At 50.6% G+C, this 72089-nt stretch overlaps 2 protein-coding genes across 3 annotated transcripts in view; both read right to left on the bottom strand.

Annotated features, from left to right (window-relative positions):
* Positions 1-14207: 14207 nt before the first annotated feature.
* slc25a10a (solute carrier family 25 member 10a) lies at positions 14208-49905 on the bottom strand. The gene is given in 13 exon segments (XM_085963863.1): positions 14208-17687; positions 18848-18904; positions 19625-19677; positions 19680-19701; positions 20065-20103; positions 20106-20162; positions 21724-21794; positions 25520-25563; positions 26250-26291; positions 26812-26860; positions 27110-27224; positions 31569-31688; positions 49384-49905. Coding segments are annotated over 13 exon segments (861 nt in total). The 5' UTR covers positions 49474-49905; the 3' UTR covers positions 14208-17585.
* A 12095-nt stretch (positions 49906-62000) lies between these two features.
* Positions 62001-72089, bottom strand: part of mrpl12 (mitochondrial ribosomal protein L12) — an 11391-nt gene continuing 1302 nt past the window's right edge. Inside the window, exons 2-5 of one of the 2 annotated variants that reach the window (XM_085963862.1) lie at positions 69346-69532; positions 67952-68026; positions 66811-66948; positions 62001-62493 (exon numbers count right to left, since the gene is read on the bottom strand). In XM_085963862.1, the coding sequence (XP_085819988.1) occupies positions 62377-62493; positions 66811-66948; positions 67952-68026; positions 69346-69532 (517 nt within the window). In that variant the 3' untranslated portion in view covers positions 62001-62376. The remainder of the gene's footprint in view (positions 62494-66810; positions 66949-67951; positions 68027-69345; positions 69533-72089) is intronic. The other variant, XM_085963860.1, reaches the window with a different exon arrangement.

Below are 72089 nucleotides of genomic sequence, written 5' to 3'. Positions count from 1 at the left end.
GAATAGGGTGAGTGTGAATAGGGCGTGTGTGAATAGGGCGTGTGTGAATAGGGCGGGTGTTAACAGGGTTGGTGTGAACAGGGCGAGTTGTGAACAGGGCGGGTGTGAATAGGATGAGTGTGAATAGGGCGAGTGTGAACAGGATGGGTGTGAATAGGGTGGGGTGTGAATAGGGCGGGTGTGAACAGGGTGGGCATGAATAGGGCGGGTGTGAACAGGGTGGGTGTGAATAGGGCGGGTGTGAATAGGGCGGGGTGTGAACAGGGTGGGGTGTGAATAGGGCGGGTGTGAACAGGGCGGGTGTGAATAGGGCGGGTGTGAACAGGGTGGGGTGAACAGGGTGGGCGTGAGTAGGGCGGGTGTGAGTAGGGCGGGGTGTGAATAGGGCGGGGTGAACAGGGTGGGGTGAACAGGGTGGGTGTGAATAGGGCGGGGTGTGAATAGGGTGGGGTGTGAATAGGGCGGGTGTGAACAGGGTGGGGTGAACAGGGCGGAGTGTGAATAGGGCGGAGTGTGAATAGGGCGGGGTGTGAATAGGGCGGGGTGTGAATAGGGCGGGTGTGAACAGGGTGGGGTGAACAGGGTGGGTGTGAACAGGGCGGAGTGTGAATAGGGTGGGTGTGAATAGGGTGGGTGTGAACAGGGTGGGGTGAACAGAGTGGGTGTGAATAGGGCAGGGTGTGAATAGGGCATGTGTGAACAGGGCGGGTGTGAACAGGGTGGGGTGTGAACAGTGCGGGTGTGAACAGGGTGGGCGTGAATAGGGCGGGTGTGAACAGCGCGGGTGTGAACAGGGTGGGTGTGAATAGAGCGAGTTTGAATAGGGTGGGTTGTGAAGAGGGTGGTGTGAACAGGGTGGGTGTGAACAGAGCGGGTGTGAATAGGGCGGGAGTGAACAGGGCAGGTGTGAACAGGGCGGGTGTGAATACAGCGAGTGTGAATAGGACAGAGTGTGAAGAGGGTGGGTGTGAATTGGGTGGGTGTGAACAGAGCGGGTGTGAACAGGGTTGGTGTGAGCAGGGTGGTGTGAATTGGGTGGGTGTGAATAGGGTGGTGTGAACAGGGTGGGTGTGAACAGGGCGGGTGTGAATACGGTGAGTGTGAATAGGGTGGAGTGTGAAGAGGACGGGTGTGAACAGGGTGGGTGTGAACAGAGTGGGTGTGAATAGGGTGAGTGTGAATACAGCGAGTGTGAATAGGGCGGGGTGTGAATAGGCTGGGTGTGTATTGGGTGAGTGTGAATAGGGCGGGTGTGAACAGAGCAGGTGTGAATTGGGTGGGTGTGAACAGGGCGGGTGTGAACAGGGTGGTGTGAACAGGGTAGGTGTGAATTGGGTGGGTGTGAACAGGGCGGGTGTGAACAGGGCAGTGTGAACAGGGTAGGTGTAAATTGGGTGGGTGTGAACAGGGTAGGTGTGAACTGGGTGGGTGTGAACAGGGCGAGTGTGAACAGGGCGGGTGTGAACAGGGTGGGTGTGAACAGGGCGGTGTGAACAGGGTAGGTGTGAATTGGGTGGGTGTGAACAGGGCGGTGTGAACAGGGCAGTGTGAACAGGGTGGGTGTGAACAGGGCGGTGTGAACAGGGTAGGTGTGAATTGGGTGGGTGTGAACAGGGTAGGTGTGAATTGGGTGGGTGTGAACAGGGCGAGTGTGAACAGGGCGAGTGTGAACAGGGCGGGTGTGAACAGGGCAGGTGTGAATTGGGTGGGTGTGAACAGGGCAGGTGTGAATTGGGTGGGTGTGAACAGGGCGGTGTGAACAGGGCGGGTGTGAACAGGGCGGTGTGAACAGGGTAGGTGTGAATTGGGTGGGTGTGAACAGGGCAGGTGTGAATTGGGTGGGTGTGAACAGGGCGGTGTGAACAGGGCAGGTGTGAATTGGGTGGGTGTGAACAGGGCGGTGTGAACAGGGCGGGTGTGAACAGGGCGGTGTGAATTGGGTGGGTGTGAACAGGGCGAATGTGAACAGGGCGGGTGTGAACAGGGTGGTGTGAACAGGGTAGGTGTGAATTGGGTGGGTGTGAACAGGGCGAGTGTGAACAGGGCGGGTGTGAATATGGCGGAGTGTGAATAGGGCGAGTGTGAACAGGGTGGGTGTGAATAGGGCAGAGTGTGAATAGGGCGGTTAAAATTGCTTCAAACTTTTATCTATTTAAAATTGTTATTTTAGTGTACAGATACATTTAACTCTATAAGGCTAATATAAATTAATTAAGCTCTTCCTGATACAAATGAATGCTGTAATATTATTTCTGTATTCGTGTCGATGAGCTGATAATTTACAGCATCGGGTGACCTGGGGAGACTGACGTTTCGCTGGACCTACTTGGAAAGCAATAAGCTTACTGAAAGGGTGCCAATGAGGCGAGTGTGAGGGAATGCATTGGCATGTCTCCACTCAGCTGCTCTGCCTGTATGGAAGCAAACCTCAGTCAGTAATGCCTGCAGGCACTTTGCTATAACTCTTCCCTCCCTCAACTCGTCTACAAAAAGCCCCCAGCACTTATTAAGTGTCATTATTCATAGTAATATTCACAAAGAGAAAGATGCTGTCATTCATTGCACAGTGGAGGATGGTTGTTCTAATCTATCAGCACATGTCACGGCTGTTGGGTCAAGCATCTGTGGAAATGTCAGGGGGATCTAAGAGCGCTCAGTGATGCGGACTGTCCCAGAGATGCTGAGAGGGCAATCTGCAGCACAAACCATTTGAAATGCCATTTTTCGCCAACCAATTCTCCATATTGATAGGAAGAGTGAAGCAAAAAGCCAATCTCAGTACAGAGCTGAAGAGATGAGATGGGAAATGGTCCCGATATCTCCTTTCGTCACAAAGCCAAAGGCCCCCCCATCAATACACGGGCGCACTAAGATTTCAGGCTGGAGATGGGGAAGTAATGTGCAAAGGTTTTATTGGATGGGATTTCTATTGGGTAGAATGATGTAAGTTCACTGAATTCTATGACCATTACCCAAACTGTATGAAAGACAGGACGTGCACAGGATGGGGCTAAAGGGGTTAAACTATGTGGACAGGTTTCATAGACTAGGCTTATATTCCCTGGAGTAGAGGATATTAAGGGGTGATCTAATTGAGGCGTTTAAGATGGGGTAGATCGAGAGAGACTATTTCCTCTGGTGAGAGTCCAGAACAAGGGGACATAACCTGAAAATTAGAGCCAGGTCATTCAGCGATGTCAGCAAGCACTTCTTCACACAAAGGGTTAGTGGAAATCTGGCAGCCTACGCTCTCTGGTGAGGGCAGTGGGGGTTAATAACCGAGAGATTCCTGGAAACACTGGCGGCCGGTGTGAGGGTCCAGGATTGGGCCGCGGCGGTGATGGTTTTGTCAGATACCAGGACTTTAGTATTAAACCTCATGCTTCCTTGGGTCGGTCATTCCTGTACTGGGGAATGGAACCTTTTTCCATTTTTCGAACCCATGATCTCCCAAAATCAGAGGCGGAGCAGAACAACTGGTTTAAGCAGGCCTCTGTTCACTGTTGCTCTGATCCATTGATCAGTAGGTCACTGTTTGCAGTTCTCAATGAAGAATTAATGAGGGGGGGACATTGTCACAGCAGCAAGAATCACGATAAGGAACTTCCTGAGATTGTCAGCCATGGCACCTTCAAACCTGGAGGTGAGAGTGATACCAAGTGAGCCAAGCTGACAAATTATAAGAGAGTTTGCAAGTCATTGATGTGAATGCTGATGTGAATTCCACCATGGAGCTGAGACTGATATTGGGTCACAATGTTGGGGAGGGGTAGAGGGAGCTTTACTCTCTGTTCAAACCATGCTGTGCCGGATCTGGGAGTGTTCAATAGGGCAATGTTGAGGGAACTTTACTATCTAACCCACACTGCACCTGATGTTGGTGTGTTTGGTGAGGCAGTATTGAAGAAGCTTTACTCTAACCCATGATGTATCTGACCAGAGAGCGCTCCATGGGGGGGGGGTGTAGAGGGAGTTCATTTTAGGATAGATACTAAAAGTGGAAAAGTGTTTCACATCCCAGCACAACCATTCCTCTACCTGATGAGCACAAAGTTCCTCGTAACTATAACTTTACAGCTTTCTCGAGGAATGATTGTGTGACAAGGAGCTGTGTACCCTCAAAATCTTCCACCATCATTGAAACCTGATGTGGACTCACCCATTGTGGCAGCTCACAAGCCAATCTCCATTGTACTGTATAGACAGCAGCACAAACACTAATCACAATAGCACGTTAAAAGGAATCGGTTACCATGATACTTCATTGTGCTTCTTCCTTCACATTTACTTTAAAAAGATTAAAAAAGGTATGGCCTTTAAGCTGACTCATCAGTCTGTTCTTAAGGCTGTCAATATATCTGAGAAGCATGGCAGATGGAGTTCAATGTGGAGGAGTGTGTCAGCCATGGCTCAGTGGGTACCACCTCACCACTGAGTCAGAAGGTTGTGGGTTCGAGTCCCACTCCAGAGACTTGAGCACAAAAATCTAGGCTGACACTCCAATGGGAGTGCTGCACTGTTGGAGGTACTGTCTTTTGGGTGGGACGTTAAACCGAGGCCCCGTCTGCTCTCTCAGGTGGATGTAAAAGATCCCATGGCACTATTTCGAAGAGGAGCAGGGGAGTTATCCCCGGTGTCCTGGGCCAATATTTATCCCTCAATCAACATCACTGAAACAGATTATCTGGTCATTATTGCGATGCTGTTTGTGGGACCTTGCTGTGTGCAAATTGGCTGCCGTGTTTCCTACATTCCTGTACTTCACTGACTGTAAAGCCCTTTGGGACGTCCTGAGGTTGTGAAAGGCGCTATATGAATGCAAGTCTTTTTGAAGTGATGCACTTGGGGAGGACTAATATGGAAGGACAGTAAACTATAAATGGCACGATTTTGAAAAGCGTAGATGAGCAGAGGGACCTTGGTGTCCAGATACACAAATCCTGAAAGGTGGCGGGGCAAGTTGATAATGTGGTTAATAAGCTTGGGTTTATAAATAGAGGAATACAATCTAAAATCAAAGCGATTGTGCTGGAACTTTATAAATCACTGGTTAGGCCTCAGCTAGAGTATTGTGGACAATTCTGGGCCCCACACTTCAGGACAGATGTAAAGGCCTTAGAAGGGGTACAGAGGAGGTTTACCAGGATGCTACCAGGGATGAGGGACTTCCGTTATGAGGAGAGGTTGGAAAAGTTCGGACTGTTCTCCTGGGAACAGAGAAGGTTAAGAGGTGACCCAATAGAGGTTTTCAAGATGATGAGAGGTTTTGATCGAGAAAAACGATTCCCTCTGGTGACTGGGTCAATAACCAGAGGTCATAGATTTAACATCATTGGCCAACGATCTTGAGGGGCGATGAGGAGAAATTTTTCACTCAGAGAGTTGTCAGGATCTGGAACGCTCGAGCTGAAAAGATGGTGGAAGCTGATTCCATCAATAATTTTAAAAGGGAGTCGGACGGGTTCTGGAGGATGAGGAACTCACAGGGTCACGGACAAAACGCAGGGGTGTGGAACTGAGCACGACGGCTCTTTCAAAGAGCCGGCACAGGCCCGACGGGCCGAATGGCCTCCCTCCATGCTGTAAAGTTTGCTCTGACTCTATGATTCAGCAGTCGGTCTTTGTCTGCCTGCTGCCCACCCTGTGCAGACTCCCCCGCATGCTGTGAGTCATCCTTTAGCTATCAGACTGGGCAACCTACAAAAGCAAAACGCTGCAGATGCCTGAAATCTAAAATAAAAACAGAGAATGCTGGAAACACTCAGCAGGTCAGGCAGCACTGAGGAGAGAGAAACAGAGTTAATGGTTCAGGTCGATGACCTTTCGTCAGAACTGGATAAAGTTAGAGATGTGACAGGTTTTAAGCAAGTACGGAGGCGGGGAAAGGGGGGAGGGAGGAGACTGTTCTGTGCCTCTGTGACAAGGTGTTCCATTCCCCAGCGCTAACATCCACTGCCTCAATAAGCACAACATTTCACTGGAAACCTACCATTTTTGGTCTTTGGCCTTCTCGTCCTTCTACAATAAACAGATATTTAAAACCCAGGTTTGGCGTCAATTTACCATCACCTCTTGATTAATCGGGTCTGCTCTCCTCCTTTGTACAACCCAGATGGCCGCCTGCATATTGGGCCCTGACTCTTCATTATAGTTCTTTTCTTTCAATTAATAATGAAAAGGCTAACGTGAAGTTTTAATCAGAATGGTTCCCAGCTCAGCGTGCGAGGTCACTCAACACTCCCCAGGTTACTTTGTCTCAGCCTCTCTGCCCAGGTGATTGGCTGGCTGGCTGCACAAACCAGAAATTTGCTTTTTAAAGATGATTTTATTCCCGCAGCTGCCAGACCTCACTGATGTTATTAAAGAGCACTTTTAAACTCCCAGCATTAAAGGCTTCAAGAAATTATTCCTGTTAATAGTGTGGAACTGCGCGATTGAGTGGGTGATGCAGTTCGAATGTCCGCTGGGCTCTTCACTCTTCTGATTTAGTTATAAATGCAAAATAATTTCCTCGTTATAAACTCCAGGGAATTGTGAGACAAGATTTCCACAATAACCTCAGTTTACCTTCTGGGGCAAGTGTAACATACAGACTCAACTCATAATCTTAAAGATTATGATTGAGCTATCTGTACACTGACTGGTGTCTCTCAGTCCCTCTCTCTCAGGGAGATATCTGTACACTGACTGGTGTCTCTCAGTCCCTCTCTCTCAGGGAGATATCTGTACACTGACTGGTGTCTCTCAGTCCCTCTCTCTCAGAGAGATATCTGTACACTGACTGGTGTCTCTCAGTCCCTCTCTCTCAGGGAGATATCTGTACACTGACTGGTGTCTCTCAGTCCCTCTCTCTCAGGGAGATATCAGTACACTGACTGGTGTCTCTCAGTCCCTCTCCCTCAGGGAGATATCTGTACACTGACTGGTGTCTCTCAGTCCCTCTCTCTCAGGGAGATATCTGTACACTGACTGGTGTCTCTCAGTCCCTCTCCCTCAGGGAGATATCTGTCCACTGACTGGTGTCTCTCAGTCCCTCTCCCTCAGGGAGATATCTGTACACTGACTGGTGTCTCTCAGTTCCTCTCCCTCAAGGAGATATCTGTACACTGACACAGTGTCTCTCAGTCACTCTCCCTCAAGGAGATATCTGTACACTGACACAGTGTCTCTCAGTCACTCTCCCTCAGGGAGATATCTGTACACTGACTGGTGTCTCTCAGTCCCTCTCCCTCAGGGAGATATCAGTACACTGACTGATGTCTCTCAGTCCCTCTCCCTCAGGGAGATATCTGTACACTGACACAGTGTCTCTCAGTCACTCTCCCTCAAGGAGGTATCTGTACACTGACACAGTGTCTCTCAGTCACTCTCCCTCAGGGAGATATCTGTACACTGACACAGTGTCTCTCAGTCACTCTCCCTCAGGGAGTTATCTGTACACTGACTGGTGTCTCTCAGTTCCCATTCAGTTACAGTCAGTCCAGCACAAGTGAAAGATCCCAGCTGAAATGAGTATCACAGTTCTGACCCATTGCCCATCAGATATGAACTCACAGCAACAAAGGGCAAGAACTGTATAACGGAACCGCAGTAACAGTGCACCAGCAAAGCCGCGCAACAGTGCAACCACAGCCAGGTGTAGGAAGACGTCTCAAAGTACTTTACAGTAAGGAGGGAAAAGCACAAGTACAAGACTTTGAACACCTCCAATAAAGGGAATGTGTCGCAAATGTTACCTGGACAAACTGAGCGATGAACTGTGGGCCACTGACGGTGAGGCATCTCCACCCTGTGACATGCAACCTGGAGACAGGCGGCTTGCTCCCCTGGGACGAGGTCAACTAAAGCCGTGTGAGAAGATCAATAGAACAGACTTACCCTTTAAGGTGGCCGTGACATGATGCTGTCAAACTGAACAAAACGTGTTGGAGAATTACTACTCTTTTTAAATCGAAAGGCCACACACCTTCCATCGCAGCAGTGAAAGGAGCCATTCTCCACTCTTTCCTCCTGTTCCCTTTTTAGCTCAAGTCTGGTTTCAGTGACACCTTCGGCACAAATGAGAAATAAATACAGTTCCCTGTTCACAGGGAGCTTTCTGCAACCCATCGTAGTGACAGCGCTATTTCCCCATTGCAAAGGGCCCGTACCCAGGGCGGGAAGGACTCAACCTGGTTGTCAAGTGGGGTCGCCAACCCTGGAGGTTTCGTCACCTGACCTCCCGCCCCTGCCCAGTATTTTCCCCGAGCTCCAATATTTGTACAACTAATAAACGAAAGCGTTGAAAGAAATTGAAATAAAACATCATTTTTTTTAAAAGCCTCTGCCGCAGCAGCGTGTCCCGGAGATTAATCTTCAATCCCCGGAGACTCCAGGGCGATCCCGGAGGGTTGGCGGGGCCCCGACTGTCAAGCGGTCGCCAAGTTAATTCCAGGCCCCTGTAGTTTATTGGGAAGGGCATGGAGGACATATTGGGATGGGCTGGAGTGTGAGGAGAATCAACACTGGAGGCATGTAGGCAGTTTGTTGAATCTGCCACGATTTATGGCTCTGGGTCGTGCAATGTTATGTATTCCCTGGCTGGCTCCATGGCCCGTCTCCATGGTAACCTGGCTCTGCGAAGGCTGCTCTTACTTTCAGATGATGGCTGGGGGGTGCGGGGGGGGGGGGGAGGTAGGGATGAGCAATACCAGCGCTGCTGTGAAGTACCTCTCAGCAGAAGCAGATATTCCCTGTGAAAGTAAAAGTTCCGAGGACAGATGAATAATTTGCGCTAGCACTAAGAGATAAATCGGGCCTACAAAACTCGGGGGAGGATTGAGGACGATCACCTCAGAGTGAGTTCGATTCTGAGTGCAGACCAGCCCGCACTGTGCGGTGGAAATGCCTTCTGCGCACAGCTGAGCAATCTTGTTCAAAGGGACAGCTAATGGCGGTGCGCTGAAAATCAAAATAAAGTAACATTTTTAAGCGAGAGAATTTTTTATCAAAGATTTGTACTGAGGGCATTTATCCAAACAGAGCTTATTTAACAAATCTGGGGCTAACAAGGCCAGCATTTATTGCCCATCCCTAGTTGCCCTTGAGAAGGTGGTGGTGAGCCACCTTCTTGAACCGCTGCAGTCCGTGTGGTGAAGGTGCTCCCACAGTGCTGTTAGGGAGGGAGTCCCAGGATCTTGACCCAGCGACGGTGGAGGGACGGGCGATATACTTCTAACCTAGACCGTCTCAAGTACTACCCTCAGTCTGTGGCGAGATAGATGATCTCAGTCAAGGCCCTGTAATCGGTCACTGTGCCCCTGGGTTATAGAGTCATAACGGCACAGAAGGAGGCCATTCGGCCCATCGAGTCCTTGCCGGCTCTCTGTAGAGCAATCCAGTCAGTCCCATTCCCCCGCTCTATCCCCATAGCCCTGCAAGTTTATTTCCCTCAATTGCCTATCCAGTCTCCCCTTGAAAACATTGCGTGTCTCCGCTTCCACCACTTCCGTCAGCACTCACTGCGTAAAAAAGTTTTTCCTCACATCCCCCCTGTATCTCTTGCCCAAAACCTTAAATCTGTGTACCATCAACTAGTGGAAACAGCCTTTCCCCATCTAGCCTATCCAAACCCGTCATAATCTTGTACACCTCTATCAAATCACCCCTCAACCTCCTTTGCTCTAATGAAAACAAATCCAGCTTCTCCAACCTCTCCTTGTAGCTAAGATCCCCCATCCCTGGAACCATTCTGGTAAATCTCCTCTGCACCCTCTCAAGGACCTTCACATCCTTCCTAAAGTGTGGTGACCAGAACTGGACACAATACTCCGGTTGTGGCCGAACCAGCGCTTTATAAAGATTCAGCATAACTTCTCTACTTTTGTACTCAATACCTCTATTTATGAAGCCCAGGATCCCATATGCTTTGCTAACCACTCTTTCAATATGTCCTGCCACCTTCAGGGACCTATGTACATTAACTCCCAGGTTCCCCTGTCCCTGCACACTCTTTAAAAGGTATGGGGAACATATTAGTGTTCCCACTATAGTCTGTTGTCCAGAGACCCCATTGGAAAGTGCCTGATTGTGGATGCACTCTAGCATGCTGCCAGCACTCACCGTCGAGGCTCACACTTGAATCATTCGCCTGTGGAGATCGTGTCTGCGGAGCTTAATGGAGGGAGAGCCGGGGACACACGGAGCCAGTGGAGGGTTGGGGGGCGCGGGGTCATGACCCTCCCCCGCATCACTTTGAGGTCAGCCAATCTTGGACGTCAGGACGCGGCCGAAACCGACCGCAAATAACTTACTTCCTTAACCGCTAAACTCCCGATCGCGCTCACGTTGCCGTTCTGAATCTGGCACGAACAGTAACGCAGCGCTGGAGAAACCATGTCAAGATTTAAGAATAGGTTAGCTAGTTGTTCGAAGGAAAGGGGGCTGAGGGGATATGGGAGCAGAGCAGTCCCATGGGATCAGGACTGCTGCCCATCTGAAGACTAAACACCAACACGAGCTGGTTGGGCTGAACGGCCGGTTTCTGTGTTGGAATTTCTATGTAATTTTATGAAAGACCAGGAGCTGGAAGGCGGCAAGTACTAACAAGCAGTTATAAAAAACCAAACCTGGTTGGGCCCCCAATGACTCACTAGGTGAATGCACCAATTCTCATCCTTCTTTTCAAATCCCTCCATGGCCTCACCCCTCCCTATCTCTGTAACCTTCTCCAGCCCCACACCCCCCACCCCGAGATATCTGCGCTCCTCCAATTCTGCCTTCTTGAGCATCCCTGATTTTAATTGCCCAAATATTGGTGGCTGTGCCTTCAGTTGCCTGGGCCCCAAGCTCTGGAATTCCCTCCCTAAACCTTTCCGTCTCTCGCTCTCCTCCTTTAAGACGCTCCTTAAAACCTACCTCCTTGACCAAGCTTTTGGTCACCTGTCCTAATATTGCCCGATGTGGCTCGGTGACAAATTTTCCCTTCTGTGAAGCGCCTTGGGACATTTTAACTACGTCAAAGGCGGCTGTAGAAATGAAAGTTGTTGTTGTGGTACCGAGTCACAGGAACCAGGAAAGTCCCAGGTATGATCTTTGGGCCTAGCTGATCTCAGTTAGGGCACTGCGGCTGGCTTTAACGCTCCCGGACTAAGGATTGAGGAAAATCAACCGTGTCTCCAGAGTGAGTCTTGTTGGAAACGTGGACATTGGGCGAGGTCAAGATCCAGGTCCCCACGGTCAAATACTCAGCTGAAACTCCCTGGCCTGGCTCACACGTTAAGAATGACCACATGCTTGGGGGGGGGGGGGACCTGAAGGGCAGTCCACGCTTGTTGCCCGAGGGGCAAGCTTTGCTCCAGGCTTGGCTGAGCCTGAGGTACAGGCAGCACCCCTGCCTGCTGGTTTGCTGGAAGCATTCTGCAGCTGGCGGGTGCCGCACGGGACATCCTTTCAGGTCAAGGCCGGGGCTGAAGGACTGCAGGGTGAAGGCCATGAGTCATTAGTACCTAGCATGAGCCAGCATCTTCAGGAGGGGAGGCCAGTCAACCGCACGGGTAAAGAGCTAAAATTTGACTGCAAAAAAAAGCAATGGGAGCAATTTCAAACCTAAGGCAACAGCAGTCTTGTAAAACAAAAACAACAAACAAAAAAAATGCCATTAAACTCACTCTGGAGCCCAGAGTAATTGCAGGATGCGGGCTGGCAGAGGGGGGCAGGTCCTGGCAGAGGGAGGCAGGTGCTGGCAGAGGGAGGCAGGTGCTGGCAGAGGGGGGCAGGTGCTGGCAGAGGGAGGCAGGTGCTGGCAGAGGGGGGCTGGTGCTGGCAGAGGGGGGCTGGTGCTGGCAGAGGGGGGCAGGTGCTGGCAGAGGGGGGCAGGTGCTGGCAGAGGGGGGCAGGTGCTGGCAGAGGGAGGCAGGTGCTGGCAGAGGGGGCAGGTGCTGGCAGAGGGGGGCAGGTGCTGGCAGAGGGGGGCAGGTACTGGCAGAGGGGGGGCAGGTCCTGGCAGAGGGAGGCAGGTGCTGGCAGAGGGGGGCAGGTCCTGGCAGAGGGAGGCAGGTGCTGGCAGAGGGGGGCAGGTCCTGGCAGAGGGAGGCAGGTGCTGGCAGAGGGGGGCAGGTCCTGGCAGAGGGGGGCAGGTGCTGGCAGAGGGGGGCTGGTGCTGGCAGAGGGGGGCAGGTGCTGGCAGAGGGGGGCAGGTGCTGGCAGAGGGGGGCAGGTGCTGGCAGAGGGGGGCAGGTGCTGGCAGAGGGGGGCAGGTGCTGGCAGAGGGAGGCAGGTGCTGGCAGAGGGGGGCAGGTGCTGGCAGAGGGGGGCAGGTGCTGGCAGAGGGAGGCAGGTGCTGGCAGAGGGAGGCAGGTGCTGGCAGAGGGAGGCAGGTGCTGGCAGAGGGGGGCAGGTGCTGGCAGAGGGGGGCAGGGCAGGTGCTGGCAGAGGGAGGCAGGTGCTGGCAGAGGGGGGCAGGTGCTGGCAGAGGGGGGCAGGTGCTGGCAGAGGGAGGCAGGTGCTGGCAGAGGGGGGCAGGTGCTGGCAGAGGGGGGCAGGTGCTGGCAGAGGGGGGCAGGTGCTGGCAGAGGGAGGCAGGTGCTGGCAGAGGGGGGCAGGTGCTGGCAGAGGGGGGCAGGTGCTGGCAGAGGGGGGGCAGGTCCTGGCAGAGGGGGGCAGGTGCTGGCAGAGGGAGGCAGGTGCTGGCAGGGGGGGCAGGTCCTGGCAGAGGGGGGGCAGGTCCTGGCAGAGGGGGGCAGGTGCTGGCAGGGGGGCAGGTGCTGGCAGGGGGGGGCAGGTGCTGGCAGAGGGGGGCAGGTGCTGGCAGAGGGGGGCTGGCAGTCAGCAACAAAAATGGTCGCCCAACACCTCCCCTTTAAATATCGCCCCCTTGACCCTGTCGGACATAGCGTCCGGCGGTAGGTCAGGGGGCACGACCCAAGTGTGCGGTCGGGGCGCTGCACACGGCGACGACTACTGCCCACCGTCGCCGCTAAAGACCCGCTGAATTTTGCGGGAGGCGTTAGCGGCGCCGCGCCTGGGCACTAGGTGCTTTGTGCCCCTTGGGGCGTGAACAGGAGGTGCAAAGCAACCAAATTTTGCCCCCAATATCTGGTCATTATCACATTGCCGTTTGTGGGAGCTTGCTGTGCGCAAATCGGCTGCCGCGTTTCCCACAACAGTGACTGTACTTCATTGGCTGTAAAGTACTTTGGGACGTCCCGAGGTGGTGAAAGGCGCTATAGAAATGCAAGTCTTTTCTTTATTTAAGGACCGGTCTCTGAGCCACCTCGGTATCCAGACCCCGCGGGGAACGAGTCACTTCAACCGCTGATTGTACAGACGCACACGCAGAGAGATTTGAGGAGCGCGCCTTTAAATAAATGAAGTGGCTGAAAGGTGCTAAAGCGCCAGGGCAGCAGCTCTCTGGCAGGCACACTGAGGGCTGCGTTCAAACCAGAGGCAGTAACTGGTGCCCTGGGAGCTCAAGACGAGCAGAGTCTAATCTCCCAGCAAAGCAGAGAACGCTGCCAGCGATTCCCAAACCGAGCCCTCCCTGCCAGAACCAGGAGCTCGGCCTCTCTCTAACTGTGGCACGCAGACCGCATTCCTCCGCCAGACAGAGGGGCCTCCCTTTGATCTGAAAAACGGATTTGTCCTCATGTCTGTTCAATGCAATAAAGTTTTAAGGAGCGCAGGTTAGCGCCATACATCTTCAAAAATTGAGTGCGCAGTGAAATTCCGATCTCCGAGATAACCCAGGATTGAGACACTCCAGGCTCCCACTGTTACATCACGTACGGGTCACTGATGAAGAAGTCTTGAGAGAGAGAGGGGGGGCCCAGCCTGGTGCAGTAAGGGGTCACCGCTCTGCATTTACTTTAGCTATTATACAATTATCGATTTTCATATCGACAGGATCCACAGGGGGGGCGTTTTAATACCAGCGTTAACCCTTTGATTTTAACGCCCGTGTTAAAATACTGCTGGGAAATGTAAGGCCATTAAACATGCGTTTGCACCCATCAAGGTGAGAGGGTGCCCGTGCCGGGGAACGGGGCCGACAGAGGTACCCGGTGTCAGCATCTGTCTTGTCTGCCAACGCTCGTGTGAAGCGCCTTGGGACGTTTTACTACCTTAAAAAAGGAGTTATAAAAAAATGTAACCGCGCCGGTCCTTCCGGGACCTCGAAACAACCTTCGCTCTCGAGGGACAGACTCCAGAAGGCACAAAACGCGGAGACGTTTTGATTTTAACAGTGATTTTATTGCAAAAGTTAATCGCAATAGACTGACATTGTGCGTCCCAGTCCGAATAAAGTTCACAAAATATTCACAATGAACTAATTTAATTTTTAATCTTAAAATATAATTATAAATTAGGAATGCAACATTTCCGCAATGCTGTAGCTCACACGTTTGTTCCACCCAATCACGTGGGAATACCCCTGGGCTATAGACAGTGCATTAGACAATTCCTAAAAGGTGCACTCTTGACCTCCCTGATTAACGCCACCGCTCTCCCGCCCACAATTCTGCACCAATGAACCAGGTCTTCGAAATTGTGCAATGGGATTTCTTACACCTTTCGCACCTCAGAGTCAGAAGGTCGTGGGTTCAAGTCCCGCACCAGGGACTTGAGCACAAAAATCTAGGCCGACACTCTCCCAGTGCCAGTGCTGAGGGAGTGCTGCACTGTCAGAGGTGCCGTTTTTCAGATGAGATGTTAAACCGAGGCTCCATCTGCTCTCGCGGGTGGACGTAAAAGATCCCGCGGCACTATTTCGAAGAAGAGCAGGGGAGTTATCCCCGGTGTCCTGGCCAATATTTACCCCTCAACCATCATCACTAAAAACAGATCATCTGGATGCAGGACTTCAGTTACGTAGAGACTGGAGAAGCTGGGGTTGTTCCCCTTACAGCAGAGAAGGTAATAGAGGAGATTTGATTGAGGTGTTCAAAATCATGAAGGCTTTTGATTAGAGTAAATAAGGAGAAACTGTTTCCAGCAGCAGAAAGGTTGGTAACCAGCAGACACAGATTTAAGGTCATTGGCAAAAGAACCAGGAGAGATGAGGAGAATTATTTTTACGCAGCCAGTTTTTTGCCCCTGAACTGTACCCAGCTCTTCCGGGGAACAGGAACAATGCAGGCTGGCTGCTGGACTATTACTGGACAAGATGGGGAAAAATGGGAGGTGAAATCGCAAATAAGAGCGAGCGAGCTTGCATTTCTATAGCACCTTTCACCACCTCAGGACGTCCCAAAGGGCTCGACAGCCAATGAAGTACTTTGTGAAGTGTAGTCACTCAACGCACCAGCAAATCCCCTATTTTTAAACAGGCTTTTGAGCCAGCTAAAAGCACAGGGAATTGCCTCTTAAGGTATTGTCATGGCAACTGCTCACACACCTGGGTGTACAGAGCGTCGTACAGCGAGGGAACCGGGACAGCCTGCTCCACGTCACACAGTACGCCAGAGAGACCCCCTGCCCCCCCCCCAATCAGAAGCAGGCTGGTGGTAGGCAGGCACGGCCTACTCCACAGGTAGAGGAGAGGGGGAAATCTCTTTGGAAAGGCACGGGAAGGAACGGAAGAGCGAGCAGGCAACACCTGGTGAGGATACCTTTCCCGGTTTTTGCATTGAAGGAAAGTGACGGAGGGGAGAGAGAATTCCAGTTGTCTTTGAGGAAAAGTGGGGGGGGGGGGGAAAAGAGAGGAAGGTTGATTACACTAAAGGACTATCGGGATCTATAAAAGAACGATTGGAGATTCAAAAGGTGCAACCATTGCTTTGGGAGCTCAATCACTTCAAGTATTCAGATTAAAAGTTGCTGCTTGATTTTAGTCATACAAAGAATTATACTGCAGCCAGTTTTTTTAAAGATATGCACACTGCACCTTTAAGACACTTTGCCTTCTGAAAATGTTCTGAAGAACAGGGAGTAAAACCCTGCTCAGCAATTAGTGAGATGCTGGCTCCAAGGCTCAAATACCTGCAAGGCACAGACTTCATTACGGTTTCTCGTATTAAAAGGGAAACTCCAGTCATTTTGGCAAAATATTTTCTCTGATTATCGATGCCTCACTAAGCAGTGGTACAGCTCCCTTTAATGAGGTACGGTAGCAGTGGTTATGTTACCGGACTAGTGACCCAGAGGCCTGGACTAATGATCCGGAGACACAAGTTCAAATCCCACCACGGAACTTAGGAAAGGGAATCTGCTGCCCTTACCCGGTCTGGCCTATATGTGACTCCAGACCCACACCAATGTGGTTGGCTCTTAACTGCCCTGTGCCACTCGGCTGCATTCACCACCACCTGCTCGAGGGCAATTAGGGATGGGCAATAAATGCTGGCCTTGCCAGCGACACCCACATCCCGTGAGTGATTTAAAAAAAAAGAGATCCTGAAGCAAACTAAAAAGGTCTAAAAATTAATTAAACAGTAGTTCAATAAAAATATAGGCACAGATTTGTTTTGAGTCTCCCAACATGGGATCCTGAAACGGCACAGCATGTGGATGGGTGGGAAGGTTAACAAAGTAACACACACTTACTCAAATAATAAATCCTTGTTCCACAAGGCTGTGTGTTGGGATTCAATTCCTTTCTTCACCCCCTTGACCTGATACCTGTACAACCGAGAGGTCAGGCACGCCGTACGGACACCAATGTCCACAGTAGTTAGGCTGTGTGAGGTATCAGGGGAGAGCTAGGCCCGACTCCTCTTTGCTCAACCTCCTCTCCCCCCGTCTCGCTGGTGGGGGGCAAGGGGACACTTCAGCCTGCGCCTGCCGCGCTTCCAGCTCTACGGGGCTGGGATGACGATCTGAGCGGAGGATTCTAGAACCGTTACTGACCCCACCCGGCAGCAACACACCCCTGCTTGGCCGAGCTAATGGCGTCACTGACGAGCGGGCAGAAAAATGGCCAATTCCAGCTCGGAACAGGAGGGGTCTGCTTGTGAGGGTGGAAAAGGGATCCACTTTGTACTGAAAGCACAAACTGGAGACTAACAGAGAGGAATTTTAAACTCTAAACCAACCCTTGGATTCTTCCCTTTAAGAAAATAAATTGCCTGAACGCATACAAGAAGAAATATTGGGGTTCAGTCCATCCTGTACAAGGGGTAGTGCAGTTAACAGTCTGTCCTACAGAAGAGATAGTGAGGTTCACAGTGGACCCACAGAAGAGATTGTGGGGTTCATAGTCTGCCCTACAGAAGAGATTGTGGGGTTCATAGTCTGCCCTACAGAAGAGATAGTGGGGTTCACAGTCTGCCCTACAGAAGAGATAGTGGGGTTCACAGTCTGTCCTACAGAAGAGATAGTGGGGTCACAGTCTGTCCTACAGAAGGGACAGTGGGGGCTCTGCAGTTGGCTCAATAGGAAGGGGCAGTGAAGCCCCCAGCTCACAGTGCAGCAAGGTTTGATGGTTGGTGAAGGCCATGACAATGATACCATTGAATGTGACCCCTGTGTCTTTGGCAGTGGTTGTGGGCTCAGAGAGGGAACAACTTCATCAAATTAAATTTATTACAGAAAAATTTTGTCCCTTCAAGAGGAACATTAGTCACTGATGAACTGTCAAGGTGAGCGGGCGAGGCAGCGATCTCCCAACTTCACGTCAGCACTGCGATCCCAAAGTGATTGCGCAGCTGCTCCAGGAACAAGAAGGTCAGGACCGTGTGAGGCACCAAGCGGATCCCAGCCGGAACACAGCCCTGGAAAAGGAGAGAGGCGTGTTAGGGTCGGAGAAGTCAACGCTCTTCAACAAAGAGATCGAGTGGCTCAGTACACTGGCCGGAGTGAGACTGAGACACACAGCAGAAGGCCCCAGCTCCCCCACTCCCTCCCGCTCCCCCTCACCCCAAACATCCCCCCGCTCACCCACCCCCCCCCGCTCCCCCACTCCCTCCTGCTCCCCCTCACCCCAAACATCCCCCCGCTCACCCACCCCCCCCCGCTCCCCCACTCCTCCTGCTCCCCCTCACCCCAAACATCCCCCCGCTCACCCACCCCCCCCGCTCCCCCACTCCCTCCCGCTCCCCCTCACCCCAAACATCCCCCCGCTCACACCACCCCCCCCGCTCCCTCCTCGCTCCCCCAAACATCCCCCCGCTCACCCACCCCCCCGCTCCCCCCTCTCCTCCCCCGCTCCCCCTCTCACCCCAAACATCCCCCCGCTCACACCACCCCCCCGCTCCCCCCTCTCGCCCCCCCGCTCCCCCCTCTCGCCCCCCCGCTCCCCCCTCTCGCCCCCCCCGCTCCCCCCCTCCCCCCCCCCCGCTCCCCCCTCTCCCCCCCCCGCTCCCCCTCACCCCCACCCCAAACCTCCCCCCCTCCCCCCTCGCCTCCCCGCTCCCCCCTCACCCCCCTCCTGCTCTCAACCCCCCCGCTTCCCCAACATCCCCACACCTCCCCCTGCTCACCCCTCTAGCTCCCCCACCCCCCCTCTCAAATCCCCCCGTTCCCCCAACATCCCCCTCGCCCCCCTCCCCTCAACATACCCTCTTGCTCCCCCTCCACCCTCAAATCCCCCCCACCCCCGTCCCCAACTTTCCCCTTTCATCCCCCCACCTCGCTCACCCCCGAACTGGAGACAAACTGCTCCTCCGCCAGGGACACAAGCTGCGGCCTACTCCAATGGGCCAACGCATCTTCTTCATTCAAATCTATTGTGTGCTCTACCCAATCGAGCTCACGAACCCTGTGAGACCCACCCAGACCGACCCTCCCTCGGCTCCTGTGAGGAAATGTCCGGTCTCCAATTCGCCACTTTTTCGTCAAGACGGTCCAATCGAGATCAGGAGCCCACCCTGAGGGGAACTATGGGTACAATCCCATCTCTAAACTGAACCACAGATCAAAATCTTCACCTCACCTTGTAGAAGGCAAGAGGACCCAGTCGAGAAGTCTCCGTTACACAGTGCCACACACCCTGGAAAAAACAAAAAGAGTACAGTCACCGACAGTTTGGGTGGGGGGGGGGGGTTGTGTCATGCGTCTCTGTCTCTGTGCGTGGATTGTACACGCACGTGTGCGCTTCCTCACCCAGATGAATGCTAAGACTCATCGCACCACCTCCTATTGAACACTCTCTTTCTCAGGACATTAAAGCTCCCTGTCCTCCCCCTACCTGCAGACTTTGCAAAAACACACTCGGTGTCACTTACCCGCTGCTACTTGCTTCAATTCATTTTCCCGCTTACTGTTTTCCCAAACTTGGGCACAACTGGCCTTGACCCTTACTTTAATAAGGTAAAATATATTTGAACGCATTGATCACAGCCTCGAGCGTTCCTGTGCACACGATTTCTGCGCCTCCTCAGTGTTGATGGCCAATATGCAAGAGGTACAAGTTCAGAGAAACTTTAACCAACCAATGTTGGCAAATCATTTGACAAAACGGAATTGGAAAACCAAAACATCACCTGCCGCGTAAACAACTCTCTAAACGTTTAAAGTTACGGACTCGCAAGCTAAAGTTAATCCGTTCAAATATTGGAAGCCAAAGTCTCCTCTCCCTAGCTGGCTGGCGAATCTGGGCACTCGCCATGGAAACCAGACCTTTCCACTGGGGGACACGGTCCAATCGCAGCGACGGGTACGTTCTCCGGCAGAACGCCCAGCGAGTTCGTCACGGGGTTTGATCCCTTACCCGATATTCTCCTTTAGAATTCATTAGTCTGGTCTTTAAAACATCCAGCGGTTGCAAAGGAACGTGGCACAGCCACCCTGCAGCCCAAAGAAAGAACACAAGAGTTAGACACGGGCATTTCAATCCAGCTCACCCTGCCACCACCGAGAGAGAGAGAGAGAGAGAGAGTGGGAGGGAGTGGAGGGAGACGGAGACCGGGGGGGTGGCCACACAGACGGGAGGGAGACGTAGAGGGAGCGCACAGGGAAAAAGCGAGCGTGCGAGCGAGGAGAGCGAGTGTGAGAGACAAACAAAATATGGTGAGAGATACGCGACAGAACGAAAGAGCAACAAATGGCAAGGGAACGAGTCAGGGAGCACAAGAGAGAGGGAGAAAGTGTGCAACAGACAGCAAGAGCGACTCTCACACAGTGAAAAGATGGTGTAAAAACAGCACTTACAGCGATAAAACTGGAGAGGAAGTGGGTGAGAATGTTATGTTGTCGGGCAGGTAGCCAGTGCTGAGGACCAGCTGTTTCGCCTGATCGTAACAGGCGAGCTGCGGGAGAAAGACAAACAGGTTCACCCATGCAACCAACTCGCCACCTCAGGAAGGCCCCGTCACTGACAGCGTGGGCTCGCTGCCTGAAATTCGTACACCGACATGTATTATAATAAACCACAAGCACATTAAGGCATTTTGTCAGATTTATTTATTTATTTTTAAAAAGGCTCCAATCTTCTGCCAATTGCAATTTGCAACTAGAGCGAGCAGCGTGTTATAACCGTACTGCTCCGTGTGGGTTAGGGACTCGCTGCTCCCACAGGACAAGCCCATGGCACCAGAGGCGAGCTTTATAGAGTTATTTTTATGTCGCTGGCAAGGCCGGCATTTATTGCCCATCCCCAGTTGCCCCTTGACCAGGCGAGCCGCTTTCTTGACTGCTGCAGCCCCGTGCGGTGAACCGCTGCAGTCCCGTGCAGTGAAGGTATTTTTTTAGCGGTTGAGAATCAACTACATTGCTGTGGGTCTAGCGTCACCTACAGGCCAGACCGGGTAAGGGCGGCACTAAAAAAAAAAAGACTGAACCATATTGGGTTTTTACAGCACCAGACAGCTTCGTTGTTACGTTACTGGGACCAGCTTTTTGTTTCCGTATATTTTACATTGGATTCAAATTCTCAAAGCTGCCATGGTGGGATCTGAACTCTCGTTCCCTGGATTATCAGACCAGTAACATCACCGCGACGTACCACACCCTGAGAGAGGCAGGAAGCCATTAGTTCAACCCCACCCCACCCCCCCCAATGGGGTGGGGAAGCGTGACGCAGGAGCTCGCTTCTCTGGCACTCACACCAACGCTGCCTCCGCAAGATCCTGAAAATCCATCGTGCAGGATAGGCGCACCAACATCAGTGTTCTCGCTCAGGCCAACATCCCCAGCATCGAAGCTTTGACCACGCTCGATCAGCTCCAATGGACGGGTCACATTGTCCGCGTGCCTGATACGAGACTCCCAAAACAAGCGCTCTACTCGGAGCTCCGGCACGGCAAGAGAGCCCCAGGTGGGCAGAGGAAACACTTCAAGGACACCCTCAAAGCCTCCTTGAAAAAGTGTAACATCCCCACCGACACCTGGGAATCCCTGGCCCAAGACCGCACAAAGTGGAGGAGAAGCATCTGGGAAGGCGCCGAACACCTCGAGTCTCTTCACCGGGAGCAAGCGGAAGCCAAGCGCAAACAGCGGAAGGACCCAAGCACCCCACCCACCCGCCCCTTCAACCACCGTCTGCCCCACCTGTGACAGAGACTGTAGGTCCTGCATTGGACTCATCAGTCACCTGCAAACTCATTTTTAATTTGGAAGCAAGTCATCCTCAGTTCCGAGGGACTGCCTAAGAAAGGAGAGAAAGTAAGGTGAGGCCTGGGAGCAGAGCGACGACTCACCCACTCGCCTCGGGTTCGGCGAGCTCCAGTCAATAAAAAAAAATTTTAAATGGGGGAAGAAATAAATTAAGAACTTGCTTTAAAAAGCGCCCGGCTGTCACCACGTCGCACACAACTGCGCCTCTCCCACTCACCAACACTCGGTTAAACCAAAATGGAGGCTGCAGCCTACCTGTCCAACGGTAACAAGGGCCCCTCGGCTAGATGCCATCGTCGCTCCAGAGAACAGCTTCCTTAAACCCTCTGCGGGAGGACAGGCAGCCAAGTTAGTGACATTACAAACAGTCAGAGCTCTCGTTTACAGTTGACCCTGTCGCTTCCAAACTGCCCAAAGGCAGCGCTGGTCCGACTAGGCCCCGGACCGCTCGGCAACCGCTCGGCCAGAGCTGGAGACCGATTGGCCCGACCGACTGGCCCGACCAACTGGCGAATGGCATCAAAACGTCAACTGGCTCACCCTGCTCGGCCCGGTGGGCGGGACCCCAACCCCCCCCACACGTGCCACTGTACGCACACAGTGCACTGTTGTGTCAGCTGTGGCTCAGTGGGCAGCACACACGCCTCTGAGTCAGAAGGTTGTGGGTTCAAGTCCCACTCCAGGGACTTGAGCACAAAATCCAAACTGACACTCCAGTGCAGTGCTGAGGGAGTGCTGCACTGTCAGAGGTGCAGTCTTTCAGATGAGACGTCCCCGTCTACCCTCTCAGGTGGACGTAAAAGATCCCATGGCACTATTTCGAAGAGGAGCAGGGGAGTTCTCCCCGGTGTCCTGGACAATATTTATCCCTCAATCAATATCATTGAAACAGATTATCTGGTCATTGTCCTATTGCTGATTGTGGGAGCTTGCTGAGCGCAAATTGGCTGCCGCGTTTCCGACATTACAACAGTGACTACACTTCCAAAATACAGTACTTCATTGGCTGTTAAGCGCTTTGGGATGTCCTGAGGTATATAAATACAAGTCTTTCCTTTTCTTTCCATGGTATCTGTCACATCGGTGAAGCTGTTTTTAAGGCGAGTTGCGTCAGACAACAGTTTGCTCATCCGACAGATCCTCCCGCTGTCTCTCTGCAGTAGAGCCAGCCCACAGCAACGACGGGAGCGGGCCGGTGGGTCACACCGGGACAGGAGCGGGCCGGTGGGTCACACCGGGACAGGAGCGGGCCGGTGGGTCACACCGGGACAGGAGCGGGCCGGTGGGTCACACCGGGACAGGAGCGGGCCGGTGGGTCACACCGGGACAGGAGCGGGCCGGTGGGTCACACCGGGACAGGAGCGGGCCGGTGGGTCACACAGGGACAGGAGCGGGCCGGTGGGTCACACAGGGACAGGAGCGGGCCGGTGGGTCACACAGGGACAGGAGCGGGCCGGTGGGTCACACAGGGACAGGAGCGGGCCGGTGGGTCACACAGGGACAGGAGCGGGCCGGTGGGTCACACAGGGACAGGAGCGGGCCGGTGGGTCACACAGGGACAGGAGCGGGCCGGTGGGTCACACAGGGACAGGAGCGGGCCGGTGGGTCACACAGGAACACGAGCGGGCCGGTGGGTCACACAGGAACAGGAGCGGGCCGGTGGGTCACAGGAACAGGAGCGGGCCGGTGGGTCACACCGGGACAGGAGCGGGCCGGTGGGTCACACCGGGACAGGAGCGGGCCGGTGGGTCACACAGGGACAGGAGCGGGCCGGTGGGTCACACAGGGACAGGAGCGGGCCGGTGGGTCACACAGGGACAGGAGCGGGCCGGTGGGTCACACAGGGACAGGAGCGGGCCGGTGGGTCACACAGGGACAGGAGCGGGCCGGTGGGTCACACAGGGACAGGAGCGGGCCGGTGGGTCACACAGGGACAGGAGCGGGCCGGTGGGTCACACCGGGACAGGAGCGGGCCGGTGGGTCACACAGGGACAGGAGCGGGCCGGTGGGTCACACAGGGACAGGAGCGGGCCGGTGGGTCACACAGGAACACGAGCAGGCTGGTGGGTCACACAGGAACAGGAGCGGGCCGGTGGGTCACAGGAACAGGAGCGGGCCGGTGGGTCACACAGGAACAGGAGCGGGCCGGTGGGTCACACAGGAACAGGAGCGGGCCGGTGGGTCACACAGGAACAGGAGCGGGCCGGTGGGTCACACAGGAACAGGAGCGGGCCGGTGGGTCACACAGGAACAGGAGCGGGCCGGTGGGTCACACAGGAACAGGAGCGGGCCGGTGGGTCACACAGGAACAGGAGCGGGCCGGTGGGTCACACAGGAACAGGAGCGGGCCGGTGGGTCACACAGGAACAGGAGCGGGCCGGTGGGTCACACAGGAACAGGAGCGGGCCGGTGGGTCACACAGGAACAGGAGCGGGCCGGTGGGTCACACAGGAACAGGAGCGGGCCGGTGGGTCACACAGGAACAGGAGCGGGCCGGTGGGTCACACAGGAACAGGAGCAGGCCGGTGGGTCACACAGGAACAGGAGCAGGCCGGTGGGTCACAGGAGCAGGCCGGTGGGTCACACAGGAACAGGAGCGGGCCGGTGGGTCACACAGGAACAGGAGCGGGCCGGTGGGTCACACAGGAACAGGAGCGGGCCGGTGGGTCACACAGGAACAGGAGCGGGCCGGTGGGTCACACAGGAACAGGAGCAGGCCGGTGGGTCACAGGAACAGGAGCAGGCCGGTGGGTCACACAGGAACAGGAGCGGGCCGGTGGGTCACAGGAACAGGAGCGGGCCGGTGGGTCACACAGGGACAGGAGCGGGCCGGTGGGTCACACAGGGACAGGAGCGGGCCGGTGGGTCACACAGGAACAGGAGCGGGCCGGTGGGTCACACAGGAACAGGAGCGGGCCGGTGGGTCACAGGAACAGGAGCGGGCCGGTGGGTCACAGGAACAGGAGCAGGCCGGTGGGTCACACAGGAACAGGAGCAGGCCGGTGGGTCACACAGGAACAGGAGCGGGCCGGTGGGTCACAGGAACAGGAGCAGGCCGGTGGGTCACACAGGAACAGGAGCGGGCCGGTGGGTCACAGGAACAGGAGCAGGCCGGTGGGTCACAGGAACAGGAGCAGGCCGGTGGGTCACAGGAACAGGACAGTCGGCCCCTCTAGCCCGATCTGCCATTCGATTAGATCATGGCTGTTCTGTACCTCAACCCCATTTACCCGCCTTTCCGCCATGTCCCTTACCCAAGAAAAAGATATCGATCTCAATCTTGACCCAACAGCCACAGCATTTTGGGGGCGAGTTTTCCACTACCCTTTATGTCAAGAAATGTTTCCCGATTTCCCTCCTGAACGGCCTGGCTCTAATTTTAAGGTTATGCCCCTTTGTTCTGGACTCCCCCACCACAGGAACTACTTTCTCTATCTACCCTAACAATTCGTTTCATCATTTCAGAGGCCTCAAGTAGATCACTCCTCAATCCTCTATACTCAAGGGAGCACACGCCAAGGTTATGCAACCTGCCCTTGTAATTTAACCCTCGAAGCCCCGGTATCATTCTGGTGAATCTGCACTGTACCCCAAGCCACATAAGGAGATATTAGGACAGGTGACCAAAAGTTTGGTAGGTTTTAAGGAGCGTCTTAAAAAAGAGAGAGAGAGAGAGAGAGATGGAGAGAGAGAGACACACACACACAGAGGTTTAGGGAGTAAATTCCAGAGCTTGGGCCTCGGCAGCTGAGGACACGGCCGCCAATGGTAGGGCGAGGGAAGTCAGGGCGATGCTCAAGAGGTCAGAATTGGAGGAGTGCAGAGATCTCGGAGGGTAGTGGGGCTGGAGGAGGTTACAGAGATGGGGAGGGGTGAGGGGGGGGGGGGGGGGGCGCGAGGCCAAGGACGGATGCGAGAACAAGGATGAGAATTTTAAACACTGGCTCTCTACATTGAGACTATTGAAGCATTGCCCAGTGCTTCAGTCGATGGCCTGCGGATTGTTACCCCGGAGCAGTATTGTGCAGAGACAGGGCACTGGTCAGCTTACCTTCCTGGAAAACTCGATAAAGTCCATCCACCGCGTGCTTGTAGCTGCAGAGGGGCAGAGAGGGCGAGCGGTGATCACACAGAACAACATCAGAAAACTAGGGGCAGGCCGGAACACAACGGCTCCCCAACTCGCTCTAAGGGTCAACGGTCCAGCGGTACCCCCGCGATCCTCCGCCCCCCCCCCCCCCAAAACATCGGAGTGGGGGCCGGTGATTATTGAGAGTTGAAGTGATTGATATGGCGAGGGACGGGGGAGGAGAATCCGTCCACAAAGCCCGTGTTGAAATGGTCACCTGGGTTGTGGGTTTTTTGCTGGGATTTCTCCCCTGCTCTGCTGGAGTGGTGGGATCCTGCTGGAGTTCAGTTCCATGAACACTGCCAGCCTTCCAGTACCGTCCAATCTGATCATTTTCTCCACGCGCAAACCTTAACTGTGCGCTTCATGGGCTATTGAACTGTTGGAACCATCCCAGCCAAATCTGATCACACACGCACGCCAGTTCCCAGCAGGAACGAACCACCGTGCAGTGATCAGGAACAACAACCCTGACTGACTTTCCCCCTCTCTAGCCCAGGGGTGTCGAGTCCATCTTTAACACCCCACCTGCATCCCCAATCCCTTTACTATAGAGAGCAGACGGCCCCAGATTCAATGGCACAGCCCCGGGAGCGATCGGAGACCGGCTGGTGTGTGTAATAAGTGATGGCATTGACTGGGAAACACTCACTTTCTCCTCAGATTGGCTGGAAGTTTCACATCATTCTGCATCCTAGGGAAGAAAGGAACAGAAACTGTCAGTTATAATCTTCTCCATCACCCAACCTCTCCACTCCTGAGGGGGGGCGGGGAGAGAGTTTGGGATGGGGGGGACGGGGGGAAAGAGTTTCGGATGGGGGGGGTGGCGCGGGAGAGCCAGTGCCAGTTCCCTGCAGCCATGTACCATCCCACTGTGAAGCTAGTAAGTGAAGCTCTGGGGTCCTGCAATGGGCTGGTCAACGGAAGCCACTGTCCAAGGTGCTGAACTCCACATCCCTCTCCATCAGTTCTAAGGAGCACCTGTAGGGGGCAGCGTATGCGTGGCTCGGGGCACAGGGGCCGCGTGTAGAGCTCTCCCAGTGGCATGGTCAGGGGACGCCCCGGGAGGGCAGCGTCACAACAGCGAGTTGTGGGCGGTAGGGAGCTCGGGGGCTGTGTGAGAACAGATGGGGGGGGGGGGGGGGGGGTAGGTGGGCAGGGCGAGGGCTGGTGGTGTCGAGTGTGACCAGCAATGCCAGGCATGGTGCACGGACCTGACGTTTACCATATCGGCCGGCGTTCCAACAAATCCCCCGGTGAAACCTGTGGAAACAGAAACAGGTGGTTAAAGGGGCCATGCGCACATTCTGGGGGTTTAACGGGGCACTGTCTTCGCAGGAAACTGTATCAGCCGGCACCAGTCTCCCCCTGGATGGGGTGCATTGGAGACACACACACACCCCATGTGCACGCACTCAACCCCACACATATACACCAACTGCCCACGCATGGACACACACACACGCCCAGTCACACACATGCGCGGTCAGTCGATGCCAGATTCAGACAGACCTCCGAAGGCTCCCAGTAGAACTTTCTGGTAAAAGGGAAGTGGTTGGTTACTTCCTGCACCCAGCCTGTCCCTCACGGTCTCGTAGATTGCGAACCGGGTCAATGAATACGTCAGCTGCACAGAGAATAGAAGGAGAGAGGCACAATTAGCACAGATCAGAGCTTCCCCCTCCGTCAATCACCTCCCTTCCCCCCCCCTCCCTCACCCCTAGCCCGCTTTTGGTGGGCACCTGATTTATCCGGGGATCCTGCCCAAAATATTGATGTCCTGCTAAAGGGGAATCTCCAGAGTAACTCCCTGGATAACAGGCTGTGTGAGTCCGCCCTCTGCTGGAGGAGCCCAGCAACACACCTTCCACCTCCACTCAAACAACATCACGCACATCTTACCGAGAATTACATTACACAGAATATACAGCACAGAAACAGGCCATTCGGCCCAACTGGTCGGTGCTGGTGTCTATACTCCACACAAGCCTCCTCCCATTCCAACTACCTCATCTCAGCCTTTCAGCATAGCTTTGTATTCCCTTTTTGCTCATGTACTCATGTCCAGTATCTCGGCCTCAAACACTTCCTGTACCAACGAGTTCCACATTCTAACCACTCTGATTACAAAAATTTCTCATTTCCCTATTGGATTTATTAGTAACCATCTTGTATTTATGGCCCCTAGTGCTGCATTCTCCCACAAGTGGAAACGTTCTCTCCACATCCACCCTGTCCAACCCATTCAGAATTGTGAAGACCTCCATCAGGTCTCCTCCAAGTCTTCCCTTTTCTAAAGAAAAAAGCCCCAACCTGTTCGATCTTTCCCGATAGCTGTAATCTCTCAGTTCTGGTCCCATTCTTGTAAAATCTTTTTTGCACTTTCCCCAGTGCTTCTATGTCCTTGTTATAGTATGGAGACCAGAACTGTTCACAGTTTTGAAGAAGGGTCAAACCCGAAACGTCAACTCAAATTTCTCTCCACGGATGTTGCCTGACTTGCTGAGTTTTTCCAGCATTTTCTGTTGTTATTTCGGATTTCCAACATCTGCAGTATTTTGCTATCGTACTAGTGTTCACAGTACTCGATGGTCGAAGGGTGTTTTTGTGGCTGGAAGGCTGTTTCCAGTGGAGTTCTGCAGGGCTCAGTACTGGGTCCTCTGCTTTTTGTGGTATATATCAATGATTTGGACTTGAATCTAGGAAGTATGATTAAGAAGTTTGCAGATGATACTAAAATCGGCTGTGTGGTTGAGACTGAAGAAGAAAGCTGCAGACTGCAGGAAGATATCAATAAATTGGTCAGGTGGGCAGAATAGTGGCAAATGGATTTCAATCTGGAGAAGTGTGAGGTAATGCATTTGGGGAGGGTTAACAAGGAAAGGGAATACACTATAAATGGTAGGACACTGAAGTGCAGAAGATCAGAGGGACCTTGGAGTGCATGTCCACAGATCCCTGAAGGTAGCTGGACAGGTAGATAAAGTGGTTAAGAAGGCATACGGGATACTTGCCGTTATTAGCCGAGGCATAGAATATAAGAGCAGGGAGGTTATGTTTGAACTGTATAAAACACTAGTTAGGCCGCAGCTAGAGTACTGCGTGCAGTTCTGGTCACCACATTACAGGAAGGATGTGACTGCACTAGAGGGGGTGCAGAGGAGATTTACGAGGATGTTGCCGGGACTGGAGAATTTTAGCGATGAGGAAAGATTGGCTAGGCTGGGGTTGTTTTCTTTGGAACAGAGGAGGCTGAGTGGAGACGTGATTGAGGTGTATAAAATTTTGAGGGGCCGAGATAGAGTGGATAGGAAGGACCTATTTCTCTTAGGGGAAGGGTCAATAACCAGGGGACATAGATTTAAAGTAATTGGGGGAAGGATTAGAGAGGATTTGAGGAGAAATGTTTTCACCCAGAGGGTGGTGGGGGTCTGTAACTCACTGCCTGAAAGGGTGGTAGAGGCAGAAACCCTCATCACATTTAAAAAGTGCTTGGATATGCACTTGAAGTGCCGTAACCTGCAAGGCTACAGACCAAGAGCTGGGATTAGGCTGGAGAGCTCTTTGTCGCCCTGCACTGATAAGATGGGCCGAATGGCCTCCCTCTGTGCTGTAACTTTCTATGATTCTCTGATACTCTAAGTGCGGCCTGACCAGGGTCCCATACAAGTTTAACATAACTTCTCTACTTTTGAAATCTATGCCCCTAGAAATAAATCCCAGTGCTTTGTCAGCATGTTTAATTGCTTTGCTGACCTGCGATGCTGCTTTTAGTGATTTGTTCACCTGTATCCCGAGATCCCTTTGCCCTACGACCCCACTCAGTTTCTTATTTTCTAAAAAGGTGTAGGTGATGTTTCTCTTTATCCTACCAAAGTGCATCACCTCACGTTTATCTATGTTAAAGTTCATCTGTCACTTAACTGCCCAGTCTGCAAGAGACAGAGTGGGAGCGAGAGGGGACGAGGGGGTTGCTTGGCACAAGAGGGGGCGCGTGGGGACAGGGGGCGAGGGGGGTTGTGAAGAGCGAGAGGGGGGCGCAGGGCAAGAAACGCGAGGGGGCGAGGGTAGCGTGGGGCAAGGGGGGCGCGCGGGGGCACGGCGCGAGAGGGGGGCGCGGGACGAGGGCAGGGCGAGAGGGGCACGGGGCGAAAGAAAGGGTGCGGAGTGAGGGGGCTGCAGGGCGAGGCGAAAGGGGGCGAGAATGGCAAGGGGGGCGCGTGGGGCTGGGGAGCAAGAGTGGGCACGGGTCGAGGGACAAGAGGGGGGCGTGGGGCGAGAGACACAGAGCGAGAGAGAGGGGGAGGGGAGGGGGAGAGAGAGAGAGAGAGAGAGAGAGAGAGAGAGAGAGAGAGAGAGAGAGAGAGAGAGAGAGAGAGAGAAAGCAATTGAGTTATAAAGTGGCTCTGGGCCCAGCTCTCCGCACTGAATGGTTTTATTCAGGACTTTCAAACTCAGCAGTTTAGTAACAATCTCCTTGACAACAGTTCATTGAAATTTTTTTTTTAACAACATCAGCAACATTTCTCAAGTTACCCTCTAAAATAAATACCACCGTTGGTCCATCAGCTCCCAATTCCCCTCCCCCCCCCACCACCTTCCTTCCTTATTTAAATCCTAACCCTTGGAGTTTCTCTGCACTGCTTCACAGAAGCCGGATGGTGAATTCACTTATTATGATCACTGTTCCCAAGATGCTGCCCATCAGATTGCTAGCTATTTCTGATTTGTTACTTGGAACTAAATTGGGTGTTTGCTTCCTTATTGGGTTGAAGATATACTACTTTAGAAAATTATCTTGGGTGCATTCAATAAATCCCTTTACTACCAGTGTTGCCAATATCTCTCCCAGTCTAAAGGGTAAGGGCGCCCATGATCACCACCATTTTGTCTTTATAGATCTTCCTGATCTGTATATACAGGCATTCCTCCGATAGGTCTGGTCAGGAGGTCTGGTCAGGAGGTCTGCGAAATTCTCACCAGTCATTCCACCTACTCATTGAATTCATTTCCCTTCTGTCATGATTGTGCCCTTTATTAATACTGCCCCACAGACACGATGGGCCGAATGATCTCATTCTGTACTCTAATAGTCTATACTTCTCTTCCTATCTTTGTAAAGCTCTTGTATCCTGACACCCCATCCACCACCTTAAACATTCACTCCCTCCACCACCAGCACACCGTGGCTGCAGTGTGTACCATCTACAAGATGCCCTGCAGCAACTCGCCAAGGCTTCTTCGGCAGCACCTCCCAAACCTGTGACCTCTTCCACCTAGAAGGACAAGGGCAGCAGGAACACCACCACCTCCAAGTTCCCCTCCAAGTCACACTTGTAAATATATCGCCGCTCCTTCATCATCGCTGGGTCTAAATCCTGGAACTCCCTCCCTAACAGCACTGTGGGAGCACCTTCACCACACGGACTGCAGCGGTTCAAGAAGGCGGCTCACCACCATCTTCTCGAGGGCAATTAGGGATGGGCAATAAATGCCGGCTTTGCCAGCGACATCCACATCCCATAAAAACAAATTAAAAATATTATTCGCTCCCAGTCTGTAACCTGGCCTCTGGTAGTTGTTACCGTAACAAACTCCTCCAGCTGGACTTGGGGTTTCTAGTTCCTCCACAACATACTCCCAACGTTGGTAGAAAGCCAGCTGGTTTTATCGTCCCCTCTTAGCTTTCCACCTGATGGTCACTCTGCCTCGGTTAGCGTACCATTGTTCTCTACTTTGGCCAAACGTCCCACCTCAATTATTCCCCCCTCCGTAACCACAACCCCTCCGATATAAACCCCACCCCCAAATCTTGCCGTCTCGCTCAGAAAGCCTTGGAGGGGGGGGGGCAGGAGTGGGAGACTGAAGCTCTGGACACTGGCGCCTGCTCTCTCGCACCACCGGCATCCCCCACCTCACCGAGCGCAGCGACAGTGAACCCGTTCCCTGCGCCCGCACGCCCAGCCTTTACCTGTCTGAAGAGCGAGGCGCTCAGCCCGTTGTAGAGCGCCAGAATCCCATCATTCCGAATGACCTGCAACGCCATCCCCGTCATCCTCATCGTCACCTCCTGCTGAGTCTGCAGGTGAACCTGCCACCAGGAAACACAACCGTCAATCACCCGCAGGAGAACGCAAAACACCGAACCCCCTCAACCACAAAAACACCGAACCCCCTCAACCACAGGAAACACCGAACCTCAACCACAAGACAAACCAGTTCTGAAGCATTCCTGCCCATGAATCCCAGGCAACGTCGTCCCATCTGACGCACATTTATTATTCGCTGGTTCATGTTCTTTGAATTCCGAGGGGGCCTGGAGGTTTGCAAATGGCTGTTCTTTGTGTTGCCTCATTGGTGGATAACTCCTAAATCAGCCGTGGCTCAGTGGGCAGCACTCTCTCTCTCGCCCCGTCGTTAGAAGGTTGTGGGTTCAAGGCCCACTCCAGAGACTCGAGCACAAAAATCTAGGCCAGTGCAGTGCTGAGGGGGTGCCGCACTGTCGGAGGTGCAGTCTTTCAGTTGAGACGTTAAACCGAGGCCCCGTCTGCCCTCTCAGGTGGACGTAAAAGATCCCACACAACTGTTCGTAAAAAAAGCAGGGGCGTTCTCCCCGGTGTTCTGGCCAACATTTATCCCTCAACCAACATCACTAAAACATTTTAATTGGTCATGTTTGTGGGACCTTGCTGTGCGCAAATTGGCTGCCGCGTTTCCTACATTACAACAGTGACTACACATCAAAAGTGCTTCATTGGTTGTAAAGCGCTTTGGGACGCCCTGAGGCGGTGTATAAATGAAAGTTCTTCCCTTTAATATCAGCAGCTTCTGGTCGATATAAAGAAAGGGGACCCTTATTTGGATGTGGCCCCCAAAGTTCCATGGCCCGCACCATCGCCACCCGCACAGGCGAAAGCTCAAACACCCCTCAACCTGGCGGGTGAAGTGGACGCCGAGGCCTTGGAGAGGTCGCAGAGGAGATTTACTAGAATTGGTACCAGGGATGAGGGACCGGTTACGTGGAGAGACCAGAGAAGCTGGGATCGCTCTCCTTAGAGCCAAGAAAGTTGAAGGGAGCCTTAATAGAGGTGTCTAAAAAATTGGAGGAGTTTTGGTAGAGTAGATAAACTGTTTCTACTGGCAGGAACACAGATTTAAGATAATTGGCAAAATATCCAGAGGGAAATGAGAAGAATTTTATTTCCCCCCCCCCCCCTGCAGCGAGTTGTGGTGATCTGGAATGCACTACCTGAAAGGGTGGTGGAAGCAGATCCAATAGTAGCTTTCGAAAAGTATATACTTGAAAAGGAAAAATATGCAGGGCTATAGGGTGAAAGAGCAGTTGGGGGGGGGGGGGGGGGGGAAAGAGTTAAGTGGGATTCATTGGATAGCTCTACCAAAGAGCCGGCACAGGCACGATGGGCCGAATGGCCTCCTTCTGTGCTTTACGATTCCATGCGATGTGAATACAAGCCAGAGGAGAGGGCCCCAGGGGTGTGATCTGCAGCCTGGGCTGAATGAACTTGATCGCAGCCAAGGCAGTAGCTGGGACACTACAATTCCAGGAGAAAGGGGGACTAGCCCATTCCAAAATAACTTGGGTGGGACACGTCCCTCCATTGCACCTGTGCCCCTCGGGAAAGTGCAGCTCTCAGACCAGGTCATGGCAAGGCTCGGCTGTGATGCCCAGGTTAATCCGCCTGAAGGGACTCCCCGCTCATAAACTAAAGCCCCTGGGGAAGAAGGGCAGCGCAGATTCACCAGAATATTACCAGGGCTCCAAGGGTTAGATTACATAAACTAGGCTTGTATTCCCTGGAATATAGAAGGTTAAGGGGTGATTTGATTGAAGCTTTTAGGATTTTGAAAGGGAAGGAAATCTGCCGTTCTTACCCGGTCTGGCCTATATTTGACTCCAGACCCACAGCAATGTGGTTCACTCTTAACTGCCCTCTGAAATGGCCGAGCAAGTCACTCGGTTGTAACTAACCGCTACGAAACACAATAATAAGTATAAAACCGGACGGACCACCCGGCATCGACCTCGGCACCGGCTACAGACACGGCAACGGCACACCCAACCCAGTCGACCCGGCAAAGTCCTCCTCCGCAACATCTGGGGACTTGTGCCAAAATTGGGAGAGCTGTCCCACAGACTAGTCAAGCAACAGCCTGACAGAGTCATACTCACAGAATCATACCGTTCAGCCAATGTCCCGAACTCCTCCATCACCATCTCTGGGTATGTCCTGTCCCACCGGCAATTCCACCACAATCTGTAACCGCATGGCCCGGCATATCCCTCACTCTACCATTACCACCAAGCCAGGAGATCAACCATGGTTCAACAACGAGTGTAGCAGAGCATGCCAGGAGCAGCACCAGGCGGACCTAAAAATGAGGTGCCAACCTGGGGAAGCTGCAACACAGGACTACATGCATGCTAAACAGCGGAAGCAGCATGCTATAGACAGAGCTAAGTGATCCCACAATCAATGGATCAGATCAAAGCTCTGCAGCCCTACCACATCCAGTCGTGAATGATGGTGAACCATTAAACAACTAATGGGAGGAGGAGGCTCCATGAATATTCCCATCCTCAATGATGATGGAGCCCAGCACGTGAGTGCAAAAGACAAGGCTGAAACGTTTGCAACCAACTTCAACCAGAAGTGCCGAGTGGGTGATCCATATCGGCCTACTCCCGAGGTCCCCACCATCACAGGAGCCAGTCTTCAGCCAATTAGATTCACTCCACGTGATATCAAGAAACGGCTGAGCGCACTGGATACAGCAAAGGCTATGGGCCCCGACAACATCCCGGCTATCGTGCTGAAGACTCGTGCTCCAGAACTAGCTGCGCCTCTAGCCAAGCTGTTCCAGTACAGCTACAACACTAGCATCTATCCGACAATGTAGAAAACTGCCCAGGTATGTCCTGTCCACAAAAAGCAGGACATATCCAACCCGGCCAATTATCGCCCCATCAGTTTACTCTCAATCATCAGCAAAGTGATGGAAGGTGTCATCGACAGTGCTATCAAGCGGCACTTACTCACCAATAGCCTGCTCACTGATGCCCAGTTTGGGTTCCGCCAAGACCACTCGGCTCCCGACCTCATTACAGCCTTGGTCCAAACATGGACAAAGGAGCTGAATTCCAGAGGTGAGGCGAGAGTGACTGCCCTTGACATCAAGGCAGCATTTGACCGAGTGTGGCATCAAGGAGCCCTAGTAAAACTGAAGTCAATGGGAATCAGGGGGAAAATGCTCCACTGGCTGGAGTCATACCTAGCACAAAGGAAGATGGTTGTGGTGGTTCAAGGTCAATCAGCACAGCCCCAGGACACCGCTGCAGGAGTTCCTCAGGGCAGTGTCCTAGGCCCAACCATTTTCAGTTGCTTCATCAATGACCTTCCCTCCAACAGAAGGTCAGAAATGGGGATGTTCGCTGATGACTGCACAGTGTTCAGCGCCATTCACAACTCCTCAGATAATGAAGCAGCCCATGCCCACATGCAACAAGACCTGGACGACGTTCAGACTTGGGCTGATAAGTGGCAGGTAACATTCGTGCCACAGAAGTGCCAGGCAATGACTATCTCCAACAAGCAAGAATCTAACCACCTCCCCTTGACATTCAATGGCATTACCATCGCCGAATCCCCCACCATCAACATCCTGGGGGGTCACCATTAACCAGAAACTTAACTGGACCAACCACATAAATACTGTGGCAACAAGAGCAGGTCAGAGGCAGGGTATTCTGCGGCGAGTGTCTCACCTCCTGACTCCCCAAAGCCTTTCCACCATCTATAAGGCACAAGTCAGGCGTGTGATGGAATACTCTCCACATGCCTGGATGAGTGCAGCTCCAACAACACTCAGGAAGTTCGACACCATCCAGGTCAAAGCAGCCCGCTTGATTGGCCCCATCCACCACCTTAAACATTCACTCCCTCCACCACCGGCATACCATGGCTGCAGTGTGTACCATCCCACCACCGGCATACCATGGCTGCAGTGTGTACCATCTACAAGATGCACTCCAGCAACTCGCCAAGGCTTCTTCGGCAGCACCTCTCAAACCCGTGACCTCTTCCACCTAGAAGGACAAGGGCAGCAGGTGCATGGGAGCACCACCACCTCCAAGTTCCCCTCCAAGTCACACACCATCCTGACTTGGAAATATATCGGCCGTTCCTTCATCGTCGCCGGGTCAAAGTCCTGGAACTCCCTCCCTAACAGCACTGTGGGAGTAACTTCACCACACGGACTACAGCGGTTCAATAAGGCGGCTCACCACCACCTTCTCAAGGGCAGCTAGGGATGGGCAATAAATGCTGGCATTGCCAGCGATGCCCTGATCCCATAAACGAATTTTAAAAAAAATGTTGTTTTTTTTTTTTTAATTGATTGGGTAGAGTGTTTTTTTTACCCCACTGTTGGGTGGGGTGGGGTTGGAATCTAGGACAAGGGGAGATAACCTTAAAATCAGAGCCAGGCCACTCAGGAGAGAAGTTAGGAAACACTTCACTCAAAGGGTGGTAGAAATGTGCAACTCTCTCCCACAAAAAGCAGTAGATGCCAGCTCAATGAATAATTTTAAAGCGGAGAGCGATAGGTTTTTGCCAGCCAAGGGTCTCAGAGGGTATGGGGCCAAGGCGGGTGGACAGAGTGGAGATACAGACCAGCCCACGATCTCATTGAATGACGGAACCGGCTCGAGCGGCTGAATGGTATCCTCCTGTTCCTATGTTCCCTTTTACCCAGCCCGATGTAGCCCAGCGAGAAGGTCACATCTTCAGGAGAGGCAGAATGATGGGGTGGTGGGGGGAGATGGGGGGGCCCTGTGGTTGCTGCTGACTCTATGTTCTCCTCCCAGGGACAAACAAGGCACCTACTTCCTGTCGCCTGCAATCAGAGAAGCTTCTAACAATAAAAAAAAATTTAAATCGCAAAGCCTCACACTGGCTGTGATTATCTACAAATCTACAACAGTATGCTTACAATCACTTTCCCACACAGATACAATACCAGCCCGAGGGCAAGGGCAACAGCTCAGGGAACACAGCCACTGGGGAACCAGCACCTGGCTGGTTATGAATGGGTCAGTCCAGATATTCTTAAATGCCACTCTATTTAAAAAGTGATCCCAGTCTAGATTTCTATGTGTGTGTTTTTATGGTGTAGAGGTATTGAACTTGCTCCTAGGCTCGACGAGCCTTTATTTAGTCAATAATTTAGCCGCTTGCGCCAGGAAGGGTCAAGGGTCAATCTTCAGGCTGTGGTGAGTCAGCTCCCCTCGGCCAGAGTGACAAAAGGGGTCCCTAAAATTTGCCTCAGCACCCCTGCGCTGGGCTGGGAGAAAAAAAAAAAAAAAATCGGCAACATATTAAATGCAGACTTTGGAATTTATAATGAAAAAAGTTGTAAGGAAGTGAGTTTAATCAATAAGACCTTTAATCTGGCGTACCGCAGCCATCGTCTTCAGTCCCCGCCACAACCTCCGTTCCCCAGCCACTGACTCCATCCCACTCCCTAACATCTGTCTGAGGCTGAACCACACTGTTCGCAACCTTGGTGTCATATTTGACCCTGAAATGAGTTTCCGGCCACATATCCGCAGCATAACTAAGACCACCTATTTCCACCTCTGTAACATCGCCCGTCTCCGCCCCTGCCTCAGCTCATCCGCTGCTGAAACCCTCATCCATGCCTTTGTTACCTCTAGACTTGGCTATTCCAACACACTCCTGGCTGGCCTCCCACATTCTACCCTACATAAACTTGAAGTCATCCAAAACTCGGCTACCCATGTCCAAACTCGCACCAAGTCCCGTTCAACCATCACCCCTGCGCTCACTGACCTACATTGGCTCCCGGTTAAGCAGCGCCTCAATTTCAAAATTTTCATCCTTGTTTTCAAATCCCTCCATGGCCTCGCCCCTCCCTATCTCTCTAATCTCCTTCAGCCCCACAACGAGATATCTGCGCTCCTCTAATTCTGCCTTCTTGAGCATCCCTGATTATAATCGCTCAACCATTGGCGGCCGTGCCTTCTGTTGCCTAAGTCCTAAGCTCTGGAATTCCCTCCCTTAACCTCTCCGCCTCTCTTTAGAAACATAGAAAAATAGGAGCAGGAGTAGGCCATTCGGCCCTTCGAGCCTGCTCCGCCATTCAATATGACCATGACTGATCCTCTATCTCAATACCATATTCCCGCGCTCTCCCCATACCCCTTGATGCCTTTTGTGTCTAGAAATCAATCTATCTCCTTCTTAAATAAATTCAGTGACTTGGCCTCCACAGCCTTCTGTGGTAAAGAATTCCACAGGTTCACCACCCTCCGAGTGAAGAAATTTCTCATCTCAGTCCTAAATGTCCTACCCCGTATCCTGAGACTGTGACCCCCTCGTTCTCGACCCCGCAGCCAGGGGAAACATCCTCTCTGCATCCAGTCTGTCTAGCCCTGTCAGAATTTTATACATTTCAATGAGATCCCCTCTCATTCTTCTAAACTCTAGTGAATACAGGCCTAGTCGACCCAATCTCTCTTCATACAACAGTCCTGCCATTCCAGGAATCAGTCTGGTGAGCCGTCACTGCACTCCCTCTATGGAAAGTATATCCTTTCTTAGGTAAGGAGACCAAAACTGCACACACTACTCCAGGTGTGGTCTCACCAAGGCCCTGTATAACTGCAGTAAGACATCTTTGCTCCTGTACTCAAATCCTCTTGCAATGAAGGCCAACTAACTGCTTGCTGCACTTGCATTTTTGCTTTCAGTGACTGGTGTACAAGGATTGTACATCAACATTTCCCAATCGATCACCATTTAAATAATACGCTGTTTTTTCCTACCGAAGTGGATAACTTCACATTTATCCACGTTATACTGCATCTGCCATGCATTTGCCCACTCACTCAACTTGTCTAAATTGCCTTGAAGCCTCTTTGCATCCTCCTCACAACTCACAATCCTACCTAATTTCATGTCGTCAGCAAACTTGGAAATATTACATTTAGTTCCCTCATCCAAATCATTGATATATATTGTAAATAGCTGGGGCCCAAGCACTGATCCCTGCGGTACCCCACTAGTCACTGCCTGCCACCCCGAAAAAGAATCATTTATTACTACTCTCTGTTTCCTGTCTGTTAACCAATTTTCAATCCATGCCAGTATATTACCCCCAAACCCATGTGCTTTAATTTTTCACACTAACCTCTTATGTGGGACTTTATCAAAGGCCTTCTGAAAATCCAAATACACCACATCCACTAGTTCTCCCTTATCTATTCTACCAGTTACATCCTCAAAAACCTCCAGTAGGTTTGTCAAACACAATTTTCCTTTCATAAATCCATGTTGACTGTGTCTAATCCCACTGATATTTTCTAAGTGTCCTGTTATCACATCCTTTATAATACTCTAGCATTTTCCCTACTACTAATGTTAGGCTAAGCGGTCTGTAGTTCCCTGTTTTCTCTCTCCCTCCTTTTTTAAATAGTAGGGTTACATTTGCCACCCTCCAATCTGCAGGAACTGTTCCATAATCTATAGAATTTTGGAAGATGACAACCAATGCATCCACTATTTCCATGGCTACCTCTTTTAGTACTCTGGGGTGCAGATTATCAGGCCCATGGGATTTATCGGCTTTCAGTCCCATTAATTTCTCCAGCACTTTTTTTTTAACAAATACTAATTTCCTTTAATTCCTTCTTCTCACTAGACCCTTGGTTCCCTAGCATTTCTGGGAAGTTATTTGTGTCCTCTTCTGTGAAGACAGAACCAAAGTATTTGTTTAATTGCTCTGCCATTTCCTTGTTCCCCATTATAAATTCTCCCGTTTCTGACTGTAAGTGACCTACATTTGTCTTTATCTTTTTATATACTTGTAGAAGCTTTTACAGTCCACTTTTATGTTCCTTGCAAGTTTACTCTCATACTCTATTTTTCCCCTTTTAAGCTATCTCTTGGTCCATTTTTTTGCTGAATTCTAAACTGCTCCTAATCCTCAGTCTTGTTCGTTTTTCTGGCAACTTTATATGACTTCTCTTTGGATCTAATACTATCCTTAATTTCTTTTGTTAGCCATGGTTGGGGCGCTTTTCCCTTTTGTGTTTTTGCACCAGAAAGGAATGTATAACTGTTGCAACTGATGCATTTGTTCCTTAAATGTTTGCCATTGCCTATCCACCATCATGCCTTTTAATGAAACTCCCCAATCTATCATAGCCAACTCACTCCTCATACCTTCGCAGTTTCCTTTGTTTAGATTTAGGACCCTAGTTTTGGATTGGACTACTTCACTTTCCATCTTAATGAAGAATTCTATCATGTTATGGTCACTCTTCCCTAAAGGACCCCACACAACAAGATTATTAATTATCCCCTTCTCATTGCACAATACCCAATCTAGGATAGCCTGTTCCCTAGTTGGCTCCTCAACGTACTGGTCTAAAAAACCATCTCGTACACACTCCGGGAATTCATCCTCCACAGTATTATTGCTAATTTGGTTTGGCCAGTCTATATGTAGATTAAAGTCACCCATGATTACTGTAGTACCCTTGTTACATGCATCTCTAATTTCCTGATGATGCCATCCCCTACATTACCACTACTGTTTGGAGGCCTATAGACAACTCCCACCAATATTTTCTGCCCCTTGGTGCTTCTTAGCTCCACCCAGACAGATTCTACATCTTGATTGTCTGAGCCAAGATCCTTTCACACTATTGCTCTGATTTCATCTTTTACTAACAACGCCACCCCACCTCCTTTTCGTGTCCTTCCTAAATAATCAAATGTCCTTGGATATTCAGCTCCCAGCCTTGGTCACCCTGCAGCCATGTCTCCATAATTGCAATTATATCATATCTGTTTACATCTATTTGCGCTGTTAATTCGTCTACCTTATTACGAATGCTTCGTGCATTCCGATATAGTGCCTTTAGATTTGTCTTTTTAACATTTTTGGACATCTCAACGTTTTTTTTTTACTATGGCCCTATTTGTCTTATTACCATTATTTCTTACCCGGACCCTATTTGTTAGTGCGCTCCTTTGTTTGTACGCTCTGTCCCTTCCTGTCACAATCTGGTTATCCTTACCCCAGTCACTTTCCTGCACTGCTTCCTTGTCTTTTCTCTTTAGCATTCTAGATTTCTCTCCACCGGGACCCTCCTTTAAGACGCTCCTTAAAACCTACCAGCTTTTGGTCACCTGCCTTAATTTCTCCTTATGTGGCTCGGTGTCAAATTTTTTTTGTCTTAAAATACTCCCGTGAAGCGCCTTGGGACTTTCACTACATTAAAGGGCACCACACCTTATAAAGGCAATATTGACCTTGGAAGGAGTGTAGCACAGATTCATCAGAATCTTACCAGGACTCTGAAGGTTAGATTATGAGGAGAGATTACATAAACCAGGCAAGTATTCCCTGGAATATATAAGGTTAACGGGCAATTTGATTGAGGATTTAGGATTTTTGAAAGGAACAGACGGGGTAGAGAGAGAAACTTTTTCCGCTGGTGGGGGGAGTCTAAGACAAGGGGACATGACCTTAAAATCAGGCCATTCAGGACAGGAGTTAGGAAACACTTCTTCACACAAAGGGAGGAACTCTCTCCCACAAAGAGCAGTAGAGGCAAGTTCAATTAATAATTTAAAATCTCAAGATGGATAAGATTTTTTGCAAGCCAAGGTTATAAAAGGATATGGAGCCAAGGCTGGTAAACAGAGTTAAGATACAGATCAGCCCATGATCTCACTGAATGGTGGAACAGACTCGAGGGACTGAATGTCCTCCTCCTGTTCCTAACATATATATGAAAACACCATCTGTAAACAGCGATATCCAGGTCAGTCATGCGAGCTGACAAAATGCTGATGAAAAAATACCTTGTCTGTTCTCTCCGCAGGTGCCGACAGACCGGCTGAATGCTTCCAGCACTTTTTAAGTTTGGTTTTAGTCAAGGAATTGTCAGCCATTATAAGTATAACTATGGCAACGGAACCCAAAATGGAGCCCACCTCCCCATCATCTGTGGCCTCGCTGCTCCATCAGCCCGTGTCTCTCCATTCATGGCCTTCCCAGCATTGACAAATGGAGATAGAGTTCCCCTCCCCCCGCCCTCACCGGCTCTCCAGGAGGAAAGACAACACTATCAGGAGCTGGGTTATCCCCCGCATATGGACAAGTAAAGGGCTCCGTTAAATAGAACTACTGTATTAGTCCTCATTTCTGTCTCCTCCTGCGGGGAGTCACAGCTCAGGCCCACATCTCACCAACAGAGCAGAAGTCCCACATTCCATCCCTCCTCTGTGCCGACTGCAGCGTCAGCAGAAACCAGCTGGGGCAGCGGTGGAAACACGAGCATTCCTGGGTCACGAAGGAAGGGAAAGGCGTCCCGTGGTGTTCCTTCTCGCTATCGAGCGACTCTGCGTGGAGTCAGGTAAGGACAGGACGGGAAATAACAACAGAAAACGCTGGAAATACTCAGCAGGCCAGGCAGCATCAGTGGAGAGAGAAACAGAGTTAACGTTTCAGGTCGAAGACCCTTCGTCAGAACTGGAAACGAGCAGGAAAAGGAACAGATTTTAAAGCAAGTTTAGGGGCTGGGAAATGGGGGAGGGGATGAAAGAACAAAAGGGAAGGTCTGTGATAGGATGGAAGGCAGGAGAAGAAAAGAGGCATTAAGAGATATTCAAGGCGAGAGGAGATGGTAATGGGACAGGTTAAGAAACAAAGGATGGCTCTAGATGGAGTGTGAATTGCGCTGGCAGAATGAAAGACAGCTGCCATGTGGGGTAAAAAAAGCACAAACAAAAAGTGTGGATAAAAAATGTGATAGGGGCCGAGGTTATGATCTGAAATTGAAAAGGACAGGATGGGGCTTGGCCATGACACCCGCGTCCCAATAAAAGAAAACTTTGCATTTACATAGCGCCGTTCACCAGCTCAGGACCTCCCAATGCGCTTCACAGCCAATGAAGCACTTTTTGAAGTGTAGTCACTGTTGATAATGTAGGAAAACGTGGCAGCCAAGTTGCGCACAGCAAGCTCCCACACACAGTAATGAGATAAATGACCAGATAATCTGTTTTAGCGAGATTGGTTGCGGGAGAAATGTTGGCCAGAACATCAGGGAGAACTCTCCTGTTCTTCTTCAAATAGTGTCATGGGATCTTTCACGTCCACCCGAGAGAACAGACAGTTTAACGTCTCATCCGAAAGACAGCACCTGACAGTGCCGCACTCCCTCACTACTGGTACTGGAGTGTCAGCCTGGATTTTGTGCTCAAGTCTCTGGAGTGGGTTTTGAACCCACAACCTTCTGATTCAGAGGCAAGAATGCTACCCACTGAGCCATGACCGAGAATAACTCCCCCTGACTGGCCGGATTCACAGGTGAAGAATGGTCAATTGGGTGGGGTATCCAATGCCAGGCGCCAACAGCTGTAACCCAACAAGAGTTAGTCTTCTCAAAGAGAAGGTGGTGAAATATTGGGCAATAGACGCCAAACACATCCACACAGTATCTGGCACTCAATAGTTAATGTCAAACTGGCAGCAAGACAAAGTTCACAGGATGAGACTTGGCATGGGGAGTCCGTGGTTTGCATAGTAAACGCTTTGAGTTTCACAAGATGCAATGGTCCTTCCTGCAGTGAAGGGCTCAAAGAGCAGATAAAACACACGACTCGCAGTTTTAAAAAAGCTATTAAGTATCTGGATGTAAATATTCAACATCCACCCCCCTCCCTCCCCTCCCCTCGTTACAGACCGAACCCCCCTCCCGATACAGACCAAACCCCCCAATACAGACCGAACCCCCCCACCCCCGATACAGACCGAACCCCAGAATACAGACCGAACCCCCCCACCCTACCGTTCAGAAGCCTCAGCCAGGCAGTCTGCCATTTTAGCCACGCTCTAATCCTATCAGAGGGTGGAATCGCACCTGGTGTTCTGTGGTTTAATGGAGTCACCGTGGTCTTTTGGTGCCCAGTTTACATCCATCAATATCATTAAAAATTCCACCACCTCACCTCTGTATAAAGAAGTTGCTTCTACCCCCCCTGTTCTAAATCCCCTGTATCTAATGTCGGAGCTACAGCCCCTCGTTCTAGACCCTGAGCTACAGGAAAGAGTCCCCTGCCCAACATTATTGCTAGGCCACAGCGGGAGCACTGGCTGTGGTTTGGGCTGACTGTAGGCGGGTTTGAAGAAAGTGCAACAACAGTTTTACTAGAATTGATATTTAAAAATGATAAAAAAAGGAAAGGACAAAGTAAGCAAATCAAAAACCAAGAGGCCAGGGTCTGAAGATAAGCAGCAGATCCATAAACAACAAGTTGCATTTATATAGCGCCTTTAACGTAGTAAAACGTCCCACGGCGATTCACAAGAGCGTAAAAATCAGACAAAATTTGACACCAAGCCACAAACGGAGATATTGGGACCGGTGACCAAAAGCTTGGTCAAAGAGGTAGGTTTGAAGGAGCGTCTTAAAAGGTTGGCGAGAGAGAGGTGGAGAGGTTTAGGGAGGAGATTAAAAGAAACGTCACAGTCCGAGCTATCAGAGTGCGGGGTGATTGGCCACGAGTGGTGATTGACGTTAAATCATTAACGACATTGGAAAGGCTTCTGGATAATTAAAGGGTTCGGGGAGAAATCAGGAAAACTAGGACCGAGACGGGCTTAAGTTCAAGCGCGGGCAAAAATAAAACACATGGCGTCCTCCAAGCTAAAGTTTCCATGATTCTATCCCCGGACAGCCTGGTCCCTCTTATTAAATTCGAGTTATGCAGTGACAGTGATAAAACAGAGGAACATTTGTGCGGTTATAAATTAGTAAGAAGGCCTCGCCTGAACCATAAAACATTTGCAGTTTGGCAGCAGCATTAGTTCTCTACTCGAGCAAGCAGTCTAACATGACTCACTCATGAGCGGGCTGCACCAATGAGGGGGCAGGAAATTCTCCAGCGTCTGTGAAAGAGACCATCAAATAATGGAACACAGCAACTTTGAAAGCACGCACAGACATTCAGCTCTAAGCACAACATTGCCAAGAACCCATCCCCCCCCCTCCCACCTTCCCAAAACCATCCGTCTCCCTGCAAAACGCTCGATCGTTCCATCAAGTTGTGGCTAGAATCGCTCCGGATTCCGATTGGGATTGACGTAGCACTCTCGCTCAGATTTGCTCCCGTTCTTTCAAAAGATTTTTTCCAACAGACTTGCTTTTGAACGGGCCGTCAGAATCTGGGCGCAAGTGCCAAACTCTGAAGAGCGCGCACTGGGTTACACAGAAAGACAAAGGGGGACTTGCAGTTCAATAGCTCCTTTCAAAATCTCAGGGTCGTCTCAAAGCGCTTAACAGCCAATGGAGGTTTTTTTTTTTTTTTTTTTGAAGTGTTCGATGGGTAAACCATCAGGTAAATGACTTAAAACTTCTAAGTGGATTTAAAAACCCGAGAGAAATAGAGGGTGAGAATTAGCAGAAATTTACATCATTGTTGTAATGTAGGAAACGAGGCAGCCAATTTGCGCACAGCAAGGTCCCACAAACAGCGATGTGATAATGACCAGATTATCCGCTTCAGTGATGTTGATTGAGAGATAAATATTAGCCCGGACACAGAGGAGAATAGTGGATTAATTACATCCACCCGAGAGAGCAGATGGGGCCTTGGTTTAATGTCTCATTCGAAAGACACCACCTCCGATAGTGCAGCACCAAGCGTCAGCCTAGGTTACGTGCTCGGAGTCTCTGGAGTGAGACTTGAACCCACAACCCTCTGACTCAGAAGCAACAGTGCAACCAACTAAGCCACGGCTAACATTAGGTGATTCGGCTGATGCAGCTTCTTTCTTGTAAGGTCGACATAGTCCTTCATTTGAAGACAGCAAGCAATCGTTTCCAAGGGATCCCGGATCCCACCCAGGGGGAGGGGTCTAGCCCGGTTAATTGGCAGCAATACTGGCCAATCCCCAAACACAGAGAACTGGGATAAAGTCAGAGGTCAAGTGCTCACATAATGGACATGACGGGAAACAAGAGGCCATGAAATGCATGGTTCTAGACAAGTTCTAAAAGGTCTCTGGGGAGTGACAGATGGGGCTAAGCCCTCCAAGATAGAGCCAACCAGGTCTAGAGAAATCCTTGGTCAAAAAAGAGTTAATTTAGCTCACAAACAAGGACAGTGTGGCATCTTTATTATTTTTTTTGTAACTTTTGGCCTCGTCTCCCTCAGGAGCTAATCAGTCCACCTTTCGGAGGACTTGAGAAGCACATAGGATCTTACAGCACAGAAGGAGGCCATTCGGCCTATCGTACCTGTGCCGGCTCTTTGAAAGAGCGATCCAATTAGTTCCATTCCCCTGGTCTTTCCCCATAGCTGTGCAATTTTCTCCCCTTCAAGTATGTATCCAATTCCCTTTTGAAAGTTATTATTGAATCTGCTTCCACCGCCCTTTCAGGCAGCGCATTCCAGATCATCGTAACTTGCTGCGTAAAAACAATTCTCCTCATTTCGTCTCTGGCACTTTTTCAAATTATCTTAAATCTGTGTCCCCTGGTAGAAGCAGTGTCTCCTTATTTACTCTATCAAAACCGCTCATCATTTTAAACATCTCTATTAAATCTCCCATTAACCTTCTCTGCTCGAACCCAGTCTCTCCACGTAACGGAAGTCCCTCATCCAGATGATCCATTATAGTGATTTTGGTTGAATGGTAAATATTGGCCAGGACAGCAGGGAGAACTCCCCTGCTCGAGCCTCGCCACATAACTTAAGTCCCTCATCATTGGTACCATTCTGGTAAATCGCCTCTACACCCTCCTCAAGACCATGACAGCTTTGCTAAAGTGGAGTGCCCAGAATTGGACACAATGCTGTAGCCAAGATCTGTAACCACACGTGGGAAATTGCAGTGACCAGTTGATAGAACTCTAGGTCACGCTGTTGTACAACTAGATATTGGGCAGTAAAGGTTAACTCCTGATCGTAAGGAACCGGGAGTCCACTTCCGGGAGAGACAGGTGGCACTCAGCGCAGGATAATATCTTGTGCAGACTCGGACGCCAAAGACACTGGATTTCACAGGAGGCACCAGGGATTTATTTATTTTGAGGCGTTCCACTGTGGTGGAGATCAGAGCGGTTGAAAGAGGAGGGATTGAAGAAAGTGCAACAACAGCTTTACTAGAACTGATATTTAAAAATGATATAAAAGGAAAGGACAAAGTAAGCAAATCAAAAACAAGAGGCCAGGATTTGAAGATAAGCAGCAGATCCATAAACAACAACGTGCATTTATATAGCGCCTTTAATGTCCCAAGGCGATTCACAAGAGCATAAAATCAGACAAAATTTGACACCGAGCCACAAACAGCTGCAGGACAGAGGGGCATCGTTCTATGACTACAGGTCACAAGTCACAGTGGAGAACTGGCACAGAAAGGCCAGGAGTACGTGCGGACTTGTTGGTTCCCCTTCCAACTTCCCAATCTTGGGCTTCGTACCCCATTCAGTTGCACTTGATTTTCAACATTGGCGCTGGGCTGGGAGCGTGACGCCCAGACACAAGAAATAGAAGGAGCAGGAGTCGGCAGTACGGCCCCTCGAACCTGAGCCTGCTCCGCCACTCAGTAAGATTATGGCTGATCTTTGACCTCAACTCCACTTTCCCGCCCGATCCCCTTCGAGTCCAAAAATCTATCAATCTCAAGTCTTGAATATACACATCGACCGAGTATCCACAGTCTCTGGGGTAGAGAATTCCAAAGATTCACAACCCTCAGATTCACAAAGATTCTCAGCACGGCAGCTTACCGAGAAATGAGAGGGGGGTTTTGGGGGGGGGGGGGGGGGGGGTGGGGGGAAGGAGACAACAACATGCCCTAAAAATGCATCTCCCTGCATCAGGAGAAGAGGACAGGGGACAGAATCATGGCAGGAAGTTTGGCCAGGGAACTCTAACAGTCCCAGTTATAGAACGGGCGAGAAGCGTACACCACTGGGCAGAAACCATCGCGGTAAACATCAAACATGTACGATTAACTAAACCACAACACATATCCCAGCACACACATTCACACACACGGGGTGTTATCAGGTCACATGAGACCAGTCAGAAATATAGGCAAACGAATTCTTATTTAAAACAGACTGCAGTCAGGCTTTTGATAGAAGGAATGGCGCTCTCTCTCTCTGTATTACTGCTCGAAAGCTTTGCAGTGTCAGCTGTGGCTCAGTGGGTAGTGCCCTCGCCCGAGTCAGAAGGTCGTGGGTTCATAGTCCCACTGCAGGGACTTGAGCACAAAAATCTAGGCAGACACTCCCAGTGCAGTTCTGAGGGAGTGCTGCACTGTCGGTAATGCCGTCTTTCGGACGAGACGTTAAACCGAGGCCCCGTCTGTCCTCTCAGGTGGACATAAAAGATCCCATGGCAATATTTCGAAGACGAGCAGGGGAGTTATCCCCGGTGTCCTGGCCAATATTTATCCCTCAATCAACATCACTAAAAACAGATTATCTGGTCATTTATCACATTGCCGTTTGTGGGAGCTTGCTGTGCGCAAATTGGCTGCCACGTTTCCTACATTACAACAGTGACTCCACTTCAAAAAGTACTCCATTGGCTGTAAAGATGTTCAGTGGTCGTGAAAGGCGTTACAGTAAATGCAAGTCTCTTTCTTTCAGACAAGGGTGTTCAAAAAAGGGTGTAAAGATAAACCCAGCACAAATCGTTGAAGGAGGCAGGGCCAGTTGAGAGAGCAGTTAAAAATGCTTACGGGATCCTGGGCTTCATAAATAGAGGTATCGAGTACAAAAGTGTGGAAATTATGATGAACCTGTATAAAACACTGGTTCAGCCCCAACTGGAGTATTGTGTCCAATTCTGGGCACCGCACTTTAGGAAGGATGTGAAGGCCTTAGAGAGGGTGCGGAAAAGATTTACAAGAATAATTCTAGGAATGAATGACTTCAGTTACGTTGATAGACTGGAGAAGCTGAAGTTGTTCTCCTTGGAGCAGAGAAGATTGAGAGGAGATTTGATAGAGGTGTTCAAAATCATGAGGGGGCCTGGACAGAGTAGATAGAGAGAAACTGTTCCCATTGGCAGAAGGGTCGAGAACCAGAGGACACAGATTTAAGGTGATTGGCAAAAGAACCAAAGGCTACGGAAGAAAAAACTTTTTTTACACAGCGAGTGGTTAGGGTCGGAAATGCACTGCCTGAAAGGGTGGTGGAGGCAGACTCAATCACGGCTTTCAAAAGGGAGTTGGATAAGTACCTGAAGGAAAACAATTTGCAGGGCTACGGGGAAAGGGCGGTGGAGTGGGACTAACTGAAGTGCTGTTGCAAAGAGTCGGCATGGGCTCGACGAGCCGAATGACCTTCTTCCGTGCTGTAACCATTCTATGATTCTGGCAAAAAAATCTCTAATTAAATTTCCAAAGGAGCCTTGTGATCAGGGGCCTGTGTGCATTTGACCTGCCTTGTCAACTGCAGAGGACGGTTTCTGCAATTAGCTTGTTGCAAGAAAAAGTCGGTTCCCCCCTCCCCACTCCCCTTTAAAGAAATGACTGCAGTTTCCCAAAAAAAACCCTGAATGATTTGAGGAGGCGAGAGATGATTCAACTCCCTTGCGTGCAGAGATCACCAGGAAGTTGCCCCTGCTTTGAAGTGCACGCCGTGCGATGCAGTAAGTCAGAGACACAGCAGCCCTTTCAAACACCTAGGACACCCGGGGACCACTCACCTTCAGCAGGTCCAGCGGGTGGGTGCAGCACGCTGCGCCGCAGGACGCCAAGCCTCCAAAATACCACCGGGATATTCGCTTCTCCGCCATGCCCGCCGCCTATTCCGGGAGGGATGAAGCCCCCTTTTTTTTTTGCTCTTTTGACCGTGGCCTTGCTCGGGATGCCTGTGCCTTATGCAACCCCCTGCTGCAGCCTGGCAGGGAACGGGTGCGCAGCGCCTGGCTCCCCCACTCTGTGTGAAATGCGGATGGTCACGGTGACAAGCGCTGACAGCGCCGCGCAAGCTCCTACTTTATTTTGAATCGCGCGATCTGTCGTTGCAATCCGCTGCAATAAAGATTTCCAACATCTGCAGTATTTTGCTATCGCAATAAAGCGCGTCTTCGCTGGAAGGGGCGAGTTTGCAATCCGACCAATCTGCAAGCGCCTAGTCCCGAAGCTCAACACACCCCCGGCCCCGGCTCGATAAGGTGCAGCCAAGCGGGTTTGCAGCAATGAGCAGCCGCGGAGAGCCAACAGAACGGAGCCCGGGCGGGGGGGTTGTAGCTGACTGGCAGCTGCTTCCTCCTATCACAGCCAAGGCCCCGCCCGCCGCCCGCCAATCAGCTTGCGAGGTGGGCGGGGAGGTTCCGCTGATTGACAGCTCATTGTAAATTTTTTACGTGGCACGTGCTGCCTTAAAGGGGAAGCGCGTCGCAAATACCCCCATGTGTTGCAAAAGGAGAGGCTTGTTGCTGTGGCTGCTGCCTTTTAAAATTCTCGTCCTTGTTTTCAAATCCCTCCATGCCCTCCTCCACAGAATGGCTACAGCACAGAAGGAGGCCATTCGGCCCATCGAGCCCGTGCCAACTCTCTGCAGGAGCACCTCAGCTAGTCCCACTCCCCCGCCCTTTCTCTGTAGCCCTGCAAATGTTTTTCCTTCAGCTACTTATCCAATTCCCTTTTGAAAGCCGTGATTGAATCTGCCTCTCAGGCAGTGAATTCCCGATCCTAACGACTCGCTGCGTAAAAGAGTTTTTCCTCGTGTCGTCTTTGGTTCATCTGCCAATCACCTTAAATCTGTGTCCTCTGGTTCTCAACCCTTCCGCCAATGGGAACAGTTTCTATCTACTCTGTCTAGACCCTTCATGATTTTGAACACCTCTATCAAATCTCCCCTCAACCTTCTCTGCTCCAAGGAGAACACCACCAGCTTCTCCAGTCTATCCACAGAACTGAAGTCCCTCATCCCCACTCCCTATCACTGTAACCTCCTCCAGCCCAACAACCCTCCTAGATCTCTGCGATCCTCCAATTCTGGCTTCTTGCGCATCATTCAGATTTTCATCGCTCCATCATTGGCAGCCGTGTCTTCAGCTGCCTGGGCCCTGAGCTCTGGAATTCCCTCCCTAAACTTCTCCACCTCTCTCCCTCCTCTAAGTTGCTCCTTAGAACCTGCCTCTTTGGCCGAGCCCCTGTGAAGCGCTTTGGGACGGTAGAGGCGCTATATCAATACAAGTTGTTGTTGTTGAATGTGGGTGACACTGGCAAGGCCAGCGTTTATTGCCCATCCCCAGTTGCCCTGAGCAGGTGGTGGTGGTGGGCCTTCTTGAATGGCTATGGTACTTGTGGTAATGGTGCTCCCACGATCAACGTACCTGTTAAGCTGCGCGGCCACGCAACCGTCTGGTGGTCCCCTGCGGGCCGCTTGCTGGCTTCACAGTGGGGAAACCGCACAAGCGCGGAAATTTGTGAGAACACTGCCCACAATCCTGTTGCGTAGGGAATTCCAGGATATCCTGGGGGATACACTTTCAAGTCAGGAAGGTGTGTGACTTTGAGTGGAAGCTGGAGGTGACGGTGTTCCCATGACTTGCCTTAGTTGGGCCTTTCACATTCTCAGGACATCCCAAAGCACTTCACAACCAATGAATTATTTTTGAAATATAGTCCAATTTAGTTCCGTTGGCAAAGACTGCTGAATGATGTAAATGGGTCTTGTCGGAATATAATTAGAATCCCTGACCTAGGGAAACAGTGGACTTGTGGCTCACGGTATCAGATCATAACCACCGCTCACATTTTCCCGGACAGCAAGTGCTGGTAATGGTTCTGCTGTCAGGATAAGGGGTCGGCCATTTAGGACTGAGATGAGGAGAAATTTCTTCACTCAGAGGGTTGTGAATCTTTGGAATTCTCTACCTCAGAGGGCTGTGGAGGCTCAGTCATTGAGTATATTCAAGGCTGAGATCGATAGATTTTGGGACTCAAAGGGAATTAAGTAATATGGGGATAGTGCGGGAAAGTGGAGTGGAGGTCGAAGATCAGTCATGATCTTATTGAATGGCGGAGCAGGCTCAAGAGGCCATATGGCCCATTCCTGCTCCTATTTCTTATGTTCTTATGTAACCATTTACACCTCCTCTAGACCCATCTTTTATTTATTTACTTGTCCCATTACCAACCCCATCATACCTTTTGTCATTTAATCACTGTTGCCTTCCACCCTATCACAGACCTTCCTATTCTGCTCTTTCCTCCCCCTCTGGCCCTGTACTAGTTTGTAAACTGTTAAAGCTCTAACTTCTTCCAGTTCTGACGAAAGGTCATTGACCTGAAGCGTTCTCTCTCTCCACAGACGATGCCTGACCTGCTGAGTGTTTCCTAAATTAATTTAATCCTGGTTTAAATTCTCCACCTGCAAAAAACACGCAACGGTTTGAGGGCCCAGTGGATTGCGGGTGGAATTCCCCACTCAGGATGTCAATGAGTAGAACGGACTTCACTCTGTCACAAGGACCTGGCCTGGGAATTCCACAGGGGTTCCTCAAGACCTCCTGCCCCTCATTTTGGCAGCAGGCCGCAGACGCCTCGGGGAAATGGCGTAAACAGTCACGTGCACGCCGTTTCTCTGGGATGTTCAGCCAATTTCCCACAGAAGTCACGATGGGGGAGCGGGAGAAATCCCACGGGATTTCAGGAACCTTACCTTTACTAATGTCAATAAACTCAGAAATATGAGGGGGGCAGAGGTGGACACCAAAACCGGAATTAAACTCTTTGGTATCCGGCACCGACTGGACCGGGATGGTGCCGGTTGATTAAAAATTCCGGATAACAGAGAGGTAGACAATTTTTAACAAAGAGAAAATAAAAACCAGTGACTAACTCGACCACCGCGGGAAACTCGGACTCGGAAAAACGAAAAATGGATGGATTCGGCAAGATTACCGGCTATCTATTTTGCCAGTTATTAAAGAATTGGTTGATTAGGTGCCATTTAAATGAGAGTTTACTGTACAAACTATAACTTTCTAGAAAATGTATATAATGTGCTTGTATGATCTGAGATACAGACCTCAGGTCGGTCATGCCCACTGCATCTGACATCTCAGGGGTGGATTAATATTACTAAGGCTTTTTTCTCTAGAAAAGAGAAAGCTGAGGGGTGACCTGATAGAGTCTATAAAATTATGAAGGAGTTTGATAGGGTAGACATAGAGAAGATGTTGTTGTTTGTGGGAGAGTCCAGAACTAGGGGTCATAAATTTAAAATAGTCATTAACAAATCCAATGAGGAGTTCAGGAGAAACGTCTTTGCCCAGAGAGGGGTGAGAATGTGGGACTCGCTACCACAGGCAGTGGTTGAGGTGAATAGCATGGATGTATTTAAGGGGAAGCTAGATAAGTACATGAGGGAGAAAGGAAGAGAAGGATAGGGTGAGATGAAGTAAAAAGAAAATAGACTTGCATTTCTATAGCGCCTTTCACAACCACCAGACATCTCAAAGCTCTTTACAGCCAATGAAGTACTTTTTGAAGTGTAGTCACTGTTGTAATGTAGGAAATGCGGCAGCCAATTTGCGCACAGCAAGCTCCCACAAACGGCAATGTGATAATGACCAGATAATCTGTTTTTAGTGATGTTGATTGAGGGATAAATATTGGCCCCAGGACACTGGGGATAACTCCCCTGCTCTTCTTCGAAATAGTGCCATTGGATCTTTTACGTCCACCTGAGAGAGTAAACGGGGCCTCGGTTTAACGTCTCATCTGAAAGACGGCACCTCCGACAGTGCAGCACTCCTTCAGTACTGCACTGGAGCGTCAGCCTAGATTTTTGTGCTCAAGTCCCTGGAGTGGGACTTGAACCCACAACCTTCTGACTCAGAGGCAACACTTTAGAGTGGGAGGAGGCTCGTGTGGAGCATAAACACCGGCATGGACCAGTTGGGCCGAATGGCCTGTTTCTGTGCTGTACATTCTATGCAATTGTATTATACTTTTCCCCTCAGTAATAAACTGTGGTAATGAAAGTTCTTTAATAAAAAGAATGAGCTTGTGTATCAGTAAAATGGCCCTTGGATTTACTAACCTCCCTTAAGTCAACTTTTGTCCTTTTGAGCAATCTACCCAAATTCCTCACCATTTACCATTTAACTACTCACAGAGTTATTCATTTATCTTCCCAGTCACACAACCTCTGCCAAAGAATGTTGCAATGCGGGACTGACAAGGGACTTTGCTGCACAGTTAGCATCTTTCATTTATAGTCCACCTCCTGAAGGAGTTGCCCATTTGTTGCAGTACAGTTCCATGGGCAATGGCCACCCTCCCACCTTATGGCAAAACCTGGGAAGTGATACATCACTGACCAAAGGATGAATAAAACCCCCCAGTGTGTACTAGTTAGACGGGTTATGCCGGAGTGACACAGCGGCTGAGTGGAGTGCCCTAGGGATTATTGTTGGAACCATTTACTGTGTCTAATTTAAGTTTAGTGATTCCGGTTCAAAAATGACACTGCAAAATTGGCCAGATTGACAGATGATACCAAACTAGGAGGGGCAGCTGATTCTGAGACGATAGCTTGAGAAATAAATCACAAGTTGGACAAAATATGCAAGTTGGAGGAGGAACAACAACAGGTAGAAATCTAGGATTTGTAGTGCGCTGCATGATAGGGTGGTGGATACAGATTCAACAGTAGCTTTCAAAAGGGAACTGGATAAATATTTGAAGGAGCAAAAAATTGCAGGGATATGGGGAAAGAGCGGGGGAGTGGAACCAATGTTCCCTGTAATTTTTTTTGGTGCACGGGCACTTTAACTGGCTGCGGGGCCCATGCTTTGCACACACACAGTTATTCCCATTGCATGTGAGTGGCCTGCGCGGGACCTCCAGACCGCCACGCAGCCGTGCAGCTTAGCAGGACCATCGAATGGGACTAATTGGGTTGCTCTTTGAATGAACCTCCTTCTGTGCTGTACAAATCTATGATTCTAATAGATTAATATAATACGCTTTAAAATAATGATTGAGAAGGACATGAGTATGACGAAGACCAGGGTAATAGATTGGAGAAAAGCTGATTTTGAAGGGCTGAGACTAGAACTTGGGAAAACAAAATGGCCAAAAATATTGGCAAAACAATGACGCAGAACAGCAATGGGAAACATTTAAAACGGTGTTCAACAGAGCCCAGGGAAAATATATTCCACTAAAAAACAAGAACAAGCTAAACACTGATGAGACACCATGGATGAATAAAGCCATAAGGGAAAAATTGAGGGTAAGGAATGAAGCATACATTAAGCACATGGACAGCAGGAGAGAACATGATAAGGGAAAATATGAAGAGATTAGGAGAGAAGTCAAAAAAACAATTAGGAAGGCAAAGAGGAACTATGAAATTAAATTATCAAGGAACATAAAACAAAATAGTAAAATATTTTACAGGCACATCAATAAAAAAAGGTCGGGATGAGAATAGGGCCATTAAGGGATGGACAGGATAATACCACAGGCAGTGATTGAGAGATGGCAGAAATATTAAATAATTACTTTGCTTCAGTATTTACCAGGGAGACAGAACAGGTGGACATGACGTCGGATGATGAGATTAGTAATGAGATAACTGCATTTAAAATAAAAAGAGGAGATATATTAAATAAACTAATCAAACTCAAAGAGGAAAAAAACCCATTAGATTACATCCGCGCGTTTTTAAAAGAATCTAGGGAAGAGATAGCAGAGGCATTAGTACACATATTTAGTAATTCATTAGAAAAAGGTGTAGTGCCAGAGGACTGACGGATAGCTAACATAATACCGATATTCAAGAAGGGAGATAGAACATGTTGGGGGAACTATAGACCAGTCAGCCATCGGTGGTAGGAAAAATAATGGAATCCCTACTAAAGGAGAAAATAGAAAAACATCTAGAAGCAAAAAATATAATAATGAATAGTCAGAAAAGGGAAAGTCTTGCTTGACCAACCTCATTGAATTTTTTGAAGAGAGTAGACAAGGGTAATGCAGTAGATGTAATTTATCTAGATTTTCAAAAGGCCTTCGATAAGGTACCCCATAATAGACTAATGAGTAAGGTCAGAGAATGTGGAGTCAGGGGACAAGTAGCAGAATGGATAGCTAGCTGGCTTCAAGACAGAAAGCAGAGAGTAGGGGTAAAGGGTAGCTATTCACAGTGGCAGAAGGTGGGCAGTGGTGTTCCACAAGGATCAGTGCTGGGACCACTGCTGTTCACAATTTACATTAATGATTTAGACTCTAGAATCAAAAACACAATTTCTAAATTTGCAGATGACACCAAATTGGGGGGTGTAGTTAATACTGAGGAGAACTGCAACAAATTACAGGAAGACATTAATAAACTTGCAGAATGAGCATACAATAGGCAAATGAAATTCAACACAGATAAATGTGAGGTATTACATTTTGGTAGGAAGAATAGGGAGGTCACTTATCACTTGGAGGTTGCGAGTCTGGGTGGGGTAGAGGAACAAAGGGATCGCAGAGTACAAATACACAAATCACTAAAAGTTGCGACACAGATTAACAAGGTCATAAAAAAAAGCAAATCAAGCACTAGGGTTTATTTCTAGAGGAATAGAATTGAAAAGTAGGGGAGTTATGCTAAACCTGTATCGAACCTTGGTTAGACCACACGTCGAGTACTGCGTACAATTCTGGTCGCCATATTATATGCCAGCTCAGCATTCAACACTCGTCCCCAACAAGCTGACCACCAAACTCCAAACTCTTGGCCTGAACACTTCCCTCTGCAACTGGACCCTGGACTTCCTAACAAACAGACCCCAGTCTGTCAAATTAGGTAACCACACCTCCCCCCCCCCCGACCCTGAACACGGGGGCCCCACAAGGATGTGTGCTGAGCCCCCTCCTCTATTCCCTCTTCACCCACGACTGTGTGGCTGTTAATGGTTCCAACACCATCATCAAGTTTGCGAATGACACCACGGTAGTAGGCCAGATCACCAACAACGATGAGTCAGCCTACAGGGAGGAGGTCCAGCATCTCGTGAAGTGGTGCGCCGATAACAAGCTGGCCCTTAACACCAAGAAAACAAAAGAAATCATTGTGGACTTCAGGAAGTCCAAAGGCGGAAGTCACACCCCCATCCACATCAATGGGGCTGTGGTGGAAAGGGTGGACAGCTTTAAGTTCCTCGGAGTCCACATCACGGAAGACCTCTCCTGGTCCCTCAACACCTCCTCTCTGGTGAAGAAGGCCCAGCAGCGCCTATATTTCTTAAGGAGGCTGAAGGGATGTAATCTGTCACCCCTGATCCTCTCTAACTTTTACCACTGCACTATAGAGAGCATCCTGACAAACTGTATCACAGTATGGTATGGCAGCTGTAGTTACTATGACCGGAAAGCCCTGCAGCGGGTAGTCAAAACTGCCCAACGCATTACCGGCACCCGGCTACCGACCATAGAGCACATATACCAGAAACGCTGTCTACGGAGGTCACGGTCGATCATCAAAGACCCTACCCACCCCAGCCACAGTCTGTTCGCCCTCCTACCATCTGGGAGACGCTACAGATGCATTCGCACCCGTACGACCAGATTTAGGAACAACTTCTTTCCCAGGGCTGTCATCCTACTGAACTCCACAAATAAACTCTAAAGCCTGCACATCTGCCAATGCACTTTATTATGGTCATATTTATGTTAATATACTACAAGCCAAATGTATGTTGAATGTTTAAATGTCTTAATCCAAATGTACACTCTCGGGAGCCATAAGCCTATATTTCGTTGTACTGCACTTGTGCACTAACAATGACAATAAAAATTGATTTGATTTGATTTGATTTTGATAAAAAGGATATAGAGGCACTGGGGAGGGTGCTGAGAAGATTTACGAGGATGATACCAGAAATGCGAGGGTATACATATCAGGAAAGGATGAACAGGCTGGGTCTCTTTTCTCTTGAAAAAAGGCTGAGGGGTGACCTAATAGAGGTCTTTAAAATTATGAAAGGCTTTGATAGAGCGGATACAGAGAGAATGTTTCCACAACTAGAGGCCATCAATATAAGATAGTCACCAAGAAATCAAATAGGGAATTCAGAGGAAACTTCTTTACCCAGAGAGTGGTGAGAATGTGGAACTCGCTACCACAGGGAGTGGTTGAAGCGAATAGTATAGATGCATTTAAGGGGAGGCTGGACAAGCATATGAGGGAAAAAGGAATAGAGGGTTATGCTGATAGAGTTAGATGAGGAAAGACGGGAGGAGGTTCATGTGGAGCATAAACACCAGCATGGCCTGTTTCTGTGCTGTATATCCTATGTAACCCTATGATTCTATGAAGTATAATCACTGTTGTAATGTAGGAAATGCGGCGACCAAATTGCGCACAGCAAGCTCCCACAAACAGCAATGTGATGTTGGTTGAGGGATAAATATTGGCCAGGACATCAGCAAAAATTCCCCTGCTCTTCTCTGAAATAGTGCCGCGGGATCTTTTACATCCACCTGAGAGAGCAGACGGGGTCTCGGTTTAACATCTCATCTGAAAGACAGGACCTCTGACAGTGCAGCACTCCCTCAGTACCGGTACTGGAGTGTCAGCCTAGATCATGTGCTTAAGTCACTGGAGTGGGGCTTGAACCCACGACCTTCTGACTCAGAGGTGAGAGAGTGCGCTACCCACTGGGCGATGGTGTAAAACTGCCAATATCGAATTATATACTTTCCATTCATGTCAATGGAGAGGCTGATTAGTCGTGGGGTATAAACAGCAGCTAATTCACTGTCTCCCATTTTACACCATTGCCCAGTTACAACTGTCCCCAGCGAGGCCAGCACTTCTGAGGTTGACAGAATTGATGGTCGGACCTTCTGCTCTCTCGGCCCCAAGCTCTGGAATTCCCTCCCTAAACTGCTCTCTTGTGCTCTCTCTCCCTCCTCCTTCAAGATGCTCCTTAAAACCTACCTCCAGCTGTCCGAATACCTCATGTGGCTCGGTGTCAAACTTTGTTTGATTACGTTCCTGTGAAGCGCCGTGTGGAGTTTTTACTATGTTAAAGGTGTTATATAAATTACAATTTTTGATGTTGAGAGCGGAATTAGATGAAGGGACTAGAGGATTGCAAACGTTACATCCCAGTTAAAAAAAGGGGGATAAACCCGGCGAGAACAGGCCAGTCAGTGGTGGGGAAATTTCGAGAGAATAATCCAGAACAAAATTAATTGGCATATGGAAAAATATGGGTTAATAAATAAAAGCCAGCAGATTTGATAAAGGCAAATCATGTTTGGCTAACTTGATTTAGTTCTTTTATGAAGTAACAGAGAGGGTTGATGAGGGTAGAGCAGTTGATGTTGTGTATATGGACTTGCCAAAAGCGTTTCAAAAAGTACCACATAAAAAACTTGCTCGCAAAATTGAGGCCCAAGGAATTAAAGGGGCAGTGGCTACATGGATATGGAATTGGCTGAGGGACAGGAATCGGAGGGTACTGGTGAACAGTTGTTTATCAGACTGGCAGGAGTATACAGTGGTGTTCCCCAGGGGTCAGTATTAGGACCACTGCTTTTTGTGATATATTAATGACCTGGACTTGGGTATACAGGGCATCATTTCAAAGTTTGCAGATGACACGAAACTTGTAAATGTAGCAAACAGTGAGGAGGATAGTAACAGACTTCAGGAGGACATCAGTAGACTGGTGAAATGGACAGACACATGGCAGATTAAATTTAATGCAGAGAAGTGTGAAGTGATGCATTTCGGAAGAACGAGGAGAGGCGATATAAACTAAATGGTACAATTTTAAAGGGGGTGCAGGAACAGAGACACCTGGGGGTTCACATACACAAATCTTTGAAGGTGGAACAACAATTCGATATTGCTGTTCACAAAACATACAGGATCCTGGGCTTTATAGATAGAGGCATTGAGTACAACAGCAAAGAACTTATGCTAATCCTTTATAAATCACTGGTTGGGTCTTAGTGATTGTGTCCAATTCAGGGGCACCACACCACATGATGCCAAGGCCTTGGAGAGGGTGCGGAGGAGATTGACCAGAATGGTTCCAGGGGTGAGGGACTTCAGTTACGTGGAGAGACTGGAGAAGCTGGGGTTGTTCTCCTTAGAGCAGAGACGGTTATGGGGAGATTTAATAGAGGTGTTGAAAATCATGAAAGGCTTTGATATAGTAGATAGGAAGAAAGTGTTTCCATGGACGGCGGGGGGGGGGGGGGGGGTCGGTAACCAGAGGACACAGATTTAAGGTCATTGGCGAAAGAGCCAGAGGGGGAGCGGGGGAGAATTTGTTTTACACAGCGAGCTGTTGTGATCTGGAACGCGCTGCCTGAAAGGGCGGTGGAAGCAGATTCAATAGTGACTTTCAAAAGGGAATTGGATAGATACTTGAAGAGTAAAGATTTGCAGGGCTGTGGGGAACGAGCAGTGGGGGGGGGGGGGGTGCGCTGATTGGAGAGCTCTTTCAAAGAGCTGGCACAGGCACGATGGGCCGAATGGCCTCCTCCTGTGCTGTATCAGTCTATGATTCGATTCTGAGTTGCCGCTTTCAGGAAAAGGTTGAGAACGCTGGAGCTCCTACATAAGCAAAACCTCGCATTTCAGCGAGTGTCGAATTGCAAAACTTGCAGCAATTTTGAAACGAATCCGACTTTATGATAAATCTAGTCAGTCTCTTCAAACCAGTTACGAGTGATCCAGTACAGAAAACCCTGAATTCAGCAGAACCTTCTACAATACAGTCTATAGGAATCCAGCGACAGCCTGAAAGCCTAATCTTCAGGCTCAGGGATGGTGTAGAGGGGTGGGGAGGGGGGGGAATTCAGAGAAAGCGGCGAAGCAACGGTTTCTTTTAATGCAGTCAGATCTCACTTTACAGAATGCAAGGCAGACAAACGCCCGCCCCACAAGCCCTCGGAGACGATCATTCCATTTCTTTATTTCAAGTACTTTGGTTCTCTCGACCAGCCATTCAACAGTTAACGCTTCTGACCTCAATCTAGCACGGCACCAGGTCAAGCACATCACAAACACTTGCACAAAGGATTCTCCTTCCTTGAACTGCATCAACAGAGCCCTGGACTACTAGGTACACATTACCGAATGCAAATACGTACAGCATCCCCCCCCCCCCTCCCCCCAAGAACTGTTGGGTACGACACTGTGCACAGCAGTCAGACCCGCAGAATCCTTCAGTCCCTGTTTTAGAAACATAGAAGATAGGAGCAGGAGTAGGCCATTCGGCCCTTCGAGCCTGCTCCGCCATTCAATGCGATCATGGCTGGTCATCCAAATTCAGTACCCTGTCCCTGCTTTCTCCCCATATCCCTTTAGCCTTAAGAAATATATCTAACTCCTTGAATATATTTAATGAATTGGCCTCAACTGCCTTCTGTGGTAGAGAATTCCACAGGTTCACCACTCTCTGGGTGAAGAAATTCCTCCTCATCTCTGTCCTAAATGGCTTACCCCTTATCCTTAGACTGTGACCCCTGGTTCTGGACTCCCCGACCATCGGGAACATCCTTCCTGCTTCCAGTCTGTCTAGTCCTGTTAGAATTTTATAAGTTTCAATGAGATCCCCTCATTCTTCTAAACTCCAGCGAGTATAAGCCCAATCGACCCAATCTCTCCTCATACATCATTCCTGCCATCCCAGGTATCAGTCTGGTGAATCTTCGCTGCCCTCCTTCCATGGCAAGAACATCCTTCCTCAGATAAGGCGACCAAAACTGCACACAATACTCAAGGTGTGCTCTCACCAAGGCCCTGTACAACTGCAGCAAGACACTATCTATTAAACGAAAGGGACAAACCTTTCGAGGCAATTCAGAAGAACTGAACATAAGCTAATCTCCAACTTTGCGCGTTAACACTTTAAACGTACCACAGGTGCCTCTGGAGCTTTGACCATCTCTAATTTGAAGCTACAACACTCATCAATGTTCCCTTTCAGCGCGGCCGCGCAGTACCCCAGGGAACTCGCGCGGACGGCTTTTCAATGTAAAAACCGCAGCCTCTTAAAGGGCCCGCGCAGGGCCCCCTCAAAAATTACAGGCAACATCGCTCATCATTAATCCCAGTCTTTTTTATGGAGGGGGCGGAGGAACGACCTCAGTTTTGGGAAAGATTGTCTATTAATTATTAATTTCACACCTACACAAGCAGCATTAACACCCCGTTACTGAAGCCTGCTTCTGCAGCCCTACAATTAGGCTCCTGCTCTTGGGATTCACCCCAAGGCGAGTGAGCGCAAGGCCCGAGGCAGCGGCAACAAGCGGTCAACCAGGTGGCATATCAAACACGTTCACCTTTTGGAGTTTTAAAAATGTTTTTTTTTCTTTCTTCATTTAATGTTGGATGAAAATGACAAGTGCAGTACATGGAGATTCAGGATCGATTCCCGGTAAAGGCTGCTGTACAGGCTGGGCATTTACAGTATCTGCGTCATTCCTATCAGACGAGTAACTGCACCCTCTAGCACTTTAGAAATGATATAAAACCATAATATGTAGACACACATAAAAACAATCTCTTGGTCAAACTGCACTCCCTGCTGAATACTTTAATGAGTCCCATGAAGCAGTAGAGCAGCTCCGACACACCTATCGGCCCACTGGACTGAGCAGGCTTAAATATTGGTCTCCATAGTATCCTCCAGGCCAGGGGATTGGCAGGAATAAGAAAATTATTCTAGTTGAACCGTTCCGCCCGCTGCCTCGAGGGCAGCCTTCAGTTTTCCCGCCTCTTCCCTCGAGACGTTGGGTTTGATCTCCTGAGGAAGGGATTCCACCAGCTTCTTTGCCTGAGGAACAAAGGTACATAACGTCAGTCGCAGTTCGCTTCGAAAAGACAATCGGTGCCAGGTTCGGCGGATCTGAAGAAAATGGGACTGACAGTAAGGGGAGGGGGCGGGGGATACGTCTGGCCTCTGAGGTTTGGTGATAGCGGGGGGGGGGGGGGGGAAGGCGGGGAAAAAGAGAACCCCACCCCCAGGGTTCCCCCCACCCCCCAGGTTCTCGCTCCCAATCGCGATCCACACAGATCCCACATGTGGATGTTAGGCGAGGGCAGGAATGGGCCTGGCCGCGATGCCCCCCCCCCCAGTCAAATAACGAGCGGGATTTGACCATCTTGGCTCACGTATAAAAAGAGGATCCATTTGGGTGAGGTAATCATCAGCATGGAAACACACCTCAGCAAGAGTCCTTGCTTTTAGCAGCTAACATCTCAACACGCTTCACAGAAGGTATTACTCCTCTTGTAAAGCAGTAACTGATACAAGTCAACGGTAGGTCTATAATATTAGAGGAGGGAAAAACCCTCGCTGCAACCCACGGCCTGATTTTCCTGGTTAAAATATCAGTACCACAGGGGTGGCTCGGTGCTTGAACAGCACCCAAAATGGTAGAACATTTTGGAACACAGGAGTCGGCCCTTCGAGATTGTTGAGGTCGATGATCAGCAATGATCTTACTGACTGGCTGAATTCAGTAAGACCATGGCTGATCTTCTAGCTCAACTCCACCTTCCCCCCATATCCCTTGATTCTACATTTGGAATTCCTCACACATGGACTTCCCCATCTCAACCGAGCGAAACGGAAAATGCTCAGATCCCACACAGGCCTCTGACCATCAGCCTCCAGGAGTATCACGGGCAAAGACCAGAGGCGCCCCACCCACCCTCCTAAATCCAGGAACACGGTGCAACGTGGAAAATTAAGAGAGAAACAAATTGAAAAGTGAACGGCCAATTCAGCGATAAAAGTCGTTAACTAACTTCACGCAACTAAACGTCTGACTGAGCAGGAACGAGGGAGAAGCCAGCAGGGGCGGCTAGGAGCACGGTGAAAGTTGTGAGGAGGGTTTTCAAGGTGGTTAGTGAGGTGGCGAGGGGGCTGGGGCGAGGTGGCTGAGGGCACTGCTACCAGTGGTGGAGCGGAGGGAGATGGGGGTCCTGTGCAAATCGAGGAGACAGATTCCATTGTTACACTCGGCGTGATTTACAGTTTTAATTATGGACAGTTTCACTCGAACGGTCTTCTATCTGTTACAATAGGAAAATGATGAACCGCAGCTCGAGGCTCCCCTCCCTGCACACGCGTGATGCGCTATCAATTACTCATAAAAGACTGAGAGTTAAGAGAGTAACTAAAGGCTTTTATTAACAAAAGAATGAAGGTCTGCCTCGAGTGGTCGACCGGTCCAGAATACAAAGGGGGCTGGGGAGCAGTCACCTTTATACTAGGACTTGTGGGAGGAGTCAGCCGAGGCATGTCCAGGCATGTACACAGTGGAATACAAACAGTGGTTTACCACAACGCGCAGCCACTTTCCAACGCAATGGGCCAACATGCGCTCAAAATCATTTGCGTCCCACAGATCCAGGCTAGTTTTTATTCCCAGTGTAGAAGCTCGAGTCCAGCCTTTCGCAAAGCTCATCTCAGACACCAGGGGTGGAATTCAGGTTTCATTTAGAGTGCCCTGGATTTGTAGATCATTGGAGTCTAACCACATCCACCCGCAGTGCCCGAAACACTACCCAAAGCAATCAAAGCTGTCTTCAAGACATTGTATCTTTTGGGTGTTTATATTCCAATTACAATACAGCTCACTGTATCCCATTGTTTGGTACAGTTCCATTACAGATTAAAAGCACATTCATAACATGCACACTTCATGGCATGGAATCACTGTACACACACACCGCGGAATCACGGTACACACACACCGCGGATTCACTGTACACACACACACCGCGGAATCACTGTACACACACACCGCGGAATCACTGGACACACACACCGCGGAATCACTGGACACACACACACCGCGGAATCACCGGACACACACACACCGCGGAATCACCGGACACACACACACCGCGGAATCACCGGACACACACACACACCGCGGAATCACCGGACACACACACACCGCGGAATCACCGGACACACACACACACCGCGGAATCACCGGACACACACACACCGCGGAATCACCGGACACACACACACCGCGGAATCACCGGACACACACACACCGCGGAATCACCGGACACACACACACCGCGGAATCACCGGACACACACACACCGCGGAATCACCGGACACACACACACCGCGGAATCACCGGACACACACACACCGCGGAATCACCGGACACACACACACCGCGGAATCACCGGACACACACACACCGCGGAATCACCGGACACACACACACCGCGGAATCACCGGACACACACACACCGCGGAATCACCGGACACACACACCGCGGAATCACCGGACACACACACCGCGGAATCACCGGACAACACACACCGCGGAATCACCGGACACACACACCGCGGAATCACCGGACACACACACCGCGGAATCACCGGACACACACACCGCGGAATCACTGTACACACACACCGTGGAAGCAACGAATGGCCAGACCTTGCTGCAGACTAATGAAAGCAGCATACACGCCTCACGTTAAAGGGTACGAGGGCACAGTGGTTATGTTACCGGGCTAGTGATCCAGAGGCCTGGACTAATGATCCGGAGACGCTAGTCCACCACAGCAACTGGGGAATTTAAAATCAGTTAATTAAATGAATCTGGAGGAAAACGCTAGAATCAGTGATGGTGACCATGAAACCCATCGGTTCTAAAATTCCATCTGGTTCATTAATGCTCTTTAGGGAAGGAAATCTGCCACCCTTACCCGGTCTGGCCTATATGTGGCTCTGAAATGGCCTCGCCAGTCAGGTGTATTAAACCACTAGGAAAACCTTCACCGCACGGCTCAGCACCACCTTCCCGAGGGCAATCAGGGATGGGCAACGAATGCCGACCGTACCAGCGACGCCCACATCCCAGGAATGAATTTAAAAAGCCAACTGTTGTTGCTACGTGCTGCAAAATCAGTGTCTGCACACACATTGAAGCACAGTACGTGTGCAGCACACCAGAAAAGCACTCTGCACACGTACACAGCATAGCATTCAACCAGTGTACACGCATGTCGCTGCACGGCACGTGTGCTACCTACAGTGAAAGCAGTGCGCACGTACACTAACCCTGGAAGCAGACAACATGCACTGTACACTGCAACAGTTTGCATTTTATTCCTCAGGATGTCCCATAGCTCTTCACAGCCAATGAAATACCTTTGAAAACAAACACAGCAGCCAATTTGCACACAGCAAAGATCCCACAAACAGCAAATGAGACTGATGACCAGTTCATGTGTTTCGAGGCTGCTGGTTGAGGCAGGAATGTTGAGAGAACTTCCCGCTCCCTTAGTTGAAGGTGTCTGGGGATAGTTTACAACCACCTCAACAGGCAGGTGGGGCTTCAGTTTAACATCTCATCTGAAAGATGGCACTGCCTAGAACATTCCATCGGCACTGCACTGAACAGTCAGCCGACATTATGTGCTCAAGTCCTGGAGTGCGAGTTGGACCCAAACACATCTGCCCCCGGAGGTGAGACTGCTACCCACGGAGACAAACTACTGATGCAAAGTCACAGGCTGCGGGCCTGCGATTATCTGCAAGCACCGCTTGCTGCTGGGCTGGGAGCGGCAGGTCATTGAACCAGCCGTATATGCGCAGCTCAAAGAAAAATAGAGAGACTTGCATTTATACAGCGCCTTTCACAAAGCACTTTACAGCCAATGGAGTACTTCTGAAGTGTAGTCACTACGGTAATGTGGGAAACATGGCAGTCAATTTGTGCACAGCAAGCTCCCACAACCAGTTTTAGCGATGTTGGTTGAGGGATAAATATTGGCCGAGATACCGACTCGGAGAACTCTTTTTCGAATTAGTGCCATGGGATCTTTTACGTCCACCCGAGAGGGCAGACGGGGCCTCAGTTTAATGTCTCATCCAAAAGACGGCACCTCCGACAGTGCAGCACTCCCTCAGTACTGCACTGGAGTGTTAGCCTAGCTTTTTGTGCTCAAGTCTCTGGAGCGGGACTTCAACCCACGACCTTCTGGCTCTGAGGCGGGAGTGCTGCCCACTGAGCCACGGCTGCTCGCAGTCGGTTCTGCGCGCCAAGGAGCCTGTATCTAGGGGATTGTTAAAGGGAGGGTCGCCTTTCCTTCCTCCAGGTCACCTCACCTGCACAAGGTTGAGCCCGGAAATGCAGTTCTTCACTTCTTTAATAAGTTTCACTTTCTCCGCCGCCTTGAATTCCACCAGTTTCACCGTGAAATGGGTCTTCTCCTTCTTCACCGGCACCGCCTCATCATCTGCCTGCTGGAACAACAGAGAGGTCAGAGAGGGCGAGGGAGCAACCCCCAAACACTGTACTGCAAGGACTGTCTCGGCATGTGTTGCTGCTCAGCGTGCTACACAATGGGCTATATTGTCCATGCTACGATAGGCCAATTTTAGTTCAGGGTTTCATATTAAAATATAGAAATTGGGAAAGGCGCCACACCCTCAGAAACAAAATGATTGCCGAATTCCCAAATGATAAACCATTTGAACCGCTATCTCTTTATAATGGACGGCGTAACCTCGCTGGGCAGCCGGTGAAGGCACTGTTAACTGAACGGGGAATATATATTGCAGGGTTAACTGAGTAGCCCTGGTCGATTGATTACTGCAAAGATTCAGCATAAAAGAAACATTTTACACACTGTGCCACTTTCTTGGGTGAGCGCACTTTCAACTCGTTCTATAACTGCACCACCCACCCCGTCTCGCCCTTTAACCCTGGCATCCTGCCGTCCAATCCCAGCAGCCAGCCACATCCCACGTTCTAACCCCAGCAATAGGGCACCTGGCTCCTTTGAAAGGAGATTGGATCCTTGTGAGAGATCCTGGACAGGCCCATTTTACCACAACAACCATAACTTGCATTTTATATAGAGAGGGGCAGAGAGGTTTAGAGAGATAATTCCAGAGTTTGTGGGCCCAGGCAATGGTGGAGCGATGAAAATCAGGGATGCGCAAGGGGCCAGAATTAGAGGAGTGCAGATATCTTGGAGGCTTGTAGGGCTGAAGGTGGTTATAGAGATAGAGGAGGGGGCGAGGCCATGGAGGGATTTGAAAACAAGGACGAAAGTGTTAAAATTGAGGCGCTGCTGGACCGAGAGCCGGTGTAGGTCAGCGAGCACAGGGGTGATGGGTGAACGGGACTTGGGGCGAGTTAGGACACGGGCAGCAGGGTTTTGGATGAGCTCCAGTTTACGGAGGGTGGAGGGTGGGAAGGCAGCCAGGAGAGCGATGGGGGTTTCCCTCGAACGCCAGTTACCTGGGAAGCAGGCTGAGCGGCTGCCATCGTTCCAGCCATCGGCAGCATTCCAATATCCTGAATTTTGAGTGTCTTCTGTCAAGCCAAAAGAAGAGCATGAACTGGTGTCGTGAGAGATAATAAAACACAAACAACTAATTCAACATTCCCACTGCTCCATCCCAAGAGAAACTCACCCCACGTCCCAAGAAGTCTGCAGGAAATATTGACCTAAACTGGAAGCTCACTAGAACAAGCACCCGCCTGTCACACAGAGACCGGCGTGGTTAGAAAGGAGCGGTGGAGAATGAGGTCGGTGGGAAGCGTTTCTGTACTTGCTCAATGCGCGAAGCCCCCAGACACGGGAATCATCGCCTGGGCTGTTCTGTTCTATGATTCTACTTATGCAAAACTGTGGCATTCAGAGGCAGTGCCGAAAAGGAAACTCCACGGCCCACTGTAAACTCCACGGCCCACTGTAAACTCCACGGCCCACTGTAAACTCCACGGCCCACTGTAAACTCCACGGCCCACTGTAAACTCCAGCCACTCTCCATGTATCACCCCAACAATGCACCTCACTAACCACTCTGAGCTTCTCAAACCTACACTGTATGGCAAGTACTTGCTCACTGTTGTATGGAAGTCAATGCCTTATTTGTAATCTGGAAGTGATCCGTTACCTATCCGAAGTTAGGCCCACCAATTGTTTTACTACTGAGCTCCACAAACTAGCAGGAGAAATGGAACACCAAGCTGGGAACACTGGGAGACGGGATGCACGAGGACATGGATCAGTTCCTTTTCTATCATCTACCCTCATCCCAATTATTACATATTTTATTCTCCGCATAGTCTCGGCCTAGACTGCCTCAACCCTACCCAGCTTTTAACCTTAGGGAATTATTTTTTTTTTTGTTGCATTTCTATAGCGCCTTTCACCATCTCAGGACGGTCCCAAAGCGCTTCACAGCCAATGAAGTACTTTTTGAAGTGGAGTCACTGTTATAATGTAGGAAACGCAGCAGCCAATTTGCACACAGCAAGCTCCCACAAACAGCAATGTGATAATGATCAGATAATCTGTTTTAGTGATGTTGATTGAGGGATAAATATTGACTACGACACCGGGGATAACTCCCCTGCTCTTCTTCATAATAGTGCCGTGGGATCTTTTACGTCCACCTGAGAGAGCAGATGGGGCCTCGGTTTAACATCTCATCCGAAAGACGGCACCTCCGACAGCGTGGCACTCCCTCAGCACTGCACCGGAGAGTGCCAGCCTGGATTATGTACTCAAGTCCCTGGAGTGGGGCTCGAACCCCCCGACCTTCTGACGTGGAGGCGAGGGTGCTGCCCACTGAGCCACGGCCCTCACTCATCCCTCACCCGATGGAGACTATTCAAAGACGTACCTTAAGAAGTTCATTTAAGTCGGAGATTTCAAGAAGCGTCAGGCTCGCTATTTCGTGCACCAGCTGCTTTATCTTTGGCGCGTAATCCTTGGGAGCAGTGTCGAGGGGCGGCGTTGGCAGGGCATCACTGCGGCTGCAGGCACTGGTCCTCAGCGCCCGCCGGGCACAGAAGGTTTGCAACTCTCGCCTGTCAAAAGATTGGATAGAAACAGCAAGTTTCAACGGGAGGCACCCGTGGACTGGACGCTTGAAACGGGACGCGGTTCCTCCGTCGCTGGTTGCTCGCCGCAGAGACACCACTTCTGAAAAGTGATTAAAATGGACACGGAGAAGGAAAGCGCTGTTGTGACAGGGGTGGGGGGCTTCCTGGATATCAGGAGCTGAGCCCATTTCACACTGGCGTCTCCGGGTATCAATATTTAGAACCCAATGCTCCGTTCTAAAATGATCAGTAAATCAGCCACGGAGACAGCTTTACTAAACCAATCCTCTCCAGCTTGTCTTTTTTCCCCCAGGTTATTTCCTTTCACTTGCAGCCTGCCACAAGAGTTTGTATTTCCTGCTGCTGCCGGCACTCCCACTCGGGCAGTAACGAGTGGGAGTCTACAAGTTACTTTTAGTAAGACACCAACTGCCTCCTACTAAGCCTCTCATCGAACTATCAAGTTTCTAGTTCACCAGAGAGACAAAGCCCATTTTGTTCTATGACAAAATACAATAGATTTGTTCTTGGGACGTAGGCGACACTTGCTGCCCTGAGGGCATGGAGCGTGAACTAGACACATGTAGGCCAGGCTGGGTAGGAGTGCTGGGAGCCCTCAGTGAACCAGTTGGGCTTTTAACCACAGTCTGGCAGCTTTCATGGTCCGCCAAAAATTACCAGATTAATTGAGTTGATTTTCACAACATGCCATGGTGGGATTTGAACTCGCGACCTCCGGCTTGTTAGTCCAGTGCTACAACCACTAGGCTACTGTACCCAGGTGTGGTTTAGGTAGCTCTATCAGCAACGCACGCTCTACTTTACCTGCACTTAGTCAAAGCAGCAGAAGCAACTAAGCAGCAACAACTTGTATTTATACAGCACCTTTAACATAATAAAACGTCCCAAAGCGCTTCACAGGAGCGATTATCAAACAAAATTTGACACCGAGCCACATAAGGATATTAGGACAGGTGACCAAAAGCTTAGTCAAAGGGGTAGGTTTTAAGGAGCATCTTACAGGAGGAAAGAGAGGTAGAGAGATGGAGGGGTTTAGGCAGGGAATTCCAGAGCGTAGGGCCCAGGCAGCTGAAGGCACGGCCGCCAATGGTGGAGCGATTAAAATCAAGGATGCTCTATAGGCCCGAATTGGAGGATCGCCGAGATCTCGGAGGGTTGTAGGGCTGGAGGAGATTAGAGAGATAGGGAGGGGGTGAGGCCATGGAGGGGTTTGAAAACAAGGATGAGAATTTTTAAATCCAGGCTTTGCCGGACCGGGAGCCAGTGTAGGTGAGCGAGCACAGGGGTGATGGGTGAACGGGACTCGGTGCGATAGCTTCAGTGCTCCTGCCCCCGGTCACTATCCCGCGCTGGAACATGTGGACCAGTGCGGTTGTGATGATTCCCCCCTTTTGCTGGCACTCGCTGGCTGGCCTCACCGAGGGCAATAGGAGCCCATGGACACGTAATCGCAGTGATGGAGCCATCACCTTCTGGAGAAGGCAGAAAGCCAGTGAGAATAGACAGGTAGCAACAGGCATTGCACAGATATCAAGCCCTGAGCCCAGAGCTTATATTGGTAAACCGGAGGGGGAAGAAAGAGAATAAACTAAGAAAACAACATTTAAAGAGGCCAAGGGAGAGCCAGGACCTTGGGAGAATTCCCCCAGAATGACGGGGAAAGATCCGGGAGATTACAGGGAGAGGGTCCCGGGGAGGATTAAAGGGAGAGGGTCCCAGGGAGGATTAAAGGGAGAGGGTCCCAGGGAGGATTACAGGGAGAGGGTCCCGGGGGAGGATTACAGGGAGTGGGGGTCCCGGGGGAGGATTACAGGGAGGGGGTCCCGGGGGAGGATTACAGGGAGGGGGTCCCGGGGGAGGATTACAGGGAGGGGGTCCCGGGGGAGGATTACAGGGAGGGGGTCCCTGGGGAGGATTACAGGGAGGGGGTCCCGGGGGAGGATTACAGGGAGGGGGTCCCGGGGGAGGATTACAGGGAGGGGGTCCCGGGGGAGGATTACAGGGAGGGGGTCCCGGGGGAGGATTACAGGGAGGGGGTCCCGGGGATGGATTACAGGGAGGGGGTCCCGGGGATTACAGGGAGGGGGTCCCGGGGATTACAGGGAGAGGGTCCCGGGGAGGATTAAAGGGAGAGGGTCCCAGGGAGGATTAAAGGGAGAGGGTCCCAGGGAGGATTACAGGGAGGGGGTCCCGGGGGAGGATTACAGGGAGTGGGGGTCCCGGGGGAGGATTACAGGGAGTGGGGGTCCCGGGGGAGGATTACAGGGAGAGGGTCCCGGGGGAGGATTACAGGGAGGGGGTCCCGGGGGAGGATTACAGGGAGAGGGTCCCGGGGGAGGATTACAGGGAGGGGGTCCCGGGGGAGGATTACAGGGAGGGGGTCCCGGGGGAGGATTACAGGGAGGGGGTCCCGGGGGAGGATTACAGGGAGGGGGTCCCGGGGGAGGATTACAGGGAGGGGGTCCCGGGGGAGGATTACAGGGAGAGGGTCCCGGGGATTAAAGGGAGAGGGTCCCGGGGA

The sequence above is a fragment of the Somniosus microcephalus genome, chromosome 21 (assembly GCF_052327205.1).
Source record: "Somniosus microcephalus isolate GS21.2 chromosome 21, FLI_Smic_1.0, whole genome shotgun sequence".
In the NCBI taxonomy this organism is placed as follows: Eukaryota; Metazoa; Chordata; class Chondrichthyes; order Squaliformes; family Somniosidae; genus Somniosus; species Somniosus microcephalus.
Note: the sequence above shows the minus strand (reverse complement) of the source record. Positions and strands in the feature narration are given on the sequence as shown.